At 60.3% G+C, this 56591-nt stretch overlaps 4 protein-coding genes across 7 annotated transcripts; 2 read left to right on the forward strand and 2 right to left on the reverse strand.

Annotated features, from left to right (window-relative positions):
- Positions 1-7366: 7366 nt before the first annotated feature.
- GUK1 (guanylate kinase 1) lies at positions 7367-14464 on the reverse strand. Of its 2 annotated transcripts, XM_042981292.1 has the most exons (9): positions 14318-14428; positions 13822-13975; positions 10028-10141; positions 9698-9739; positions 8909-9005; positions 8046-8184; positions 7875-7959; positions 7673-7758; positions 7367-7560 (listed from the first exon to the last, which is right to left on the reverse strand). In XM_042981292.1, the coding sequence occupies exons 2-9, from the start codon at positions 13865-13867 to the stop codon at positions 7525-7527; spliced, it is 645 nt and encodes a 214-aa protein (XP_042837226.1). In that variant the 5' UTR covers positions 13868-13975; positions 14318-14428; the 3' UTR covers positions 7367-7524. The 2 variants fall into 2 exon arrangements, with proteins under 2 accessions (XP_042837226.1, XP_042837219.1); XM_042981285.1 differs by lacking the exon at positions 13822-13975 and having other exon boundaries at positions 14318-14464.
- A 90-nt stretch (positions 14465-14554) lies between these two features.
- MRPL55 (mitochondrial ribosomal protein L55) lies at positions 14555-18351 on the forward strand. 3 transcript variants are annotated; one of them, XM_042981311.1, is made up of 4 exons: positions 14555-14705; positions 15673-15764; positions 17571-17772; positions 18123-18351. In XM_042981311.1, the coding sequence occupies exons 2-4, from the start codon at positions 15712-15714 to the stop codon at positions 18273-18275; spliced, it is 408 nt and encodes a 135-aa protein (XP_042837245.1). In that variant the 5' UTR covers positions 14555-14705; positions 15673-15711; the 3' UTR covers positions 18276-18351. The 3 variants fall into 3 exon arrangements, with proteins under 3 accessions (XP_042837245.1, XP_042837240.1, XP_007093508.1); XM_042981306.1 differs by having other exon boundaries at positions 14556-14705; positions 15676-15764; XM_007093446.3 differs by lacking the exons at positions 14555-14705; positions 15673-15764 and adding an exon at positions 15771-15863.
- Positions 18352-20280: 1929 nt separating this feature from the next.
- CA1H1orf35 (chromosome A1 C1orf35 homolog) lies at positions 20281-23050 on the forward strand. Its single transcript, XM_042981317.1, has 8 exons — positions 20281-20477; positions 20629-20779; positions 20897-20942; positions 21029-21111; positions 21223-21295; positions 21462-21550; positions 21951-22079; positions 22176-23050. The coding sequence occupies exons 1-8, from the start codon at positions 20384-20386 to the stop codon at positions 22258-22260; spliced, it is 750 nt and encodes a 249-aa protein (XP_042837251.1). The 5' UTR covers positions 20281-20383; the 3' UTR covers positions 22261-23050.
- Positions 23051-23351: 301 nt separating this feature from the next.
- On the reverse strand, positions 23352-38779 carry ARF1 (ADP ribosylation factor 1). The gene is made up of 5 exons (XM_042981322.1): positions 38673-38779; positions 25015-25199; positions 24802-24912; positions 24601-24725; positions 23352-24500 (listed from the first exon to the last, which is right to left on the reverse strand). Exons 2-5 carry the CDS (start codon positions 25160-25162, stop codon positions 24339-24341), a joined length of 546 nt encoding a protein of 181 aa, XP_042837256.1. The 5' UTR covers positions 25163-25199; positions 38673-38779; the 3' UTR covers positions 23352-24338.
- Positions 38780-56591: the final 17812 nt, after the last annotated feature.

Here is a 56591-nt window from a genome sequence, read left to right on the forward strand (position 1 = left end):
GAAGACAAGTGAGGCCAGGCATGTGTCCAGGACAGACCGGTCCGTGAGGCACACAGACACCAGGGCATCTGTGACACTTGGAGACAGCCGCGGGGCCACTCACCACGTCCCAGACCAGTGCCCCCTTGCAGATCAGCTGATCCCTGGGTGGGCCCGTGCCGGGGAAGAGAAGGCCACTGCGTTCACCTCCCTGCGCCTCCAGGAAGGGGGGAGGGGCTACAGCCTCCCACCGCCCACCCTACCTCCTTCACTACCAAGGCCAGTACCTGCTGCTGAGTAGTTTGGGGACAGGAGACCCCGGGGTGCCTAATGCTTCTGGTCTCCTCCCTCTGGAATGGGCACGGGAGGCAGCGTGGGCAGGTGTGGGATGGCACAGCAGAGGCGGGCGGGCAGGGGCTCCGGGAAGCTCCACTTTATGCAGCTGGGGCCTCTCCCCGTGGGTGGGGGCAGGAAGAGGGGGCAGCCTGGGTTCCTGGGGAAGTGACCCTCTTTCCTCACATCTGTGCGCAGCGCCCCTCAGAGCCACACAGGCACATGCGCTTCTCAAATGCACAGCCACACATGCACTCGGACACACACGTGCATACAGCAGGGCACATGGACCCACAGACACACGTGCACGCTCGTGTGTGCACATACTTATAAGCAAATGCACAGAGGTTTGGGGCACCTGGGTGGCTGAGTCAGTAGAGCATCTCTTGATTTCCGCTCAGGTCATGATCTCACAGTTAGTGAGTTTGAGCCCTGTTCTGCCATGACAGCATGGAGCCTGCTTTGAATGCTCTCTCCTCTCTCTCTCTCTCTCTCTCTCTCTCTCTCTCTCCCTTCTGTCTCCCTCTCTCTCTGCTCCTCCCCTTCTCTCTCAAAAGAAATAAACTTAAAACCCAAATGTACAGAGGTTCACTCAGATATTTGTACAAGCACTAGGCGTGCACATTCACATCTGCACACAATTATAAACAAACACACTGGTGCACATGCACACACACTCTCGGGTACACAGACATGCACACCCAGCCCTCCGAGGCTGCCTTCTCCAACCCCCATCTAAGGCAGTGACTCTTCCCCCCCCCACCCCCGTTCGTTCTAACCTCAACTCTTCCAGTATATGTCCCTGCCCCGGACCACATCACCGGAGGCCGACACCCACAGCCCCACTCCACAAGAACCCAGGAAAGGGGTGGCAGAGGGGCCTCCACCTCTTCTCTTCCTGCCAGGAGGGTGCCCCAGAAGTGGAAAGAGGAAGAGCCCTTGGTGTGTGGTATTTAACAACCAGCTCTAGGCGTGTGGGGGAGCCTCACTGTAGGGTGTGCCAATTCCCGGGTGTATGTGTGCCCACCACGCCCATGACCGAGCGGAGGGGCCTGCATGGGGGACTCTTGGACTAGCTCTAACTCTGCACTGGGGCAGACCCTGCGGGAGGTGTGAGGAACGGCGCAATGCCCTGGGGGGCAAGCCCACAGGGTCAGAGCCCCAGAGATGAGATTTGCCCTGGAGAGAGGGCACATCAGAGCAAGCCCTCCAGACCCTCAGCTCAGGAGAGAATCGGGCCAGCAGGAGCTGGAGGGAGCAAGGCTCCTCTCCTCCATCCCCTGCGCACTGGGGGAGGCAGGCTGCTTTTGGGAGGGGGGCAGAGACTCACAGGCGGCACCCATCAGATTTAGGGTTCTCACTGCTTGGGGGTTGTAGACTGGCGGAGGGGGGTTGCTGGAATGTCCCATGTGGTCGTGGGTTAGCATGGGAGACCTGGTTGTGAACCCGTGTTAGCTGAACATGACACAGATGGCTCCCTAGAGAATGTCACCGGCACGAGTGTGGACAGGGTTTGTACACACGCGTATTCCCTTGCCTATCAACTGACAGGGTGGAGATGCGCAAACATCCATAGCAGCAAACACACGCACCACGGTCCCACTCTCCGTAAAAGACGCTGTGCTCCTGGAGAAGCGACCAGTGCCAGGTTGGGAACAAGAAAGGTGCCAGGGCACGTGCTTGGGCGGGAGAGCAAAGAGCCGATGAGTTGGGGTGCGCACGCCCACGCACGCACTGACTCGCAAAGCACGCACACACGCGCGCGCCCCATGCCCACAAGCGCGAGCCCACGCAATGACACGCGCCCACTGACGCACAAAGTATGCATGTGACCACGCCCACGCACCGATGCCCACAAACATGTACGTGCGCACGCCCACGCGTGCACTGATGCGCAAAGCACGCACACGCGTGCGCCCCGGTGCCCACAAGCGGGAGCCCACGCACCGACACGCGCACACCGACGCACAAAGCACGCACGTGAGCACGCCTGCGCGCACACTCATGCCCACAAGCACGCACATGCTCACGTACGCGCCCACACATGAGTTCACAGCCACGCACACACACGCGCACACGTACACAGTGAGGGAGCCGGAAGCACGTCGCAGGAGCGCCGTGTGTCGGAAGCTGCACCTATCTGGGTGATAGCGGAATAAGGCAGTATTACAGATTGGACTCTAGCGTCTAAACCAGACTATAAAATAAGTGTGAGTCCGTACTGATATAAACGACCTAAACGAATTAAAGTGGAAGAGAAGGGAGTTCTACACAGTTTATACAACCCATGCCACACGGCTCCCCATTCCTCGGCAGGGCCCTTCCAAAGAGCCGGCACCGCAAGAAGGGACGGACAGTGGATGCTGGCCCAAGTCCCCACCCTAGTGAGAGGCCGGTTTGTAGCACACGTGTAGACGCCCTGGTGTTCCGCAGAAAGCACCCAGGTAATGGAGAGACAACAGGAAACAGTTGTAGAGGCGGCTACAGATACCTGACATCAACACAGTCAGGGGTGTGATCACAAGGGAACTGAGGGCTGGACCCGGCAGCGTGGACAAGGAGACCTGATGGCCACGAGCCACTGAGACCCTGGGGGCACGCTCAGGAGACAAATACCACCCGAGACCTTAAGGAGACCCTAAGAGATGACTAAATGTCACATGAGACCCTGCAGAAAAGTACATGCCAGGAGGGACCATGGGGTGACCCTCAGTTAACAACCACGTGCCTGAGACCCTCAGGAGATGACCAGATATCAACCACGTGCCTGAGACCCTGGGGTGGACCTTTGGTAGATGACCACATGCCTGACACTCTGGGGGGGGGGGGGCGTGGAGCTCAGGAGACGATCACATACCTCCTGAGACCCTGGGTGGGGGGACCATCGGGAGATGACCACATGCCTGAGACCCTGGGAGAGGGCCCTTGGGAGGTAACCAGATGCCTCCTGAGACCCTGCGGGGACGCTTGGGAGTCGACCAAATACCTCCCGAGACCCGGGATGGGGACCCTTGGGAGACGACCAGATACCTCCTGAGACCCTGCGAGGACCTTTGGGAGACGACCAGATGCCTCCTAAGACCCTGGGGGGACCTTTGGAAGACTCAGGATGCCTCCTGAGACCCTGCGTGGACGCTTGGGAGATGACCACATACCTCCTGAGACCCTGGGGGGACCCTTGGGAGATGACCAGATGCTTCCTGAGACCCTGCGGGGATGCTTGGGAGATGACCACATACCTCCCGAAACCCTGGGGGGACCGTTGAGAAACAATCACATGTACCTGCGGGGCTGGAGGAGCTGGAGGGCAAATGCTCTGGTGCCCCTGGTGGACTCCAGGGCAGAAGAAGGACACAGAGAAAGAACGTGGACTTATGTTCATGACAGGGTAGTGACAGTGGTAGTGACACCGGTGCACCGATGAGAGGCTGTAAAATAACCACACTGCAGTACCTTCCTGCCCCATCAGTGGGAGCCCCCTTTCCCGGTGTGCCCCCCACCCCACCTCTGGCAGGTATGTCTCTGAAGGCTGCAGGCAGGGAACAGACACCTTGGCTTATGGCTTCCTAGGGCTGCAGGCCCAGGGAGGACCCTGATCCTAAGGAGGGGTGACCACCTGGGGGGTGTAGGGGTGCTGGTTTGCAGGGGTCTTTGCTCAGATTAGATGCCTCAGAGCAGGTGTGGGTGGGATCGCACTCAGCGGGATCCATCAGCAAGTGTTCAGGCTGGGTGTCAGGATCTGGGAGGGGACAGCAGTGGGGCTAGGGGAAGGGAGGACTTCCGAAGGAGGCTGGTGGGCTCTGCACTTCAAGCTCCTGTCACCCCTGGGTCTGGACAAAGGTCCTGGGAGTGGAGGGGGTGTGCAAGGGGCTGAGGGCCAGGGCCTGCCCAGCCATTTCCTTCCCATCCCTGACCCAGCTTCCTCCCAGGAGCCCCTCTCAGGGCAGGCGGGGCTTCCTCCCACTGAGGTGGGGCTGCCAGCCTCCCCCCCGCCCCCCCAGCAGGAATGCTCAGCTGAGAATCACTGAATATGCAGTGGGACCCTTCCCTGGGGACCTTGGAGCTCCAGAGCCTAGCCCCTTCCTAAGCACGCCCAGCCCTGGGTGGCCCTTTGTTCATGTGACCACCTGCACGGCCCTGAATGCGTTAGCTCAGAGCCCAGGGCCTCACCCAGCCGTGGGACTCACCCAAGGTCTCCCCCTGTCTGCTCTGTGGTTGTTCCACAGGGTTCTGTCCTGCATGTCCCTCCCTGGGCCCCTGGACCACTGTCCTCGATGCCCCAGTCAGGTTCCACCTGGACCACCTGGCCCAGAGGAAACTGCATACCCCTAGGCTGCCCAGTCCCCAAAACCTGGGACCCTCTGCCACATTCATCTGCCCCCTGCAGCTCCCAAGGGTACCACAGCCTCCCCGTCAGTGTGGACACTGGTCAGCCCCCAGGCTCCTCTCTGTCTCCCCTCACCAGGCCCTCCCCCAGGCTCCCCACCTCTGTCTCCCCTCCCCAGCCCCTCACCCAGGTGCCTCCTGTCTCCCTTCCTTGCCATCCCCTAGGTTCCCCTCTCCCTCCCCTCTCCAGCCCCCAGAGGTGCTACCTTCATGCCCCCTCCTGTTCCTCACTCCACCTATAGGTTCCACCCCCACAGCCCACCCTTGGGGTCACAGGCCCACAGGACTGGGTCCCAGGGAGCCCTGTGCACTCAGAATGAAGCCCCCACCCTCACAGGGTCCTAGGGCCTTCCTGATGCCCTCCTATCCAACTCAGCGCTAGTCCACATGCAGATGTCCACACGTGTTCACAGGTGCATACACAAGCGTTAGCACACTCACCCACCTCACCCTCTGCTCACACACACAAGCCCCTCCTCCAGACCCACCACATGGGTGCTCAGCAGAGGCAGGATGCACTGGGGGAGCTTGGCCAGGCTGACGACAGCCCTCCTCTGCGGCCACAGTGCCTCCCCTCCCCCCCCCCCCCCCCCCCCCCCCCCCCCCCCCCCCCCCCCCCGCCACACTCCCCGCTCAGGACCCAGGGCCCCTCTGATTAGCTTCCCCTGCAACCCAGGAAGGGAGGGGTCCTCGCCCCACAGTCATGGTGATTCTGGGGCCACCACTGCAGAGAGGCCCGGAGAGAGCCCTGGGCGTGGGGAGCCGGCCAGGACCTCAAGGGCACCCCGCTCTGGGACCCTCCAGACCTTCCCAGGCACCACCGACAAGGGCAGGAGGCCGCGCTCCCTCTACAGCCAGGTGGGTACCTCCACTTCCCTTCCCCCCTCTCCCCAGCTCCTGCCACCCTTCCCGGGTCCTGGACACCCCTTGCAGCCCCTCCTGTACAGACCCCATGCCCCACACCGTTGCTGCACCCACCTGCCCTCTCCGGATAAGCTTGCCACAGGCCTGGGCCACTCCTGGCCTGACATCCTGCCCAGGCCACCCGCCCTCTCCCCCATTCTCCCCTGGGCCGCCCAGACGACTCACTCACGACATCTGTGGCACACTGGGGGCCGCTCCTGGAGAACAGGGGTCTGGTCTGCCCTCGGTGACCCCTGAGGCCCCCGACACCTAGTAGGCACCCGTGAGGACTTGTGGGAAAGAAGCCCCAGGCCAGGTCAGGAACCGTGTGCTGGGTGGACAGGTATACCCACCCGGGTGTGTCTGCCTCCCCAGCCTCCCTGAGCAGACTGAGGCCCAAGGCCCAGCCTCTGGACACACTGCAGCTGCCTGGCTGGCGTGGGCCAGTGGGACCAGCGCCCTGAGGAGCCCCAGCTGCTGGGGAATGTCCGAAGAGCACCCCTTCCCTTCCTGCTCAGCAGCTGGCCTGCACAGCCCCCGGGGCTTCAGGTTCCCCCACCACAACGGAGGGCGGGCCCTGTCGGGAGAAGCGAGCCTGGGCCCACAGACAGGGTGCCTGACGCTTTGCACCAGAGGGCCGCCCACACCTGGGCCCCTGGGCAGTGCCCTACCTTTTCCAGGCCAGGAAATGTGAGTCCCTGAGCTCTTCCACCTGCCAGCCGGCCGGACACTGGCCCGCCCAGGGCATGTGCCTGGACGAGTCGTGGGCCCGACCCAGGGCCACCTCTCACCACCAAGCACAATGCGGGGGGAGGGCCTTCAAGGGCTCCATTGTTCCCCCCAAGGCCTGGGGTCTGAATCCCCGATTGTCCCTGGGGCTGGACAGGGCCCAGAGAGGGAAGGGGCCTCCCCTACTTGCCCCCCCTTCCTCTGCACATCAGCCTGGCCCCGCCTCACCTGCCTTCAGGCCTGGGGTGGGGATGTCCAGTAGCCCTCAGATTCAGGCCAGGCCCCCACCTGCCCTTCTCTCTGCACCTGGGCTTTGGGACAGAGTCCAGCCTCCCTGTCCACTCCCTGCCACCTCAAGTCTGTGTCCATTGTCTGGGTCCCACCACAGAAGCGTGGCATAGGCACGGACAAGGGCTAGGGGACAGCCGCTCTCCTGCCAGCACAGCAAAGCCACAGCAGCCCTGACTCGAGAAGGGTGGCTTCTACAGGTGTCTTGTGAGACTCCGGGAATCTGGGAACCCCAACAGGAGCCCCCAGGGGTCCTCCCTGTGCTGGCCTTTCTGGGCCCAGCGGACCACGCACGAGGTGGAGGGGAGCCCAGCAGACCACGCGCGAGGTGGAGGGGAGCCCTAGGCCCAAACAGGCCCCCAGGATGCAGGGTTCTAGCTCCCTCCTGCATCAGATCCTGGGCCACCACTGCAGCCCAGCTCAGGGACCAGGACAGGAGGGGCTCAGGCAGGAAGAGCCCCAGGTCCTACTGCCCACAGCCTCAGGGTACCTCCACCAGGCAATGCTCTCCAGCAGCCTCATCTACTCCATGAGGGCCCCACCCAGCGCCCAAGACTGACCTCCCTGACCTAGGGAGGCAGTGCACAGGGAAGCTGGGGGTGGGCTGCCCAGAGCAGCAGACGCCAGAAAGAACTGAACTGCTAGCCTCCCACACTGAGGGGGCGGCCAGGAGTCGGGGTCTGTGATGGACAGCATGGCCCGGTCCCCAACACCCTGGCTTGAAGATGGCAACCCACAGGCTCAGGGACACGGTTACACAGCAGTTTTTATTAGGACATGGGCCTGGCCCCCATAGGAGGGGGAAAGGGGAGGCCAGGGTCCCCCAGACACAGCAGTCTGAGGGGAGGAGGTGCTGGCTGATGTGAGCGGAGTCCCCAACGGGGAGGACACAACTGGCAGTCCCTCTCAGGAGTGGCTGGTCCTTTGGGCCTTCTTGATTTCCTGCCACAGGGAGAGAAGGGTATCAGGAGGGCCCAGGGGATAGGCCACATCGTCTGTCCCAGCCCCTCTCCCTGCGTGCACTACAGAGAAGTCCTGACCCTGCAGAGCCCACCTCGGACAGTGCCTCCTCCAGGGCCTGATAGGCCTTGTCCAGGTTGTCATTGATGATGATCAGGTCGAACAGGCCCTGCTCCTTGCCTGGGGAGGGGGGGAAGAGGGAGGGCAGGGTCATCTCTGGTGACCAGGGACCCTGGGGGTCTCCCTGGTGGGTGAGGAGCCTGGGGGGACGGCAGGTGGCCAGTGCCCACACTCACAGCTCTCCATGTCAACACGAGCAGCAGCCAGCCGCTTGGCCAGGCTCTCCTCAGTCTCTGTGTTCCGCTGCCGCAGCCGCTGCTCCTGAGGCACAGGGGAGGGTCAGGGTGTCTGGGCGGGCCCCGCCCCCAGCCCCGCCCCCCCCACCCCAGCCCAGGCCCACCCCCCACCAGGACGTCCAGCGAGGGCGGCTGCACAAAGATGTAGATGGGCCGCAGATCGGTCTTCTTGATGTTACGCACGCCTTGCAGGTCCACGTCCAGCACGCAGATGCGGTTCATGGCCTGCACAGCCCGCACCGCTGCTTTGCTGGAGGACAGAGTGGGGAGGACAGAGGGGCGGCAAACGCTCAGTGGGGCTTCTGGGGCTCAGCAGCCCCTCACGGCCTCAAGGAGCCTCAGCAGGGCATGGGCCTGGCCGGACATGAGGGCAGAAACCTACCAGGACCCCTGCACCTCCTCCACCTTTCTGGAAGTACACGTGTGCTGGGCCCTCTGCTGGGCTGAGGGTGGCTGTGGGAAGCGGCAGGAGGGCTCACTGCACAGCCCCAGGGCACCAGGTACCCACCCAACACAGCCCCACTGTCCTGTCCAGCTGTACCTAGAGCCTAGGATGGAGCAAAATGGGTCTCATAGGGTCTCTGGCTCACCCTTGCCAGCGGCTCACGAACAGGATGTGCACACAGGCTGACGTAGGCCTCTCAGCAGGGTGGGAAGAGCTGGCAGAGAAGTATTGGGGACTGGGGGGCACCCCCATGCCAGCCCACTACTGGGAGAGCAAGCTGAGTACAGCCTGTGGTCCTAGAAGACCCAGATTGCTGGAGTCCTCATTGAGCGCCAGTCCCTAGAGGGGCCCGCGGACCTCACCATGGCTTGGCCAGGTGGACAGAGGTGGCTGGGAGGAGGGGCCTGCAGAGCTCGACCCCTGGCTGGGCTGGGGACCTGACTCCCAACTGCCCAAACGACCCTCAGAGGTCCCGTCCAGCTGAAGGCAGAGCCCCTGGGAGGGTGTGGAGGTGCCAAGTGTGGCCCACCTGGTCCCGTACAGGTTCCCCGAGAACTCCGCGTGCTCAATGAAGTCACCAGCTGCAATGTCCCGCTGCATCATCTCCCTGGTCACAAAATAGTAATCTGCAAAGAGGGGCTATCTGAGCCTTGCCCATGGCCAGACCACCAGGGGCTTGGGCACCAAGTGTGGCCAGAACCAGCATCTCCGGTGCACCCGTCCACCCCACACGGAGGGGCTGTTCTGGGCGCTGAGCAGAACACACACATGACACCGAGGAGAGCCTGGAAACCACTGGATTCCAAAGGAAGGCTAGAGGGAGCCTGGACACTGCTGGCCTCAGAAGGGGGGCCTGGACACTGCCAGCCTCGGGAAGGGGGGCCCTGGACACTGCCAACCTGAGCAGGGGGCCTGGACACTGCCGACCTGAACAGGGGGGCCTGGACACTGCCAGCCTGGGCAGGGGGCCTGGACACTGCCAGCCTGGGCAGGGGGGCCTGGACACTGCCGACCTGGACAGGGGATCCTGGACACTACCGGCCTGGACAGGGGAGGTTCAGGGGACTCCCATGATCCTACTAAGACACAGAAGATACCTGCAGTATCAGAGGGACCCTGATGGTACACAACTGTGATGTCTACATCAATCAGAGGACCATGTGCGGAGTGGCATGTGTGTCAAGACTGGTGCCTTCAGGGACCTTATACAGAGATTGGGGCCCCCACCCCATCTCTTCCTGGGTGCCAGCATGCTGCCTGCCCACCCTGTGCGGGGGTCCATCTCTCAGATGAGACAGACACCAAGGGGGGAGCTCACCTTTCCCATTCTCTTCTCCAGGCCGTGGGTCCCTCGTGGTGTCTAGGAACAAACACCTATGACCAATCTGGGAACCTGGTGCCCCTACACCCATGCATGGCCTTCTCTGCAGGGCCTGGCTCAGCCCACGAGTGGGTGTGGGGGCCCCAGGTCAGGGGGTGCAGTGTGGGGCTCTGGGTGGTGTGGGGCTCCCCAACGGGTGGGTGTGGGGGCCCCAGGTCAGGGGGTGCAGTGTGGGGCTACCCCACGGGTGGGTCAGCAGGCGGCCTGGTCCTACCCCCAGCATCCCTGAAACCCTCCTGCCCCCTGCCCCTGCAACCCAGGCCTCACGGGACACGCTGAAGCCGAAGATGCTGCCATGTGTCTGCAGGAGTCTCTTCAGCAGGGTGCTCTTCCCCGCCCCCGATGGTCCACTCAGGACGACAGGCCTTGGTCCTGACATTCCTGTGGGTGAGGGAGAGGGGATCAGCGAGGCCTGAGGGATGTACCCAGAACTGGAAGCGGGCGGGTGGCTGGTGCCCCCCCTACCCTGTGTGAAGTCAGCCGGGGGCTGGGATGGAGCTGGACTTGGAACCCAGCGCCAACCTAGTTGTGCCTCACCCGGGGCTAGCTGGTGTCACACACATCAGCCACAGATGTGTGAGTTCTCTGGCCATGCAGTCCTGGACTTTGGAGCCTGGGAGGGTCCCCATCCCTGTGTCTCCAGGCACCACACCCAAGACAGCCTCGGTCAGTAAGCAGCACCTGAGCCCTGTTCTGGAAGCTTCCAGTGGGACGTGGGAACCCAAGGGACCACAGCTTCCTCACCCCTCCAATGCTTGGGCAGGTGGACCACCCCTAGCACTTGGCTCAAGACAGGGAGGGGGGGGGAGCTCCAGATGACAGCCGCCCAGCTCTGCGCCCACCCGACCACCCCTAGCATGCCCAGCAGGACCCACCTCCTGGTGGGATGCAGACTCAGGGACCAGCCTGGGGCAGTTCCAGAAGAGCCTGCAGGGGGTGGTAATCCCTGCTCGCTCCCCACTCTCTGAGCATTAAATCCCTCCCAAGGCAGCCAGCCCCGCCCACTGAGCACAGGAAAAGGCCACTCCTCAACTCACCCACCCAGACACCTCGTGCTCAGGACACGTGAGCAGGGCCAGGTGCAGACTTGGGGGCTGGGGCACCCCTGGTGCACAGGGGCACCCAGGGGGACTTGTGCTGGGCTGGTGCAGCTCCCTCCTCTGCCAACCCCTGCAGGGCTCCATTCTGGGGGCCCCCAAGGTGGCTGGCAGACTCCCCTTGGCTGCCCTGTATCCCAGCCAGGGCGGCCTGTCCGCAGGTCCTTGGGCGGGCCCCGATCTCCTAATCCTCGATGTAGGCCAACACAGTAATCTGGCTAAAGCACCGCTATTCTGAGACCACCTCACCTTATGGACAAGCCCTGAGGAGGATGGGGGGGAAAGGGACCCTCTGCTGGAGACATAACAGGCAGGGACCTGGAAGAAGCCGTCAATACGCTGATGAGCATCGCCTTCAGGTGACGCCTCTTCCAGGTGTCCTTCCCAGCAAGGATCCCACTGGACCCCCAAGTGAACTCTGGTGGTCCTGCCTTCCCGCCCACAGGCCCAGGCCCACTGCAGCTGCCCTCTCCTTGGCAGGACAGCCCTGGGTGTGTCTGGGGATGGGAGTGGAGGGAGGGGTCTGTCCATCCCACACCTGGCCCTGGCCCTCCACCTAGGTCTTCCTGGGAGCCTGTGGTGTGTTGGTGCCTTGGGAACACGAGTTCCTCTGGGCAGGGCGGCGGTCAGGGAGCTGAGCAGGAGGATGTCCAGATCCTGTTCACAGCAGCACATGTATGGGGAAGCTGTGGACCCATCTCGGAGTGTTCCCTCTAGGGATTCTCCACCACGGACCTCATGGGGCAGGTGCCTCTGCCCCAGGATGCCCCCTCCCCCACACACCTGCTAGCACCCTGCAGCCCCCAGCGGTAAACTCCCCGGTGGTGCCAGCCCTGCAGCTCCGACATCCCAGGACTGCAAACGCACCAGGAGAGACACGTCTTCAGTAAGGGCCAGACCGCACACATGGAAGTGCCACACGGTCTTACTCACCACCCCACCCTCCACCCTGTCCCAGGCGTGTGTGTCCCAGAGCCCCACCCTCCAGGCCTCCTCCCCGTCGGCCCGAACTGGCCGCCATGCCATGGGCAGCAGGTGCACACTCAGGGTGGGCTGAAGGCAAGAGTGGCCTGCTTGGCTCTGAAGCAATGCCACTCCCTGTCAGCCTCCCCCGGCAGGGGCATCCTCCTGGGCCCCACCTGACCCTCAAGCCCAGGCTCCAGACCACCCTGTTGCCCTCCCTCAAGGGCTAAAACCCTGACAGTGTGGGGTGGGAACACCATCTGGCCAGCCATGGCCATGCTGCAGGGGTGGGGTCTGGCCAGCCAAGAGCACTAAGTCCTTCCTGACGTGGGGCCCACGGAACTGAGCTCCCTCACCCCAACACAGGCCACTACCTGGCCCCCATGTCCAGTGGCCATGGTGGCACAGTCCTGACAGAAGCCACCTTTGACAGGAGCACATCCAGCTGGGATGGGACTGGAGGCCCCAAGGCCCCAGCTACACTCAAGTGTGTCCTCTTGTGAAGGAGGTCGCCCAAGTGGATCTGGACCAAAAGGGCTGGTCATACCTGTCCCCAAAAAGGCTGCATGGGCAGGGCTGTGTGTGGGGTACAACCAAGCCAAGAGGCCCTGAGAAACCACATAGCTCTCAGGATACCCACAAAGTGGCTGATGTCTTCTTCCCCACTTCCTGTCCCCAGTGGGGTAGGACCAGTCCCTCCTTGAGAGGAAGCTGGGCTGTCTGACACTGTGCAGGACTCTGGCACCTGGCCAGGGCCTGGGGCATAAGAACTAGAGAGCAGGAAGGAGCCCAGGCCCTCCAAGGGGAGGGACCATCCTTCTCCTAGAGACTGGGGTCTTGTCCTTGCACTCCTAATCGTTATCAGGACCCCCCCTCCCTTCCTGCTCCTCTTTCCATCGTCTGGATCTTCTTTCTTGGCAACACAACACTCAGCAAAAAGCAGAAGCCAACTGTTCACTTCTTTAAAAAAAAAAAAAAAAAGGAACATGGGCGTGGCCAAAAAAGAAACCTATGGAGAGTCTTAACCCTCAGAACTGCCAGAAACTGATACCTCTTAACTGCTGCCCCACTGGCTCCAGCCAAAGATGAAGCAGCCATACAATGTGTTCCCAGGACTGAAGAGAGCCCCACCTGGGCTGTGAGCGCGCCTGCTGTGTGCAGCTGACGTGGGAGGTTCCCACAAGGGGGCAGCACGGGGCACACTCAGCCGTGGGTGGTGAGATAGGAAAGCACATGCATCCCAGGCCCCTCCTGGGGATGAAGGCCAGGGTCCCCCCCACCCCCGGGGTCCCTCACGACCAGCCCATGGTCCAGGATATGTAAGACTGACAGAAGAATGTCCACAAGTCCGCGCTTGGGAGGTGTGCTGCCCAGGAGCCTTGTAGGGGACTCATACAGCTACATCTTGGCCTGTGTCCTCCCTGCCCCATGGGCCCTACCCTGTGGGCCCTACCCCACACTGGCCACTAACACCTCAGCTCCCAGCTGCCCTTCCTCCCCGTGGAACAGTGACGTGGCTTGCCTCCCTGCTCCTCCCCAAACCAGCACCCCCAATGACCTAGGCTCACTCCCTCTCCTGTTCCCAAAGTAGCGTCTAATTACACCACACGCGCAGTTTCCAGCAGCCCAGACTAAAGCGTCGGGTACTGACGGAAGCTGAGCTCCACCTAGGACGCCCATAAGCCACAAAGGTTTGCCACCAACTCCCTGCTCCGCACAGCCTCGGGGCGCTGGACCCTGGGGGCAGGCCAGGAACCCGCAGCAATCAGCAATCCCGGGGGGCGGTGGGGAGGTGCGGGAGACCTCCGAGGGGCCAGCTCCATCTGTCCAGGACCCCCCTGGGTTTGCCCTCGGAGGAGGGAGCTGAAGCACAAAGAGCCAGACTACCAGGAGTTTCCCTTCTTGAGCCCAGGGAAGACTGTGGGGGCTTTGCGTGGCGGCCACAGACGGGCCTTCAGAACCCTCTTCTCCCAGAGTCTCCGGCTGTGCTGTGCGGCCCACCTTGGGGAGGGGTGTCAGGCTGCTCCCCCTCTCTGCCCCTCCGCATGCAGCAGGGTCCACAACGGCATCCAGCGTGAGGTCCTCAGGCCGCGGGGGATTTACAAGCTGTCTGGAGCTTCACGAGCCAGGAGAATCCCCTCCTACATTTTGAGAACTAACACAGGGAACCAGCTTTTAATTCCTCTACACGAGAGCAGCAGCTACCAGAAGCACCTGCGCTGCACGGAAACGCGCGCGCGTACGCGAGAAGGGCGGCCCGTGACAGGGGCCGAGCTACATTCATGGACAAGCACACTGCCCTGCTCTGCTCGCGGGGACCGCGGCCGGCCAGCCCTGGGGCGGCCCGCAGGGGCCGCAGGGCACGACCCCGCGTGCTCAACCCCCGAGTCTCCGCGACAGAGGCGTCACCAGTGCGACGGGAGGGCTGACCGCGAACGGCCCCCGATCCAGCCCCGCGGCCTGCGCGCGCCCCGACGTTCGCCCGCCCGCTGCTCACCGTCCGAAGGGACCCGGCCCAAGGCGGCCGCCGCCAGCCCGGCCAGCGGGCGTCGCAGCATGAGAGGCCGCCTCCACCGCCCGCCTGCGGGGCTACGTCAGCGCCGCGCCGGCCCGCCTCCGTCCGCAGCGACCTACGTCACGGCGCCGAGCCGGCCCGCTGGCGCCCGCGGAGGTCGACGTCACTGAGCGTCGCCGGGCCGTGTCAGTACGTAATAGTACGGCGCCGGCCCCGCCCCGCCCCTCGTACGTGTCGTCAGCGCCGCGAGACGCGACGCCTGCGCAGGACGGCGCGTTGGGTTAGCCCAGAGTGTGTGTGCTGTACCTGCGGTCGCCTTCGTTCCCCAGTGGCCGGCGGAAGCCCGGACGCTGGGAGTCGAGGTTCTCCGGTGAGCAGGGCAGGGTGGTGCCGGAAAGGCGCGGGCGTCGCGGGGTGGGAAGGGCTTTCCCCGAGGGAGGGTCCGAGCCCCGCCGCCGGCCCTCGAGGGCGACAGAGCATGGGGGGGGGCATCCGCTTGGATAGTTCGTTTTCCCGCGAAGTGGCTTCCTGAGGCGGTGGGAGGCCTGCAGATACCCTTGCCCATCAGGTAGGGGACCCCACAGCAGAGCTGCGCATCTCGGCCGGGAGGTCTCTCTGCCAGGGATCTGAGTGTCCGACATCCCAGACAGGGGTTGGGCTGTGAAATTCCTGGCTTGTCGTGCACGGATCTCTGCACCGACGGTTTCCTGGGGGTCAGGGCTCAGGGACAGTAGTTCCAGGTCTCGCTCTCCTTTTATAATCCCGACATCGCGTGGTGTCGTGAGAAGTAGGTGACCTTGGGAACCAGGGAAACCCCCAAGGTGCATCCTCAGAATGGCTTCCCTGCGTCTGTAACCCACTACCGAGGGTCTGGGCCCTGCCGTAGACTTACGGACTCAGGCTTGGGAGGTAGGACCTGGGCATCCGGAGTTCAGGAACCCCATCCCCCACCCCCACCCCCACGGATGATGCTAATGGTAAGTCAGGGCTGAGAGCCTGACGGTTTACTGGGAGGGACTGGCAGAAACCCGGTGATAACTTCCCTGTTGTAGACGTCCTTAGGTCTGTGGTTTCTTCCTGGCTGGGATTTGATGGTTAGGTGGGAAACCTTGTCTTTTAAAAAACTCTCAAGGGGCGCCTGGGTGGCTCAGTCAGTTGACCATCTGAGTCTTGATTTCAGCTCAAGTCATGATCCTAGGGTTGTGGGTTTGAGCTCTGTGTCTATTCTCTCTCTGTTTAAGGTTCTCTCTCTCTCTGCTCCTTTCCCCTATCTCTCTCTGAAATAAAAACCTAACACATAAATAACTAGTTAATCAGTGTTTTTTCTTCTTGTCCAGCAGGTTGCACACCAGGCCAGCGGCTGATCCTGAGCCTCCATGTACCACAGGGGCCCCCCGGGAAGAATGGCCACCATGGGCAGTCTGCTTGGGTAAGCAGGGACTTCCAGGCCCCTAGGGACTGCTGTCATGGGGCCGCCTAGCCAGCGTGTTTATCTGAAGAGTACGTACAAGTACATACAGATGATATGGTAGGTGTCGAGGGCAGAACAGAAGCGACTTGTGAGCACTTAGCAGCAAACACATGGTGGTGGTGGTGACTTTCCTATTCAGATCGCACAGCCCAGCCTGACTCTGGGTCCTTCCCACTGCTCCCACTGGAACTGTGTCCTCATCTGCCCTTCCCCTGACGTCGTGTCCTCCCTCCGATGAGAAGTATGGTGTGATCACAGTGTTGCCACAGAGCTAAAGGAGAGCAGGGTCCTAGTCGGTTCTGTGGCATCTAGGGAGAGGGATGGGGCACCGGAAGCTGCGGGTAGTGTGAAGCTAGGTAAGGGACTCCAGTGCAGCGTTCCCAAGAAAGTTCATGTTAGAAACGCTGTTACCGTGAGGGAACACCCAACATCCCTTCCAGCCCCTTCTGGAAGCCTCCCCAGTCCACCAACCCAGGGTCCTCCGAGGTGACTGTGTCCTGTCCACCATCTGCATGACTGATGGCAGGGACTGGCTTTCTGTTGCCATACTGAGTACCCAGTGACTTAATGGCAGATGCAGTGTGGTTCTTGCCCTGAGAACAGCAGTCTTGGGGAGGAGATGTACCCTTGGCCTGAGGGCTTGCTGGGAAAGCTGGGTGTGGTAGGAGCTCCACACAAGGCAGGTGGCACTGTGTCAGGCTGTGAGGTTGCAGGACACGCGGTCAGCCTGCCTTGTGGAAGGGGCAGGCCTGAGAGCTGAAAGACACCCCCACCTGCAGAGGACGGGGTCTCCATGAGAGCCGATGTGGGGACCAGGTGGGAGGTGTGGGCTGGATGGGGCTGCTCACGCAGCGAGAGCCTTGGCAAAGTCAGGTGGGGAGCTACTGGGATGCCTGCCTGCCATGGGCGTGTGAAAGAACACTGGGTAGACAGGGCCACCTCTGGCATATAAGACATTTCAGGGAATTCTCGAACTCTGCTGTCGGCCAGGTGCCCTCATCCTCAGACCTGGGCTAGAGCCGAGTTTGCAGGAAGGGTAGACTGGAGTAGACCTTGGGGGTCGTGCAGCCCAGCAGAGTGGGGTGACTAGGGCTTCCCTTGTCCTGTCACTCGAGAGCACACACCCTACTGTACGGAGGGAGGCCGAGTATCTGCCGCACTCAGAAGCCAGGTGGGCTCTGGGTGTTTCGGTCCACTTGTGCTGCCCCAGCAGCAGGCCATGGGGGCTGGGAGTGGGGAAGCTGGAAGTCTGAGCTCAGGGTTCTGTGGAGGCCTGTCTTCCTGGTTCCAAGTCCTCACAGCAGTGTTCCGGTCTCTTGCCTTATAGGGGCACCGGTCCCACTGTGAGGGCCCTTGTGACCTCCTCTCACCCTAACCACCTCTGAGAGGCCCCACTTCCAACAGCACATCATGGGAGTCGGGGCTTCAGTGTCAGAATCCGGGGGAGACACGAAGGTCCGGGCCACACCACTAGGTCTCTGTTCCCCTGGAAGTCTGGTTCCTGCCCGATGCTGGCGTCCAGTGCCTGAACTGTACAGCCAGGCCTCACCAGGAATGGTGCCTGAAGCCCACTGAGGTCTGCGCTGCCGACCTCTGCCTTCACACCTCTGAAAGCCTCGTGATCTTGCCCAGCTGCTATGACCATGCCCTGTTGTGGTGCAGGTCAACTGTGTGCACCCTTGGGAGCTGGACAGCTGGGCCCTGTGGGTACTCCAGTCCCCGCACCAGCCACTGACCTGTGCACATGCGCGTCTGTGTCTATAGCCTACTGCGGCAGCACATGCTGATGGGGGCTGCCCCTGCGTGTCGCCACCTGCACCTGTCCTCCCAGATCGCTGACAGCAACAGGGCCTCACTCACGCGCGTGCGCCGGCAAGCCTATGCGCGCCTCTACCCCGTGCTCCTGGTCAAGCAGGATGGCTCCACCATCCACATCCGCTATCGGGAGCCACGGCGAATGCTTGAGGTGGGCCTCTCTCCCCTGTACTCCCTGGGGTGTGGGTCCTGGCAGGCTTGGCCGTAGCAACTGCTTCTGCAGGAGCTGTGGCCTCGGCACCCATGGCAGCCTAATGGGTGAGGGGAGACGGGGGCCATGAGGAGAGGGAGGAGGGAGAGTGGACTTAGCTCCACACGTCAGGACCAGAGAGCAGCTCTGAGCTGTGTGTCTGACCAACATCAGTCTTGGGAAAACAACTGAGAGCTTTGAAGGCAGACAAACCTAGCGAAATGTGAAAACCTGAACCACACAGTGGAGGACAAGGTGAAGCAGAGACAGGGACAAGGCTCTGGGCCCTCTGACCGAGCCCCTCCCCACAGATGCCCGTCGATCTGGACGCCCTGTCCCCAGAGGAGAGGAGGGCCCGGTTCCGGAAACGCATGGCCCAGCTCACAGAGCAAAAGCAGCAGGAGCCAGAGCTGGGTGACGACTTTGATGTGGAGCGGTACAAGCAGTTTTGGACCAAAAAGTGACTGTGCCTGGAAGCTGGCTGGGTTGGGGACACTGTGGGCGGGGAGGGTGAGCCTTTAAACATGGTGTGTTCACAAAGCCGCCTCTGCCTTGCCTATCCTTCTGGTGTGTGCGTGTCTGGCTTGGGGTCTCTGTGGCCACAGGGTCGGGTGAGAACTGCAGAGCCAGCCCTCAGGGCCTGGAGCCCCTCCCCCCTGCACTGCCTTCCAGCAGGGCACCACAGGCTCTCCTGGCGGGAGTGTGGCAGCCACAGGGGTGGAAGTGGGTGGAAGGAGCAGGGTGTCTGGGATCCCTGCTGGTGGCTGGCCCACCCTGCCCAGCACTGAGGCGCTCTCTGCCATACCCAATGCCAACAGGAGGTGCCATCGGCCCTGTTGTGGACTCACTCTGCTTGCAGCCCCGCCCGGTGCAGCTACAACAGACCAGCCTTCTGTGGTTGACTGCTACTTTTCCCTCTTGTGGTGGGTGTCACCTTGGTCAGGCTTTTGCAAGACTGAAGGCTCAAGTCCTAACCTTTCCAAGTGCAGCTGGCCCAGCCCCAGCCTCGGGCTGCCCTTGGGTGTTGACTGTGGGGCGCTGCCTGACAGATGGTGGGGAAGGTGTACCCAGCATGACTGGGGAGGGGCGCTGGCGTCTGATTGTGGCTCCCAGAGAGGGATGTAGTGCTAAGCACCCACCTTTGGACTCCTGAGTCCCCACTGGTCCACTGAGCACATTGGCCCTGAACAGGTTTACAGGGACATGCACCACCCCTGCACCTGTGCCTGCCCTCCAGCTCCCTGCTTGTGAGATGCCCAGTGGCATTGTCTGATCCCAAGGTAGCCAGGACGTTTCTGAAGATGGCAAGGCACTTTACCTGAAGTGGGGTCACAATGATGGATGTAGGAGATTTGTAGCCAAAAGGCAAGGGTGGGTGTTGGTGATGAGAAATTACTAAGAGGAATCACCCAGGTAGGGAGCGTTCTGGCAGATGCCACCTAATGGGATCATTGCTGAAGGCAGGCTTGGCAGCAGCCCCACATCTGCATGGGATCCTGCTGAGATACTGAGGGGGGGGGGGAGGGAGGGAGGGAGGAGGCGGGCCTGGGCAAGCTGACCAGGGGTCATGGGATCCTGCTGGTACTGAGGGCAGGGGTCTGGGCAAGCCGGACGGGAGGCCCAAGGCCTGGCTGGAGAGCTCTGGAGACCTGAGCAGTCTGGTCAAGCAGAGAACTCCATCTGCGCTACAACCTTCGAGGACCCAGGGACTTCCTATACACGGACCCCCAACTCCAGACCTCCGCAAGTACCACCCCCCCTTCCAGGCCCATTTGGGGAATTCAAACTTTGTGCTGACGGCTTCCAGTGTCCAGACCCTGGTGGCTGACCCTGCCTGGCCAACCACAGGCGGCCCCCGTGGCCCACGCGCTCCCCAGAGGAGCCTGCGGTCTCAGACCGGCGCTCTGCGCTCCCGCGCTGGAGCCCCCACGGGGCAACCCCCGGCCCAGGGGAGGCGTCGGCTCTCCGGGCCACACGTGGGGAAGCCCAGACTCCAAGACGACTTAGCGGCAGTGCACGACGCCGCAGGGGTGCCTAGGGAGCTTCCTCCGGATCCGAGCCGCTTCGAGCCGCTTCGAGCCGCCCCCTCCCGGGACTGCTGATCCAGGCGGCGAGCCTGGACCGCCAGGAGCCTAGGTGCGCGCTTGGAGACCCCCCTCCCCCATCTCCGGGGACGCCGGTCGGGGGTTCCCAGGGGCCGCCCCTCTCCCAGCGCAGCCCTGGACCCCGGCGTCAGCCGCCCAATGTGGCTCCTAATAACAGCTGTTGTGCCAGCCGTACGCTCAGGACCAGGCCCAGCGCCGTGGACCGCTCCTTCCCCAGGGCGGGGCGCAGGCGCGCTGAGCGAACGCCAGGGGAAGTGGAGCAGTGAGCCGTGCGCAAGCGCGCCAAACCTTGGCGCGGGAGGGGAAGCAGTGCGCATGCGCGCGTGGCGCTGCGGAGCTAGCGCGGGTGTGACGTTCAGGCACGCGACGCAGGAGCGGGCGCCGGCGGCGGCGGCGGCGGCGCCGCCCGGGGCGGCGAGGCCGGGGCTTCGGGAGACAGGCCCGGGGGCGGCGGACGGCCGGGAACCATGTTCGGCTCCAGCCGGGGCGGTGTGCGCGGCGGGCAGGACCAGTTCAGCTGGGAGGACGTGAAGACCGACAAGCAGAGAGAGAACTACCTGGGTCAGCGCGGTGCCAGGCCCGGGGCTGGGGGGTGCGGGTGCGGAGGACGAGGGGGCGCAGGGAGCGCGGGAGCTGCATGGGCCGCGGGTGCGGGGAGCGACGGTGCCGCGCAGACCCCGCGGGCCGAGCCCTCGGCGCTGCATTTCCACAGGCAACTCGCTGATGGCCCCTGTGGGCCGCTGGCAGAAGGGCCGCGACCTCACCTGGTACGCCAAGGGTCGGGCGGACGGCGCGGGACTGAGCCGGGAGGAGGAGCTGGCGGCCGTGAGGCAGGCAGAGCAGGAGGCGCTCATGGCGGCGCTGTGAGTGAACCCCGCGGGGTTGGGGGAGCTCCGGGTGGGGGGCGCGGAGGGGACGGAGAAGCAGGGGTCCAGGCGAGGCCGGCCGCTCCCTGAAGCTTGCGCGCGCCACCCCCGCAGAGGTTACAAGAACGTGCGGAAGCAGCCCACTGGCCTGAGCAAGGAGGTGAGGGGATCCTCCTGGGGGGTGGGGGCGAGGCGGGGCAGGGCCGCGAGCTGCCCGCCGCAAGCACCCTCTGGCCCTCCGCGCAGGACTTTGTCGAGGTGTGTAAGCGGGAAGGAGGGGACCACGAGGAGAAGGGAGTGGACCGGCTGCTGGGCCTGGGGAGCTCCAGGTGTGTTGCGAGGGGGGTGGACTCTGCCCGAGTTGCCCAAATGGAAGTGCGACCTGATCAGGGAGGCCGGGGCGTTCTCACCAGGGGGGCTTATCACCCGCGTTCCCGCAGTGGCTCCGCAGGCCGAGTGGCGTTGTCCCGAGAAGACAAGGAGGCCGCCAAGCTGGGGCTCTCCGTGTTCACGGTAAGTGCCGATAACACTCGGGGATCCCGCGGTTCAGGGTCAGGGGCTGGCCGTCTCTGCTCATGGGGCACTCCCGTTTCCCGGCCCGGGAAACCGGAGCTGGTCCTCCCCGTTGGCATCCCGGGGCACCTCCCACGCACCCCCCCAAAGTGGCCTCCCACCGCAGCACCATCGCGTGGACAGTGGCCGGCTGGCGTCCTCTCCGGCCTCCGCCAGGAAGAAGCCTAGGTCTGAGGACGAGAAGGCGGAGCCGGGGTAAGGGCCGCCCCCCAGCTCCCAGGGAGAGGGTGGGGCTGCACATAACTCCAGGTTCTCTTAGTGGCGCGGCTGCAGGCTGCCTTTGGGTCAGTGCCCTTCCCAGCTCCTGTCCCTTCTTCCCTCCGGGGCCTGGGTCCCCATTGCCTGCTGGGGTCTCTGGAGGGAGGCGCTCAGGTGGAAGGGCGAGCCCCTGCGCTCTGCTGGTGCCCTGCATAGGGAGTGTGGGGGTTGTCACCTATCGGGGCATACGTGGTGGGGCGGGGGCCAAGTGGCATTTGCCGCAAGGGACTGTCCCTCGAGTTGCCTGTACCTGCCGCTACTTAGCGGTAGGAGGGTGGTCGGTACCCGGTGCGACCCTCTCACCGCCCAGCACTGTGTGCCCTGCCCCTCCCTGCAGCCCCGAGGGCCACAGGAAAAGCAGAAAAGAGAAAAAAAAGAAGAAAAAGAAGAAGCACAAGAAAGAGAAGAAGAAAGAGAAGGCACACAGGAGCAGGGGGACTTCCCCACTGCCCCCAGCTCCTGCTGGGTAGGTGTGCCTCTGCTTTGGGGCAGCCTGGCAGGTGGGGTGGGCAGGGCAGCCTCACACCCACCCACCGGGTTTCGGTTTCCGCGGTCTCCCCAGGCCCGGGCGTCGCAGGCACAACTCGGACTCCAGCTCCTCCTCACCCAGCTGTAAGAGGCGGCGGCGTGGCCACCACAGTGACTGAAGCCAGACCTGCTGACAGTTTCCAGCCTCCAGCAGACCCCCTCCCCGCCCCCCCTGCAGGGGCCCTGGCCCCAGAGACAGCCCCTGGCAGGAGGGCAGGGGGCATAGCCTGGGGAGCCCCCGTGCGGCTTTGGGGTGGCCAAGTACAGCTACTTCTATTTTTCTTTAATTCACTCTTTGTACTTAAATAAAGTTATTTTAAGGGGAAAGTATTTCACACTCAAGGGTAGGTTGTCACATGTTCCAGTAGAAAGGGGCAGGGGAGAACATGACGACGGTATCGGGTTCCAGTAAGACCAGCCAGAGACCCTGGTGGGCCTGTCCCTGGGCAGTGATGTCTCATGTACCAGAAGACCTGGGTCACATCTCACCCTGGGTGACAGGCTGGACATGTAGATCATGAGGGTGAAGACTTGTACCTGGAGTCTCCCCCACCCCACTCCAGGTGCCAAGGGACCTGCCCCCTGGACTCCTTGGAGAGGGGGGCAAAGTGGGGCACTAGCTCCCTCCCCCAGGCCTCCCCTCCTCTGCAGGGAGGGGACCTCTTACAACCCAGCAGAGTGAGCACAGGACCCAGGCTGGATCCCTAATAAGGAAATATGCATCTTTTGCTTCGGATTTGAAAATTAATCTAACTAAAGACAATTATGTCTGTCTAACCCTGGCCCTGGCTTTTCAACCTGTTAGTGGAGGGAAGGGCCAGACTGGGCATCCCCAGGGCAAGGGAGCCTGGACTCCAGCCAGTCCATAGTCACAGCTGGCTGGGGGAGCCAGGGCATTGAGGATTCAAGGATGGCCTACATGGCAGCAACACAGAGCTTGGCCAAGGTTTCCTGCCCTCCATCCCCCCAACAGGCCAGGTGATATGGGCAAGGGCAGCAGCCCCTCCGCCCGCCCCCCCCCCCGGTCCCCATGCAGTGACCCTGCTGTCCCTATCATGGCCTGGCACTGCCAGCAGGGAGGCCGACGAGGCAGTCACTGCCAGGGCACTGGGCCACGTCCACACCTGCCACGAAGCCAGTGGCCTGTGTGTCCTGCTCCTGTTCCCAGAGGTGAGCTGTGGCTAGTGGCACCAAGCATTGGAGAGCCGTGAACTAGTTAAGAGACTTTATTCTAGTAGCTATAATTACAGTGCTTGTTTGTCGAAATGAAAACTGAAAACAAGTATACAAAACAGTTGATTACTAATTGTGTATTGAAAGCAGTAAGAGGTTCCACGACACCAAATAAACCAGTTCTGAGGATTTCCCCAAGATAAAGTTGAACTGTTCCAGCTTCTTCAGTGTTTATCAAAATACGAAAGAAAAAAGTAGACGTCGTCATTTCGGTGGCAAACCTGACCCTTGCAGGCTGAGGGAGTGAAAGCACATGTGGACGGGGGCTCCGGGGGTCCCCCTGAGGGCCCTGGGAGTGGTGGCCGCAGCCCCCAGCCCATCCCCCCTGGGCGGCCATGTGGGCACAGGTGCGAGGACAAACGCTAGGGGAGGCAGGACCACCGGAGACAGCAAATCACGGGGACCCTGTCGTGACCATGCAGGATAGACCATGGCCGGCTCTGCCCCGTCACGTTCCCGACAGGAAACGGATCACCAGTGGACCAGACGCCAGCCCTTTACCGCAGAACCTAACTAGGCACGTTTCTCCCTTCCGTGTGTTCAAGTGTTCTCCTTGCCTTGTGTTTTTATCTGTTTTAAAAATGCACTGAGTTCGGGTTAAAAACCAACCACCAAAATTGATTCCAACACAGACCTAACGCCCATAGGAGAAGCGAGCGCCAGGCTGGCCCCAACAGCAACTCCTGGGGGCCCCGTGAGCCTAAAATCCCTTCTCAGTACTGAACAGTGGGCTGATTCTTTTTACAATAAAAAAAGCTGAGTAATATTGCATAGGAGTACCAGAAACTGCCTCGTTGGGAACAGAAACTATTTACATTAAATAAAAACCCGGCTGCAGGCTGCGTCTGCACATTTACAGCATGGTGAAGCACACTGTGACCGACCATGGAGACAGCTTCTGGCACTCACACCACATGAGAGTAAAGCAGGGTGGAAGGAGGGAGTGGGGGGGAGGGGGCGCAGCTCACTTCTGGTTCCGGAGCTGATTGGACAGCCAGTCCAGTCCCTCATAGAGCCCGTCCCCGCTGGTGGCACAGGTGGCCTGAATGTACCAGTTCCTGTGGCGCAGCGAGTGCAGGCCCAGCTTGTCCGTGATCTCGGCTGCATTCATGGCGTTCGGGAGGTCCTGGTGGTGGGAGAGGCCGACGACCTCCAGTCAGTGGGCAGCAGGGACCACCCCTTCCCGCCTCCCACCCCGCATGGCCGGGGCCCACGGGCGAGCATACCTGCTTGTTGGCGAACACCAGCAGGACGGCATCCCTGAGCTCGTCCTCCGCCAACATCCTCATGAGCTCCTCACGGGCCTCGTTCACACGCTCTCTGTCGTTGCTGTCCACCACGAAGATGAGGCCTGCGGAGCCGTGGGCGTCAGGACGGGCGCCGATGGCGCCCCAGACTCTCCCGCAGGCCACAGCCCCTCCGCTCACCTTGTGTGTTCTGGAAGTAGTGGCGCCACAGGGGCCGGATCTTGTCCTGGCCGCCCACGTCCCACACGGTGAAGCTGATGTTCTTGTACTCCACTGTCTCCACGTTAAAGCCTGTGGGGGCCACGACCCTGGTCAGCCTGCCACCCCAAGCAGTGAGAGGCCCATGCCCCTCCCCTGCTGCACCCCCCTGCCCCCCGCCCGCGGTCTCCTCACCTATGGTGGGAATGGTGGTCACAATCTCACCCAGCTTCAGTTTGTACAGGATGGTGGTCTTCCCTGCAGCATCCAGGCCCACCATGAGAATGCGCATCTCTTTTTTGCCAAATAGGCCCTTGAAGAGGTTTGCGAAGATATTTCCCATGCTGTAGACTGGGGGGAGCAACACTGGCCAGAGAAACCTGTGGAGACAGGGGTCCCTGGGTCTCTGTGCCGCCCAGGGCCAGCAGCGCAGGGGCGCTCCGGCGGAAGGACAGGTCTGACCTCTGACAGCTCACAGGGTGGAAGCTGACCACATCTGGTTCCCAAGCAGCAGAAGGGAGACTGATGTACAACCCGCAGAGGGAATGCTGTTCACCCAATGGCTGTGGCTTTCACAGGACGCAAGCTCCTCAACCGTGCAACAAGAGGGGCCAGAAACAACCATCCCGGCAGTGACGCAGGCCAGAGCCAACCACACCAACGTGACGTGCTCAGAGCTTAGCGCTCACCCACAGACAGGATTCGGAGCCAGACAGCATCTAGGCTCTTGGGCAGCACACAGGCCATGAAGTCCCAGGGGGAGTGACCCCATGGGCTGCATCAGGGACTGCGTTTGCCACAGGCTCCCCTCGTTCAGAGCAGAAACGCTGGGCCCAAGGGAGTGGTCTTCCATCCCACAGCCCCCAGGGCACAGGAGCCACCGGGGCCTGACCTCCCCATAGGCGGGCACTTTCATTTCCAAACAGGCACCTAGAAGAGCTGGCCACCTTCTCAAATGCACACTGTTTGGGAATCTGGGTGTTTATGGCTGGCTGCCTTTATGAAGCCAAGCACCCAGGCGCTGGGCAGCCTTTACACCGAGCGCCCGCAAGACCAGGAAGAAGGCTGGCCACCTGCCCCCGCCCCCAGGAGCAGCCAGGAGCTCCATGGTCTGCGGGAGTTGCAGAGGGTACAGGTCTGCCCTGCGTCACCAGCTGAGACCACACATGTTCCCACTCCTGGTCAGCACCCAACACACCCACTTTACCGCCAGGACGCCTGTCAGTTCTGTGCCAGTCCAGTCAGCACTGGGTGGAAATCACCCACCCTACTGTGAACCTGACGCTCCCACGGGCCTGGGCATGCCAGCAGAGGCCTTCAAGCTGGTTTCTGTGCACTTGTTACTGTTAAAGATTTTATTTTTAAGTCATCTCTACATCCAACGTGGGGCCTGGCCTCACAACCCTAAGATAAAAGTCTCACGCTCCGGTGAATGAGCCAGCTGGACGCCGCGCCTCAGTGCATTTTTGACAGTTTATTGCTGCTATTACCTATTCAAAAAATTAAAATTTAAAACGACCTTTACTGTAACGCTTCCTTTTCTGCAGACAGCCCATTCTCCTAATATACACAGAGGATGACAAATCCTTTGGGAACACAGAACGGACCAAACACACATTCAAACTCAGCTCACTGTTGAAATCACTAATGAACAGGTGCCCAAGCGACAAAGACAAACAGAAAAAGGGGGAGACAGGTTCTGGGAGCAATGAGAATGTGGCTGGACCTTCCAGGAGCAACAGACCTAGGAACTCTGCCACCCATGTCCAGGCGGGAGGGTGTGGGTGCACACTGTGCTGCACACAAGGACAGACACCCACAGGCTGCCGAGCCAGGACGCACGGCTGCCTGCATCTGGATGACCGCAAACAGCCATGCAAGTCTCCCTCTAAGAGCCACCAATGGAAGAGAACAAAAGAAAAGAAGGAATTTGGGGGGAAGGAAGAGAGAAGACTATTTCAAAGGAAAAAACAAACAGAACCCCCAACCCTCACCATGGCTGCAGCCAACAAGGTGGGGACCCAGCGCACACAAAACAAGAATGGGGAGTCAGAACACAGCAGACCTGACGGCCAAGGTGAAACACACAAACCTGTGCACACGTTATGGAAAAAAAAAGGATACTTTCACTATGGGGATGTCTTTTTAGATACGACACCAAAGGCATGGTCAATAGAAGAATTGATGAGCTTAACTTTGTGAAAGCTACAAACTCCCAATCCGGGAACAACCAGGTCAAGGGTCAAGAGAACGGGAAGATCAACCAGACAGAATATTTGCAAGAGACACGCCTGATCACGGACTGCCATCTAAGAAATGCCAAAAAAAACCACTTAGAACTTGATACCCAGCAGACTGAAACTGCACATAAGAATTTTAAAATGGGTCAATGACCTTAACAGACCCCTCCCCACAGAAGATCTACAGATGGCAAATGAGCACGAGAAAAATCTCCAAGTCAGTATGTCTTCGGGAAATGCAAACGAGAACACCCAGCTGCCCACTACACACCTATGAGAAGGGCCCAAACCCCCCACACCTGCACAAGTTGCATAGCATGGGGGGGTGGGGGGGGGGGTCACAGGAACTCTGCCTTGCTGGTGGGGACCTGAAACCGCATAGTCACCGTGGAAGGGTTTGGTGGTTTCTCACAAAACCAAACATTGTTGCACGGTGCGACCCAGCAGTCGAGCTTCTGGGCCTTTACACAAAATCCTGGACGTGGATGTTTACGGCAGCTTACCCACAACCACCCAAACTTGAAGAACCAAGACGTCCTCCATGAGGTGACGGGTAAAGAGACTGTGGTCCATCCACGCCAAGCGACATCACTCAGCGCTAAAGAGAAATGGCTTAACCACATGTCACTAAGTGGAAGCAGCCAATCCAAGACGGCTGCGCACTGTGGGACTCCAAGTGCCCAGCGCTCTGGAAAAGGAAAACCATGAAGACAGGAAAAGGATCCCCCCAGTGGCTTCAGGGATTAGGGAAGGGAGGGATGACTAGGGACACAGGGGGGCTGGGCTGTGAGGGTGGTGACAGCCATCACGTGATGGGTCCATGTCATCCCATATTTGTCCTCCCCACGAAAGGATGGGCCCTGGGTGCTGCAGCATCAATGCGGGTCCCCCAGGTGGGGACACTGCCCTGAGGGAGTCTGTGCCTTCCCCACGGTTATGCTGTGAACTGAAAACAGCTCCCAAGGCTTGCAGGATGAGGGGGAAAGGACAGAAATTCTAAACCAAACAAACAAATTTACCATCTGACTGATGGAAACTCCAAAAAACAACACAGGAAAGCGTGGGGGGGAGATTCTGCTGTAACACCCTGCAGGAGCACAGAAACCTTTAGCCTGAAAGAGCCTGGGGTACAGACACGGACACAGATGCAGTCTAAGAACACCAAGGGTCCCAGCACTCTACCCCAGTGACACAGCAGTGCCCTCAGCCAAGGTGGCGATGCAGGGGAAGGGCAGAACAAGAGCCATGTCCCTGCAAAGAGGTGGAGGAGGGAGGCAGAGCTCCAGAGAAGGGGACACGCCACAGGCATGGCTTTACAGTGGGGCCTGGCTATCCCAGGGCAAGGGAAAAACCGATGACAGGTACAGAAGGCCCGAGGATGAAAATGAACACAAGAGATCACTTGAAACATATGCCATCCCCACCTGGCTCTGCAGCAGGTGATCCCCCCCCACCCCTTGCCATACTCTTCCTGTTGCTGGGGTGAGGGTGATCCAGAGGGCTGAGGCCAGCCCGCACTGTCCAAGCGGACCCCCAAGGGGGTGTCATCAGCATGCTCATCTAGAGATGTGGCCACTGCAGTGGAGCCACGACAGGGGTGATCTCGGGGAGACGGGAGTGGGCTGGCTATCTCCACTTGTCTTAGCACTAATGTAATCTTGTCCTTACCATGATCACAGAGTCCTGGGGACCGAGGGGTAAAAATGTCACTTGCACTCTCCCCAGCCCCCATGTGGGCAGGTGGACCATTTCAGGGTAAAACTGCCTGTTAGCCTCCTCCCCCCAGCGTGCCACCACCAGCCCCCAAGTCCCCACTTGCCCACACACTGCCCCTGGCCTGCTCGGCTCTGCTGAGCCCTCGTTACCAATGTGGTCTGGGTCCTTCCCCTGTGGTTCTCCAACACATCAAACTCTGGAGCCCCAAGGGGACTGACGAGGTGAGCGTGCAGTTTTGGGTGCAAGACACTACCACACGGGTGCTTGGTCTCCCCCAGCCGAGAAGCGTCTACACCTGCACCTGGCCCACGACCCTGCTGGCTCCTGGCCTACCCCAGCACATTTACTGTTTTGCAAAATGTCAAGACCTAACAGAGAATCTGCCACAGGAGAAAGGTGGACCTCAGGAGAAAGGTGGACCTCGGACCCATCCTGTGGCCTATGTCACACCCTCTGCCACCAGAATCCCTTAAGCTCAAATCAAAACTCATCTTTCCTGTTTACAATGATGACCCTCTGCACCAGTGAGCAATGAAAACACAGACTTTCTCAGAAGGGCTCCCTCCAGCCCCACAGCCTCAAGGGAACAAGTTTTCCCTCTGTTAGGACCAGAAACAACATAAAGCAAAGACCTTGGCGGTCCACGTTCTCGGATAAAGAGGTCTATGTGGCTACGGGTCAAGGCCAGCGATGGGGCCTCCGTGGGGAAGCCAGTCCAGCCAGAAAGAAATGTAGCTTTGTGAGTTTACGCCCGTTCCGCTCCAATAAATGAATCCAACATGACTGGTTTAGCTGCCAAAGAGAAAAAACTTACTGTGACTTCCGCCTGTAACCCCAGCCTCTCCTCTGACAGGCCTCTGAGGTTTCAGAGTAAGCAAGGAACAAAGTCTGTCACCTTCTCTGAAATCATCGACTCAGCAGAATCTCTACCAGCGAAGACCAAGATGACCTGAGCAGTTTGCCATCATGGCCAAGAGGCAACCACCAACGTAGAGCTTGATTTGACCCAGGGAGACAAACACATTGGGGTTTGGGCTCCATTCTGCACTGCGGACACGATGCACCACTCGGCCTCCTCCATAAAGGGGAGCTCAGATGTTTGAGTTCCCTACATGAGTGAAAAGCTGGGTGACCTCTCAGCTCTTCATCTTTCAGCCTTATTTTTTAATTTTTTAACCTTTTTTATTCATTTTTTGAGAGAGAGAAAGAGAGAGAAAGAGAGACACAGAGCACGAGCAGGGGATGGGCAGAGAGAGAGGGAGACACAGAATCCGAAGCAGGCTCCAGGCTCTGAGCTGTCAGCACAGAGCCCGACACAGGGCTCAAACTCACCAATGGTAAGATCATGACCTGAGCTGAAGTCAGACACTTAACTGGCTGAGCCCCTCAGCTGCCCCCCCCCTTCTTACAAGTCAAGTTTATTGGACTCAACTTACATACAGTAACATGTTCCGCCTCACAGTTCATACCCTCGTTTTGATTTTTCCAGAGCTCATATGCACTAAGAACCGTTTTTTAAGGGTCTCATGAATGAGCAACTGCTTTCTAGCAGCCCCCTATGTGCACCAGTCGTCAATCACTCAAGCCCCATCCATCCCTGACACAGCAGCCACCTATGTGCACAGGTTGTCAATCACTCAAAGCCCCATCCATCCCTGACATATAGATCCTAAGTGTAAAATGGGTCCTCAGGGCTCCTGGGTGGCTCAATCCACTGAGCGTCCTACTCTTGATTCAGCTCAGGTCTTGATCCCAGGATCATGGGATAGAGCCCTGCGTCCACACTCAGCGTGGAGCCCGCATGAGATTCTGTTTCCCTCTGCCCCTTTCCCTGCTCGCGCTCTCTTAAAAAATTAAATAAAAATACATACATAAATAAAAGGGGCCCTCTACTTTTGTAGGCCACATGTAATCTCTTGCAAACTGCTTTCTGCACACCAGCTTTGGACTCCAGGGCCTCAGCTAAACAAATAAAACCTCAGGCCATCACCCTGCCCATCAGCACAACATGTCATTCTGTAGCCTAGGGCTTCTTCTACAGCAGAGTATATTACCTAGTGTACCTAGTTTGTAAACACCAGTGGACCAGGAAAACTGAACGTGCCAGTACTAGTGCTAGGCAGATACACCACAGAGCCCTAACGCAGTGTGACACACAGGAATCCACACAGCCAGAGGGGACACTACACAGCCCGGCACACCCAAGGCACCTAAGTGGACTGATCTCTCTTATTTCCATCAGTTTTATTCCTATGACTGACCTATACCTTGTATTAGTTTCAGGTATGCAACAAGGTGTCTCCCTGTAATTACGTGTTCACAACTCTAGCTAACACCCACCACCTCACACAGTTCCATGTTACTCTCCTGTGAGAATTTCCAAGGTTTCTAACACCATCCAGTACTGTCAATGGGTCACCACACTGCCCCCCACGTCCCAGGACATGTCTCTTTCCACCTTCACTCAGCTCCCCCTCCCCCACCACATCCCAGGACATGTCTATCTTCCACCTTCACCCAGCTCCCCACCACCACATCCCAAGACATGTGTACCCTCTTCTTCACCCAGCTCCCCAACCCCCCCTGCCCCCACCCTGTACCACTAGGAACTTTCCATATGAAACACACAGTGCAGAACCAGATCATTCTGACCAGCACCCCAAGGCCAGTTCTGATGAGGAACTGCCTAGGGACTGCCATTGGGCCTTCCGGCACAAACCTTCAGGGTGTTTTACGGGACCCAGTCAGGCCCAAGGACTGGCCCCTGTGCAGTGATCCCAGCCCCCACCCCCACCCCTCACTTCACACTCAGTCTATGGTGGCTGACGGTGGGGGCAGGACCTGGCAGGTCTGACTCCAAGGGCACAACACTACTGAGATTCAATTTGGCTGGCTCTTTGCCAGCTTCTGATTCAATGTGAAATGTAACACCCAGAAATGAGTTTCCTCATCACTTGCAGCTCCTATCAACAGTAACACAGCAATGTGAATACCCAAGGGCCACTGTCCACTGTCCACCAGAACAGGCACCGGTGGGACAGTCTAACCACACGCAACGAACCCTACTCACTACCAGCTACAAAAAACAAGGCACTGAACAGAAGAACATGTTTACAGTTCCTAGTTCCCCCTTAATTCAGTCTTACACTTTTACTTACTGTTTTGTAACATAACTACCCGCTAAACACTTCACCAAACTTCTGTTCTTCTGAAATGTATACAATGGAGCAAAATCCTAAGGGGTGCTGCGCGGCTCGGTGGGTGGAGCATCTGTCTGACACCGACTTCAGCTCAGGTCATGATCTCAGGGCTTGTGGGTTCGAGCCCCACGTTGGGCTCTGTGCTGACAGCTCAGGGCCTGGAGCCTGCCACGGATTCTGTGTCTCCCTCTCTGTCTCTCCTCCACTCATGGTCTCTCTCAAAAATAATTAAGTGTTAAAAAATATATATATATATTAAAAAAAAATCCTACATAGGCTAACCCAATGTAACCAATACCCTTCTACAGAAGACCAATGAATACAAATGTCACATGTGTCTCCAACTAGACAACAAGGACCAATGAGACTCAGTCCACGCAGGACCCTTGACACACATGTCACACTTTCCAACTAGACAACAAGGATGGATCAGACACGGTCCACGCAGGACCCTGGACACACGTGGCACATGGTCTCCAACCTGAGAGAAGGAGACACACAAGTTGAGCCTGGCCAGGATGCTGCTGTGTGGAAGAGCCCCTCAGCTCTCTACATCTGTCCTGATGGCAGACACAGACCGCTTCACAGTATTTTCTTATTCCTGATTGGTTCCTGGCCACGAGGCCTTCCACTTCTGGCTCTGGCAGTCATGAAGGTCCCACAGTATTCTAGCCCATAGGACGGACACTTGGCCTCCCATTCTACTCTGGCTTACACCTAAGGGCACAGATACCCTCTCTGACCCCAAATGCAGTCAAGTCTGAAAGACTTGTTACTGAAAAAAACTGAAGATCAAAAAAGCAAATTTGCATCAACCAACAACACTGAAATGCACAACAAATTGAGCCGAAAACGGGGAAATTCAAGTAATTTGTGAGCACAAGGCAAAGCAGCATCTGAGAAACCATGGCAGCTGTACAGCACCTATCAGCCTGAGAAGGGTCCTACCACCGACCTTACTGATCCGCACAAGCCTGGACCAGCTGCAGGGGAACACAGGGGAATGTGTCCAGAGACCCTGGGGCCCCACCCTGACCACACCCCCAGCACCTTCTCCACGGAGGTGCCCGCTCAGTCTGTTACTCCACCATCCGCAGGAAGCAGCCCTTTGGCTCCAAGCTCAGCACACTCACACACGGAGGCTGAGCAGGACACGAGTGGGGCAGAAGGGTGAGGAGTGCCAGCACGTGCACAGTGAACAGACTGTCAGGGGCATCTCTCTCGGTGGGGTCCCCCACAAACGTGCTGTGGCCAGTCGCTGCACCTTCTCCTACCACATGGACTCCAAGGGGCCAGAGACCCCCGTCCACACCCTCCAAGGACGGGGAGGTAGGAGCAAGCCCTCCTGCAAACCACCCAGGGTGGCAGGAGGTCCTGAAGCTCTCTCAGCACAGGGGCCAATCCTCAACCCTCGGTCTGGGTCTTCAAGGGACTTGGAGGGACCATTACTGAGAACAAAATTAAAAACCTGCAGCCCCACCTCTTCTGGAGGAAGCTTGGGGGGGGGGGGGGGCAGGCCCTCCGCCGGAACTCCCAGCACCAGACAGCTCTGAGAACCACTCCTCCGACCCTGCCTGCAACCTCAGGCAGCCCTGGTGGGGGGTGGGGGATGACTCTGGTTCACATGCCTAATCACACCGTTCTCCACCTGAAGCCTCTCGAGGGTCCCCACGGACCCCTAGGCCGGACCAGGTCAGCACCCTGCATTCACACTCTGGTGCCACCCTCCACAGGACCCCATCTCTACCCCTCCCCACAGGTCTCCACTAACACCAAACCCCCAACATTAACCAAGAACCTCCTCTCCATCCCCCTCGTCCCCAGATCTGCCTGCCTCACCCTCTGAAAGGCAGCCTCCCCACCCCGGTACCTGCCTGTGCCCTGGTATCCTTATCTCCCCTCTGGCACCAGCAGGAGCCCACTAGGCAAAGTCAGATGCCTGTACACCACCGCCAGGAAGGGTCCTCACAAGGGTCGGAGCCGACACGCCCGTGGAGCTTCACAGTGCCACCCCACCATCCCGAGAGGAAGCTGGCAGCCGGCACAGCTGGGGTACATCCCATCCTGCAGCTCCATCTGCTCATCACAGGGAAGTCACAGGACAGTGAGTTGTTGGCGAGTGTGAGCCCCCACACAGGAAGCTCCGAGGAACCACCCGCCAGGGACCAGGGACCACTGCAGACCCACACGCTCACTTCCCATACACAGGGCGGCTGCATCCACCACACAGGCCATTTTCTCCTGGAAACGGAGGGCAGCTCTTGAGAAGGTACCACAGAGAACAGAATGCAATCTCCCTTGATTTACAAGGTAGTTGCATTCCTGGAAAATTCAGAACATCTATCAAGGCTGCATACAAAAAAGAAAAAGTGGTTTGGTACACAAACCACGATGGAGTGTAGGAAATCACTTTTTTTTTTTTTATTTTTTAATGTTTATTTATTCTTGAAAGAGAGACAGTCAGAGAGGCAGAGAGAGAGGGAGACACCGAATCTGAAGCAGGCTCCAGGCTCTGAGCTGTCAGCACAGAGCCTGACGTGGGGCTTGAACACACGAACCCACAAGATCATGACCTGAGCCAAAGTCAGACACTTAACCGACTGAGACACCCAGGTTTCCCAGAAATCAGACTTTTTATGACCTGAGGGCACATGGAACATACTCTTTCTGGGGACGAGGACCACTGGCCTGCAGCAGGTCTCCCCAGGCCCCCCTGCCCTCACCTGCTCCTGACAGTTCTCCAAACGGCCACGTGCCCCTGCCTGGGAGAGGCTTTCTGTTACCAGACCCGCAGGACCCTGCACCCCATTCTGCTCACTGCCCCAGCACCACACATCCACCCGTTTCCTCCTCTGAGGCACACTTCCCTGGGCATCCGAGACTGACTGTCAGGGACAGGAGGAAAAACTGTAAAAGCACATCTATCAGGGCCCAGAAATTAATCACACACATCTACACATACACTTCTCCTAAAAATGAGTTTGTGGGGAAGAAGCCATCCAGTCAACAATGAACTCCACGCTGGAGCAATCTGACCGTCCTGGACATTTCAGGGAAGGAACTAAGACTGAAAGTCACTGTTGACTGCACGGGACCTGCCCTCAGGTACCAGCAACGGGGACTTAGTGCCTTTTCGTCCATCTCCCCAGGAACTGGCAGTCTCCCATCACTTTGACAGACAAAAACGTTGAAAACTGTAAATATCTTCAGCCAAGTTTCACCACCAAAATCAACACAACAGACAGTATTTTAAGTATAAATTAATGGATTCAGTTAACTAGGAACCCCGTGCTCACCTACAGATGATAGGAAAAATTCACAGGATAACGCTGTTGACAGCAATGTTTGAGACAGACTTTGTTTTGGATCCAGTGATCAAAACGCTGGCATGTCTAACTCACCCTTCATTCCCACTCTTCACGAATGAGACCAGACGGAATCTTGAAATTGTTTCCTTGGCCACTGGCCGAAGTCATACCGATGGGACACTGACACTTCACAGTAAAGTTTTCAGGACCTTAGAGAACCAGAACCCCCAAGCTTCCTGTTTAGCTTCCATGTACGACTCCACAAAACTGATTTCCTATGTAACACAAACTGAAAAGCATCAGGTATTTGCCAGATGAAGTGCCTCTTGGAACCCTTTCCGGCACCCCTTCAAGGAGCAAAGCTTATTAAATTCTGACTAAACGCTAGTGTTTCCCAAATCTACCATGCACTTCCAACTTCTAGAACCGTGTGTGGATCATAACTGGGCATCCAGTAATTTATGGTACGCACTAAGGGTCACCTCTGTGGCCTCAAGAGATACAGAAAAGTCAGCCTCCTGAACAGAATCACTCCCACATCTGTAACATCTCTCTGCCTTTTATGTTTTTGTGGTTGCTTCCTGACTTTAGTCAGGGCTGCCGATGACAGGATGCCAAGCTCTGGTGGCCACGGTGTGCAGAGACCAGGAAATAGGGGTCCATGGGGACCCAGTGGAGGGCGGCACGTCCCCGCATCAGTCAGCTCTGCCACTGCTTCCAACTCCTGGAAGGAAGCTGAGGAGGTGTGTGTGTGGGGGGGGGGGGTTGCTGAGGGACTCCTAGGAATCAGGAGCTTGGATGCTTTTGTGCCAACCTTGCTACATTGCTTTCCACTAATCAGGCCACCTGACCCCTCCAAGTGTGGACCACCTTCCTGAACAGTGACAAAGCCATAAAGCTGCAATGCCTTAACAGTCACACACCTATGCTTTCAAGAGTGCCTAATAATCACCAGAACAAGCACCCGAGCGGTTACACTGTGACCTGGAATTACCCCCCCCCCCCCCCCCCACTCATAAACTCGGCAAAGCCGTCCTTTGCCAGCAGGCAGGGTTCCGGCCAACCCTCTCCCAGGTCAAAATCGCTTCTGAAAGACTGGACACTGCCACACCAATGAGGAGCAGAGAGCACAGCTCAACTCTCTCATTTTAGGAACCCTGAGACCCGGCCTCCAGGCTCTCCAATGAGCACAGGGGTTTCCATGTGACTGTGACATCACCTCCGCAGCTCATAGCCCACAGACTTTACCGGAGCCCACGGGACAGGGAAGTGCAGTGGAAGTGTCCTCTTGAGTTGTCCATGACACAAAGCAAGTAACCAGACCACATGACCTACAAAGCAGAACCATGAGGGGCCAGAACCAGCTTCCCCTTCTGCACTTTCCTTAGAAGCTGATTGCTCAGCACGTAAGTTAGCCGTTCGCCAAGCCAGACATTTCCAGTCTTGTGTCTGCAGACAGGGACCACGCCAGGGGGCCTCCTGGAGACAGGGACCTCTGTGCTCAGCCACACACACTCCTGCCAGGGGGCCTCCTGGAGACAGGAGCCTGTGCACTCTCCCAGCAACCAAACCAGCTCTGTGCTTGGACACGACCAGACATGGGCTCATATACACACACTCCTGCCAGGGGGGCCTCCTGGAGACAGGGACCTGTGCGCTCACCCAGCAACCATGGACCAGCTCTGCACTTGGACACCACCAGACTTGGGGCTCATACACATACACTCCACCAGGGGCCTCCTGGAGACAGGGACATGTGCGCTCACCCAGCAATGACAGACCAGCTCTGCACTTGGACACGACCAGACATGGGGTTCATACACACACACTCCTGCCAGGTGGCCTCCTGAAGACAGGGACGTGTGCACTCACCCAGCAACCAAACCAGCTCTGTGCTTGGACACCTCCAGACTTGGGGATCATACACATACACTCCTGCCAGGGGCCTCCTGGAGACAGAGACATATGCGCTCATCGCAGCAACCAGACCAGTTCTGTGTCGGAAATGGCCGGACTTGGGGTTTACACACACACACACACACACACTCCATTCCTTCCATGCAGACCCCTCTGCGAACAGCGCTTGCACTTGTGGCCACTCATGTGGCTGCTGGAAACTGCACACACCTGGCCAGTGTCAGCGGAGCCACGACGTGGCCCGGCGTCTCTCGCACACACGCACGCACCGCTGGAAACGCAGGTCCGACCATGCAGACGGCGGGCACACAGAGGAGTGCTGACCACTCGCTCACTAGTTCTGAAACAAGCCTGCCGGGACACACGAGCGGCAGCACCCACTTCCGGGACCCTCTCCTCTCGCCACGGGCGCTGCTGCGGTCCTGCGGGACCGACCAGCACACAACTACTGGTGACTGGGGAAAACGGGAGGGCGGGCCGCCGCACGGCTCCGGGACTCGGCACTGACAAGCAAGCTACCATCTCCCACGCCCAGACCCACCCCGACTGTGCAACAAGTAAGCGCAGGGCCGCGGAGGCAGCTCGCCCCCGACGGCCCGTCCACAGGTACACTCCGCAGGCGCCAACTAGGAAGGAAGAGTGTTCTCATCTCCGCCAGCCGCGACCAGGAAGTCGGCCCTGGCTTGCATCAAGTTTTGGTAAAGGGGCCCCGCACAGACGCGGACGCGCCCGCCGAGCGCCCGGAGCCTCCGCTGGCAGCAAGTGCCCAGCACTCAGACCCCGGGACCTCGCCCCGCAGCCCCGCCCCCGTCCTGCCAGCCAACAGGAACTGGGCTCAAACCCTGGCCGTCGCGTGACCTTGGCGGCGTCCCGGGCCGCGGGCTCCAGTTTCCTGGTCCTCGAGACCCCGAGGCGGGAGGCGGAGCAGGCGGAGCAGGAAGCACCGCTTCCTGGGGAGCCCGCGGCCTGGGCCGGACTTCCGGGCGTGCACCCCGGTGGCTCCGGGGGGCGCGAGAACCACGGCGGAGGCTCGGGGGCCCCGCGGTGCGACCGACCCCTGACCCAGCCTCCGTCCCCGGGACTCCTGGCCCCCGGCGCAGCCCGCGCCTCACCCCCCCCGCGCCTCGACCCCGATCCCGGTCGCGGCGCCCCCCGCCTCCACCCGGCCTCAACTTGACCCCCAACCCAGCCCTCTGCGCCCGCCCCGCCTCGATCCTCATCCCAACCTCGACCTCGGCCTCGACTCGACACCCTCCCCACACTCGACCCCCGGCCCGGCCCTCCGCGCCGGTCCCCGGTCCCCGGCCCGGCCTCGGGCCTCACCGCCCCAGCCTCACCTCGGCCCCCGCCCGGCCCGTCCTCACCACAGCCCTCAACACCCTTCCGCCGCGGCAGTGGGCAGTGCGTCGCGTAGCCCTGGCAGGCCCCCGCCGCCCGCCACCCGGCCCCTGGCCCCCGGCCCGCCGCCTCACCCTCGGCGGCCGCGGCGAGGCTACTGCTCCGAGCCAGGCGTTGGTTTCGCTCCCACAAGATGGCGGCTCTGACGGCGGCCACGTCAGTGCCTGCTGCCGCAGGGAACACTGGGGAACGAGGCGGGTCTGCCCGCGGCCCCGCCCACCCCTGCTGCAGCACGCACGCGCAGACTCCTGGCTGGGGGCGGGAGTGCCGGGACAAGGACTCCGCCCCGCCCCGAGCCGCGCCCCTCCCGCCTCTGCGCTTGCGCACTCGCTTCCCCGACTCGGGGCTGAGTCCGTCCGCGCCTCAGTCGCGCTTCTTAGGGGAGATGCCAGGTAGAACCCACCGGTCCATTTTGTAGATGGGGAGACTGAGGCGAGGAGGGGATAGCGGCCCCGGGAGAGGCGGCGCCCGGGTGCAAGAGAGGGTTCCTGTTTCCTCCCCGGCCAGGCAGGTCCCAGCGGACCAGCGGGCAGCGGGCTGCGGTCCCTTTCCCCGGGCGCCAACCCCCGGTGTGGTAATGGTGGCCACCAGTAGGTGGTCCGGGTCCTGGAGTGACCCAAGCAGCCGCGCGCGTGCCCGGAAGAGCGCCCCCGGGGAAGCATGCTGCAGATCACATGAAGAAGCCTTCCAGTTGGACAGGCTGAGCAGGAACCAAGCCAAGCAGGGGACAGTGCTGCTCTGGGGTGGTCAGGAGCCCAGACCCAGGAAACCGGAAAGTGGAGACCCCTTCTCCGGGAAACCTTGGGCGGATCAGAAGGGAGACGCGGACAGTCGCCTCCCTTCTCCATAGTCTCCAGGCTCAGGGCTTGGCTGTGGACCCCACATGGAAGCTTACTCTGGCCTCCTGCCAACCCCGGTTCCCCCTCCTTTCTGCCACCTGGGCTCCTCCCCCCCGCCCCTCGTGCTGGTTTGAGGGGTCTCCCACTCGAGAGGGTTGTTACGATTGTTGGAGGGGTTCTCCAGACCCGTGTGTTGTAGAGGGCACAAAGCAGGGCCATCACTTGTCAGAGAAGGGCATGAGGTATTTTGCTGTCTGTCAAGCAGCCTCCTGCTCCTCTCTGCCTCCCTCCCCCGCCTGCTCCAAGCTGGGGGGCTGCCCCAGTCCTCCTCAGCTGCCCTTCAGCCCCAAACAATGACAAACCCGTCTTCTGAGAGGCTGATGGCCCTGTGAGCCAGGCCTTGCAGGTCCCACCTGGCAGTCCCAGCCTCCCCCAGACCTCACCCCTTATGGATGAAGCAGTCTGTGATCTGCACCGCAGCATCTGCCCCCAGTGCTATCATCCTCCCTCCTCTGCCTGAGGCTCCCAGCTCAAATGCGACCTCCATGGATCTGCTTGGGTTGTCTGGGGGTCTCTCCTGCCCTAAACATGCCACAAATGCTCAGGCAAAGTTACCCTCAGGAGTATGTATCTCTAGGGAGTGACACAAAACCTTCTGCTGGTGCTGGCTCCCCACCCCCAGAGAGCCAATCTCCCACCAAACATCTTCTGAAGCTTCCTTTGAAATTTAAGCTGTGAAAAAAATATATAGGCATGAAAGATACATGCACAGTTTTAGGAAGATTAATTCCTGTGTATCCACCTCTAGGTAAAGGCATTCACTTTCCCTCTTGATTCCATCCACCTGGTGTGTCCTCTCCGGAGGAAAGGGACCATCTGCAGGCCAGGCCACACATTTATGGGGGCCCCATGCAGGCACAGCAGGGGAAGGATCCCTGCCCCTGGCAGGGAATGAGGAAGTGCCAGGTGGTTACCTGGGGAAACTGAGGCCCAGCTGCTCATCTGAGGTTACCTAAGGTTACCTAGGGCCTCCCTGACCCTCCTCCCTGGAGTCTGGGGATAGGGATGGATGGATGGAGCAGGGCGCCTGCCCAACTTCAGCCAGGAGGGGGCGAGGCGAGCTGTCTACAGGGTCCTGCAGCCCACATTCTCACTTTCAGCCAGACCACAGGTGTGGGGGCTGGCTGGGGTTTGGGGTCGAGCTCCTCTCCTCTGGGGGTTCCCAGACCCAGGACCAGGTCAGACGCCAGGATGCTAAACAAGAACTCCCCACCCCAGGGAAGAGACCAAGGACTGGCTGGAGCAAAGGGGCAAGAGCAGGAAAGACGGGGAGTGCAGATGTTCACACCCTCCAGGACCCCCAGCCTGGCAGGCACCTCACACAGCTCTGTTTGCGGCCCCTGAGAAGTGGGCAGTGTTCGCGGCAGACTGAGTCTGCTCAGGGAGGCTTAAGCCCACTGCAGGTCATGAGGCTGCGACTGGGGCCCGAGGATCTTGGCCTCTAGCAAGCCTGCGGCCGACCCCACACTGCCTCTCACGACACAGGCACTTCACTGCCTCTGTGCTGCTCTCTGGTTATCCTGGGTTCCTCCACAGCAACATGCATATCCCCTCTAAGAGTTCTCTGGATAGCGTGCGGAGAGGAGCCCTGGTGTTGCCTGTGTCTGGACCCAGAGAGGACCCCGAAACCTATCCAGACAAGTGGGTATGGAGAGCGCCCGTACCCTTCTGCAAGAGCCCACCCTTCTGCATGTCCTTCCTGGTGCAGCCTGAAGGTTGACCATGTGGGCCCAGCCCTCACATCCACACCTCATTTCCCCCCCACTCCAGGGCTGCCCTGCCCCTTGGCCTGGGCCTGGGGCTGGGCCTGGGCCAGGGCTGCAGCCAACCAGGCCTTGACTCTTACCTCTTTGGTCATCCCAGAAGGTCATGGCCACAGAGCAGTTCCACTCACGTGAGAGTCCTGTGTTACCTCAGGGCCTTTGAACGTCCTCATCCTCCCCATAGCTGCTCCTGCCTCAGATTCCTCATCTTATGTCAGCCCCTCCTTGCCCTGCACCCCTACTGTTGAACCCTCACCCCAGCCCTGCCCCTGAGGCTCCTTGCCATTCCTGAGACATTCCTGGCCCGGGGCCGTGCTCCCTTCTGTGCTGGGGTGGTTGGTTCTCCCTGGCAGGCCAACTCCACCGGGCAGGGCTGTTTCCAGCCTGGTTCTCAGCCCTGCTCAGCAGGCACCACAGGGGGTGGGGGGGTACCCTTAGGACCTTCTGCTTGACATTTCGCATCTCCTGCCCTTTTGAATGTGGGCGTCACTCCCAAACAGCAGTGCGCGCAGGACCTGCCACAGAAACCTCAGATACTTTGATGTCACATTGTAGCTGTTGCAGGAGCAGGGGGAATGTTTCTGCTCCCACACCACTGAAGCCAGGGAGGGCGTCAGCTGCACCTGGTGCTGCTAACCGAGGCCACCAGGCACAGCAGTCCTGCATGCCATGCCCCTTCCATGAGGCCCTTCACTGTCGTGACTCCTGGCTTTCTGGGGGTGCAGTTGGAATGCAGCCAGCAGGACCCCCTGCAGGTGTTGGGTCTGGGAGGTTGGTCTGGAAGGTTCTGACCACCCTCACTGCATTTTGGGATCTGGCGTCCTGTCCATACAATCCTCACCCCTAAAGTCACGTGCCCCAGATGTTTGTCAGCTTTCAGTAACTGGATCTGTTCCTTTTGAAATGGTGCATCATTTATTCTAGGCACCGATCAAACCTCATTCTGACACAGGGCCCATTTCACCAGGCTGTCAGGGGGCCCCGGCAAACACAGCCTCCCCACTCTAGACTGACGGTGGCCCCCAACATCTGCGGGTCTCAGATGCCCCTTCTGCTTGTGAGACGGTGGCAAGTAGTCTGCCTGTTCCAGTATCAGCCCCACCACCTGCGCCACTCCCTCATGGTAGTTAGAATGGGGTCTCTGTGGTTGACCTGGCCCTAGCCTCCACCCCAGCCAGCAATGGGTGTATTTGCTGGATCGCACAGCTGAATCTGTAGCCAGAAGGACTTAGTGCTTCCTTTTTTTAAAGTTAATTTATTCTGAGAGAGAGGGACAGAGCACAAGCAGGGGAGGGGCAGAGAGAGTGGGGGAGAGAGAATCCCCAGCAGGTTCCATGTGGTCAGCACAGAGCCTGACACAGGGCTTGACCTCACGAATGGTGAGATCATGACCTGAGCCGAAATCAAGAGTCAGACACTTAACCGACTGAGCCACCCAGGAGCCAGAAGGTTTTAGATCCACCAGGTAAAAGCATGCCTCCCGCCAGCTGGAGAGGAAACCAGGAGCTAGCAGGGGGTCAGTTTTGTTGCCAGGCTGTGTGGACACGTGCACCGCAGGCTGCAGTTCATCCGAACCACTTGGGGCATGGCTGGATCTCCAGGTCCCACGGATGTATTGGTCTGGGTTCTGCGGAGAAGGGGAACCATAGGGACATGCAGAGATCTAGACAAGACAAGATTTATTATGGGGATTGGCTCCCACGGTTCCGGAGCCCGGGAATTCCAAGACTCCGCTATCCACAAGCTGGAGACCCCGGAGAGCCTGGTGTCATCGTAATCGCTGAGAACCAGGGGCACTGGTGTCTGGGGGCAGGAGATGAAGGAGGTGTCGCTCAGGCAGCAAAAGAATTCCCCTTCCTCTGCCTTTCATTCTATTCAAACCCGGGTGTTGGAGGAAACCTACGTGCTTTGGTGAGGACAATCTTTGCTCAGTCCACAGCTTCTGATGCTCCTGTCTCTGGAATGCCCTCACAGACACACACCCAGGAATGACACGTTCCTGGCCATCCAGGCAGCCCTCAGCCTGGTCAACATGATGCAAGATTAACCATCTCTGCAGGGCTGGGTGCGGCCCAAGAACCTGCTAACAGGTTCCCTGCTTCTGGCCCAGGGGCCCTTTTTGGCAGGAGGCCAGGGTGGGTGACATAGGGCAGTGCCACACCTACAGACTGCAGCCCCAAAGCTCTTGGATTTGGGTTTCCGCTGGCAAGTGTCTGCCTGTGCACCTGCTGTCTGGCATGCATGGGGGTGCAGACTGCCAGTGCGTTTCAGGAGTCTGCACTCTGGGAAGAGCCCCCTTGCACCCCCAGCCCCGTCCATGCCTGGGCCTGGCTCTGTTGCTCCCCCGCCCCGATTTGGGGGGTACTCTACCTGATCCTGGGGCACATTTCACTCCCAGCCTCCGGCCAGGCCCATGGAGAGTGGCCAGGGTGCCTGTCTGTTGGGCACCCACTTCCCCAGGAGCCCAGGTCCCGGTGGGGCGGGGGAGGGGGAACCAGTCTTTGCTCCCATTCTACTGGGGACAGCCAGCTTGTCTTAGAGTCCTAGGACTCACCCACCTCCTCCACCTCCACAGAAGAGGACACCAAGGCCTGAGGACAGGACCAGTGGCCGTGGTGACCAGTGGGGTCTCTGGGAACGGCCGGCCGTGGTGAGTAGACAGCCCAGTCCTGGTGCTCTGCCGAGTTTTTCTCTTTTAAATTGGCACGCACAGATATTCAGTGAGCCTGGGGATGTGGACACATCTGTGTGTACCCCGTAACACCCACACCCCAACAAAGGTGCACACCACGCTCACCCCCGCAGCATCTTCCAGCTGCCATGCACCTCACCCCCGGCTGCTGCATCCCGCCGAAGGGGCCGTCGCCAGTCCAGAGGGAGCTGTGAACACAGCTGCAAGGAACACCCTCATGTGGCACTGTGGGAAATGCTTTCACTTCCACAGTGCCCGGAGTGGGGTTGCTGGTGTGTGCGCAGCAGTCCCTTTATGCTGGGACCAGATTTCTGGAGCAGCTGTGCATGTGGCTGCACCCCCCAGCAGAGGGGACAGGGTGAATACTCACAATGGCCTGGCCAGGCTGGGCTCCCCTCCTGGGGGGGAAGTCTCAGACCTGGGTCTTCCCTGGCCTCATTGGCCCCACCGTCCACAGGACACCTCCTTTTCTTGCCCCCTAATGTCCTTGTTGGGGACAGATGGTCCTGGTCCTCTCCTGTGGCACCCCTGCTCTCTGCCCTCTCACCTGAAATAAAGCCCAAGCCTGCCTCTCTCCTTGGGGGCCCAGGGAGGAGAGAGGGGCCCTCCCATTTCTGAAGGAATCCTCCCTCGGATCCTGCAAAGAGACCAATGGGACCCTTACCTGGGTTCTGAGTGGGTCACCCTGCTGATGGCCACCAGCAGGGCCTGCATCTGAACTCAGAGCTCCTGGGAACCAGGTTTGCAGTGTCCTATCAGGGAACACGGCTGAGTACATGGAGCTGCTCTGCTCTGGGGGGTTGGCACTGGGGCCTGTTCGAGTTAGAGTTCTCTGGGAATGTTCAGGGGCTGGCAGTGCAGCCAGGTTGGCAAGGGGCCAGCACAGAGCAGGGAACAGCTCCATAGGTTGGGACAACATGAGTGAACTACTGTTGCTGGTGGCATGCAAGAGGAGGCTGAATGGCTTTTCAACACAGGAGGCATCAGGTAAGGCTTGCTCAAGGTGAGCTAGAGCTAAGATTCCATTATTTCTTGAGTAGAAGTAAGTCAGAGGTGGGAGAGGAATGTGATGATGAGAACAGCTAGACTAGAGGGGCTTCCTTTTGTCCTTGGAGAACATCTGAGTATATTATACCCTGTTGGGGGGAGAGCAATGTAGGTAAAGGGGTAGGGGTCCCTTCGTGATGTGGTCAGTTGGGGTGGATGAAAGACCTTATATGGGGACCTGAGGTGTGGCTGGGGAGGGCCTGGCACCCAGTGAGGTGGTGGTGGGGGGACGGAGGAAGGAGTTGAGCCCCCACAGGTCGTGCAGGGGGACACAGATTGTGAGGGGTACAGTCCCAGGCTCCACCTGGATGAAGCTGTTCTCTTGAGGTCCACGCACCAAGGGTGAGGGGGGCTGGTGTCTGTGTCCCTGTCTCTGCTCCCTCTCCCTCTTTCAGGACCCGGACAGAGGACAGTGGGAGGGAGGGACCCCGCAGAGTCTGGGGGACACAGAATGCATTCTGGCTTCTGGAAGCCCTGGCCATGAGCCCAGGAATGTGGGGCACCGGCAACTGTGAGAGGTGGGGAGGACCCTCCTGGAGTCTTCAGGCCTCCAGGGCAGGGCCACATCCCACAGACCACACCCCAGACTGCACTGCCCCCAGCTCAAAGTAGCTGTCAAGTGGGGCCGTGGGCCACTGGGCAGCTTCCTGATGGCCCAGTAGGTGCCCAGTGCTCCGCTGGGTGGAGGACTTGGAGCTGAGGGGCTCTGCTGTGGATTGGGGGCTAGCCCACTGCTGCTGCACATGCAAGGGTGTCCAGGACCCCAGGCGAGGCCCCCCACCCGCCTGTATGGTCCCTGTTCTGGTTCTGTGGCCTGGCCACAAGCTCCACAAAGCTTCAGATGAGTCTTCATACATGATATCTCATCGTTCTGGGGCTCGGGACCTGGGGCATCTCGGGGACATGTACTGGCCTGAGGTCTTGCATGAGGTGCAGGAGATGGCCACAGTGCCTGTGTTTACCCCACAGGTTCTACAATGGATGGAGCTGTGTCACCCCAAATTCCCGGTGGTCCAGGACCACAGAATGTGGGCTCATGTGGAAATGGGGTCTTTGCAGAGGTGATCAAGGTGGGGTATCTCGAGGTGAGAGCATCCTGGATCAGGGTGGGTCCTTATGAGACAAGGGAGGGGGGTTTGAGATGGCCACATGGTGACAGAGGCAGATATTGGGGAGACATGGCCACGAGCCCAGAACGCCTGGGGCCCTGGCAGCCGGGAGAGGCAGGAGGAACCCTCCTGGAGCCTTCTGAGGGAGTGAGGCCCTGTGACACCTTGACCTCAGTCTCCTGGCCTCCAGACCTGGGGGTCTGTCCTAGGCCCCCCGTTTGTGGTACTTCATTAGCAGACCCAGGGCCTTGGGCAGCCTTCTGTACTCACTGAGCTGGTACACGGGCTGGAAGGATGGGGACCCCGTGGACACCATGTCTCTTCTCTGTGCCTGTCCTGGTGCTGCCTGCACACAGCAGCCACAGGGTGGCCGACTTCTTGCCGCTGGGCAGGCAGTCGGCTGTGGGGCTCAGGGCCACCTAGTGGTCACAGTGGCTCTGGCTCTTGGGGACAGAGCAGTCCCCTCCTGGGCGTCCCCTGCCCTGCACCCCGCTCCCACCAGCAGAGCAGGCCTGGCATTAGCTTACCAGAGAGCACCCCCTCACCCTGCTTCCCTCACTTGTCGCCCCCAAAGCCCCATGTCTGCAGGAAGCCAGGCATGTAGAATGTCGGCCCTGCAAGCCTCAGCCAACTACCTGGGGAAAGACGGGCCACTGTGGGGCAGGGCTCCCTTGCCTGCTGGCCACCCTCCCCACCTGGGCTGCAGGCCCAGGCCTGGAGCACATGTCAAGATGCATGGACTCTCTCAGGGCTGCAGACATGTCTCACTGACCATCCCATCATGCAAAGCCCAGGCACCTGGACGACAAGCAGAGAGGGGTGCCACTCAGAGGCACCGAGTGAAGCTAACAGCCTCCCCCTCTCTGTGCCCATGGCCTCTGCCATCTGATGCCCTCTTCCCCCCAGCTCATTCCAGTTCACAGGCCTCAGGTCCTCCGGGCCCTGTACCTCCTCAGCTCTGTCCAGGCTCCTGCCCCAGGGCCTTTGCACTGGCTGCCCACCCCAGGCAAGCTCCCTCCCTCCCTTTGTGTACCTGTGCTCTCCCCCTCCTGCCTCTCTCTGCCCCTATGCCCCTACCTCTGCTTTCTTCTACTACACATGACACATTTGATGCATTTTTTGTTTTACTGTTTTTGTCCCCCAGTGAAAGGCAGGACATTTGCATGGACACACTATATAGACACTCACTAAGTGCTTGTCAATTGTTCCTGGGCAGATGACTGACAGGAGAGCAGGGTGGGTCTCAGGGGCAGCCAACAGGCTCAGAGAGGGGCCTGGGGTCATGCTGGGGTCTGCTGGGTGGAAGGCCACCTGGTGGTCACAGTGGCTCTGGCTCTTGGGGACAGAGGAGAGAGATCCGAGGAGATCCAGGCGGAGACGGTCAGGTGGGGGCGCTCCTGCCCAGGCCACTGCCACCGGGCTGGGAACTCTCCATGCTTTAATTAAAGCCCGCCCCTCCGCCTGACCCCACTCTGCCATCACATTCTCCACTTAATTGGGGCCCTTCAGAGCGGCCGAGGTTAATTAAAAAGCCCAGCTGAAGGCATCGCGGTGTCCTGGCATCTGCTGCCAGAGCCTGCCCGCGCCCAACCCGTCTCCCCCCCCACCCCCATCCCCTGAGGGCCATCCCCTAGACTGTCGCCCCACCTGGGCCCCTGAGTCCACCTCCTCACACCTTGCCCCTCAGAGATCCTGAGTTTCTGGCCCCACCAAGGGGCGGGGGACATGGCCTGAGTTAGGTTTTGTCCAGCCCTGGGGTCGAGGTACTGCTTCTGGCTCCCAGGCCGGGGTGGGCTGGCCTGTCTTCTGCAGCCCAAATCCTCCACCCACGGGCCCAGCTGTGCACCAGAACCTGAGGAGCCCCTTTTCTAGGGGAGGGAGGTCTCAAGCCTCTTCCCACCACCCTGTTAGGATATCTGTGAGGAAGAGACCAGAACTGGCCGCAGACGGGCTCCTGGCTCCCCAGCTGGTTCAGGGCTGTGGGTTCTCTGTGAGGGCAGCTGGCATGGGGAGATGAGGGGATCTGAGGCCCACCAGGTGAGAAGCCGGTGACCCTGGGGTCTGTGAGCCAAACCTTCAAAGACTTCATATCCCCAGGCCTGGCTGCAGACAGGGAGACACAGGCCATGAAAGGCCAAGGCCCTGACAAAAGCTGGCCTTGTTTGGCCACAGATGGGAGGAGAGAAGGTCACAGCATCATGCTGCTGCCCACACCCCCAGCATCTGGACCTCCAGGCAGTGTGCCGGGTTGCCCAGAAGAGCAGGGCTGGGACTGGGGGAGCCTGACCCGGCATCCAGGTCCCGTTGGGAGGTCTGGTGTTGTTTATGGCCAGAGAGAAATTATCCCTCATGACACCTGATAGTGGAACACAGCCAGTGCTGGAGGCCACAGGTGTGCTGAGACCTTGCTGGGGCTGCTGCCTGAGGGCTGCAGAGGGAGCCCTGGGGAGGCCCTGGTTGGTTTCCCGGCACAGGTATGTCCCCAAGGGCCTGCTCAGAGCCCCCAGGGCAGGGGACACAGGAAGCCAACACGTCCCTCCTCTGGCTGAGGATGCAGGCACCTGACCTGTGGGACTGGGTCAGCTCATGGTGGAGGGTCTGTCCAGGGGAGGCGCTTGGTCTGGAGCCAGGAACGAAACATGTGACAGGCCCTGTGACAGGGACAGGCGGGGAGTCCCCCACCTGCAGCACCCCCCTCCATCAGAGTCCCCACCATACCTGTTACCCTCACAGCTGTCTGGAACCAGGCTGCAGTCCCAGTGCTTGGAGGGGAAGTCGAGGCCTCCAGGTCTGGGCTGAGCTGTCTGCTGGTCCAAGCTGGTTGCTGGACCCCAGCCCCACCAGCTTCCCCACGTTAGCCATCTGTCCTCCCTAACTGGGAGGAAACATCTGCTCCCCCCATCCCACCTCACCCCCGTCTCCAGGAGTGCTGGCGGGGATATGGGCCGCTGGGGCAGTACTGGGTGGCTCACCAGTGGCCCAACAGGGGCATTAATGTGGCTCATCCAGCCTGGCCTGCCTAAGGCCTGGGGCTGGGGCTGGGGAGGGTAGACCTGTTGGGAGCTGGGTCTGCCGGTAGGCAGAGAGCTGGGCCCTAGAGCCAGGAAGGGCTCCTTTGGAGGCTCTGGTCTGTAGCTCGAGGGACAAGGCAAGGAAGGGCTTGGCATCAGAGCCCTCCCCTGGCTACCAAGGCACATGCACACACATGCAGAGCTGTTCAGGCCTCCCTGTGGCTGAAGCGGTGGAGGCAAGGGTGAAAGAAGGCATGGGGGGTGGGTATGACTTAAGGGCTCTGCTTCCCCTGAGACTCTGCCAAGTGCCTGTGGGCAAGCCATGTCCTAACTGCTGTCAGTCTCTCCGACATGAATCAGAGGACCCCCTTCAGCTCAGAGTGGGACCAGATCGCAGATCGCAGATCGCAGCAGGTGCAAGCTGAGACACAAACACCATCCTGTGGGCACTGGGGAGCTATGGAAAGTTCTGGAGCAGAGGAGGAGCTGGCTCCGGGCTGTGGCCAGGAAGGTGGTGTGGCCCCCTGCCTCAGTTCCCAAGGTTCTGGCCCAGGCCTGGGACTTAAAAGCACACTCAAGGAAGAGTGACTTACAGGGCTGCAGACCTCAAGTGGCCCTACTCACTTTCCGCCTTGCTTCTCTGCAGACTGCAGGCTACAGGCTGGTGGGGCCTGGTCTAGCAAGAACCGTGTGGACTGTGGACAGAGGGGGTGCTCAGACGCTCTGGAGGCTCTGCACGGGCCTGCCTGCTTCTCTGCACCCAGTTCTCAGGCGAGGGACAGACAGGAAGGCAGTGCCCTTGTCCCACAAGCCTTGCGCACTGAGGCTCCAGCCTTCCCACATTCCTGCCGTCTGCTGTGCAGATGGCTGCAGGGCTGGGAAGGGGTGTGTGTGTGGGGGGTGAGGGGGGTCCTGACATTTGCCATTGGGACTTGGAGGAGGCCTGTTAGGTGACAGGGACTGGGCTTGGATGCAGGGCACCCCTGGGGAAGCTGGAGCCCACAGACCTTCTCTCTGGAGGGGCCTTTCTGCCATGGAAGTCTCACCTCCTCCTGGAAGTCCCCCCAGGATTGACTGCAATGTGCCAACCCTCCCACTTAGATGGGCTGTGGGAAGCAGGACAGCCTCGTCCTTTAGAGTTGGGGGGGATGAGACACCCCTAGAGCTGGGCCTCCACAGTGCGGGGTGGGGAGGGTGGCAGACGATGCCGTCCCTGCCAGCTGGCGTGTTTGGTGGACGAGTCCTGGTCCTCACACCATAAACACCAATTTGCAGGGCCCCAAGAGCCAAATGACTGTTTACCATGCACTCCAGAGACTCAAATAAAAAAGGGAGAGAGAGAGAGACGTGATTGAGGTGCCAGCCTGCAGCTAAACGTCTATTAGCACCTTCTGACTAGCTCCTGTCCCAGCTGCCAGGCGGGCGGTGGCGGCTCCCTGGCTGGGGCCCTCCCAGGGCTTCCCTGGTGCCCTGGGCACCCCGCCTGGTTCTGGCAGCTACAGGGATGGACTCCCACAAGTGGAGGGGGCCTCAGGGGCCTGGGAGAGGATGAAAGAGCCATAGAAAGTGTGCCCCATGTTCACCTCCTCCTGGAAGCCCTTCCAGGTGACCCACAAGGTAGCGAAGGGGCCATCACCACCTAACCCTCCAGGGCCAAGGTCACTGGGCCAGGTGGGAGTGTGCTCCCATCTCCCCCACTTTATGGAGGGACATGGGGGTGGCCTAGCCCTCATGCACTCACACAGGGGAGAGCGCCCTAATCCAGCATGCCTCAGTTTACCCATTGGTGCCTATGAACACTAGGGCTGGCAGTGCCCCCACCCAGGTGGGATGGGAGAGGCACTGTCCCAATCTCCTCAAACCTTGGATGTTGTCCTTGGGGATCATGTACAGTCCACACTGAGCTTATCCAGGTTGGAGGGTGGCATAGACAGGTCAGGTACTCTGTTCCCGTTTTAGCCAGAGGCCAAGGAGCTTCCAGAGAGGAAGCTGCTGACTGCCAGCCCGAGACCTCACAATACCCTGTCCTTAGGATAACAGGAAGGCTTCATGAAGGCAGATGGGGTTCCAACAGGGAAACGGATGTCAAGAGGGATGAGCAGGTTGGGAAGGACCTGGGGCTTGGGGTGAGGGGGAGCAGAGGGAGTGAGGTCACTCCAGGTCATCTCAGACCGAGCCCCAGGGCAGGGCCATATGCCCCAGACCCCAGGGCAGGGCTCTGTCCCCCAGACTGGGTCCCAGGACAGGGCTGTGTCCCCCAGACCCTAGAGCAGAGCCATGTCCCCCAGACCAGACTCCAGGGCAGAGTCATGATCCCCAGACCAGACCCAGAACAGAGCCGTGTTCCCCAGATGAGACCCCAGGGCAAGGCAATGTCCCCCAGATGAGGCCCCAGAGCAGAGCTGTGTCTCCCGGACTGGGCCCCGGGGCAGGGTTGTGTCCCCCAGACTGGACTCCGGGGCAGAATCATGATCCCCAGACTAGATCCCAGGGCAGGGCTGTGTCCCCCAGACCCCAGAATAGGGCCATGTGCCCCAGACCAGACCCCAGGGCAAGACCATGTCCTGCCAGACTGGACCCCAGGGCAGGGCCATGTCCCCCAGACTAGACCACAGGGCAGGGCAGCATTCCCCAGATGAGACCCCAGGGCAGGGCTGTGTGCCCAGACCAGACTGCAGGGCAGGGCTGTGTCCCCCAGACCAGACCCCGCGGCAGAGTCATGATCCCCAAACAGGATCCCAGGGCTGTGTCCCCCAAACCCCAGGGCAGGACTGTGTGCCCCAGACTAGACCACAGGGCAGGGGCAAAGACCTGGCCAGGGGGTCCTTGGAGCCCATTCAGCCCAGGCTGCGATGCAGGGCAGGGGGTCACACCATGCAGGGCCTGGGGACAGGGTGTGTGTGTGTAAGGGGGGTGGGCTCAGCACTCGGTGCCAGGCTGGGGGACCCAGAGCTGGCCCTGCACCTGCTGCCCTGGGGGTCCCAGCACTGGGAGGTTCTGGCTCAGCACAGGATGGGGAGGTGGCTTGAGGAAACTGGGAGTCTGGGAGTCTGGGGGAGGGAGAGCTGGTGGGGGCTCAGAGGAGGGGGCTGGCCACACCCCTTCCAGGACTTCAAAGCTGCTGGCCTGGGAGTGTGAGATTTGCAGGGGGCTGAGCCAAGGGGGGCCTGGTGGGGTGAGGCCCCACCACCTCCGGGCCTTTAATATGGTTATTCCTCTCCTGTCTCAACTACCTGCGAACAGGCCCACCCGGCCCATTTCCTGCCCTCTCCAGGGCTTCGGGAGGGGCTGTCAACTATCTGGAGAGGGGGAGAGGCAGAAAGGCTGAGAGGCCAGGCCTGGCTGCCCGGCTCTGCCCTCCTGAGTGGGGGTCAGGGCAGGGCTGGGGGGGCTGGGCCAGGCTTCAGACAGGGCTCTGGATGGAATATCCCACACCTGCAAAAGCCAGGAGCAGAGAGGCCCTGGGGAAACCCCCTCATCCCACTTCCTCTTGCACTGGAGGGAAACTGAGGCCAGCTAGTAGAGTTGAGGGTTTTGCCTCCTCATTCACTCAGGCTCTTCTTCCCCACCCCCCTCGCCCAAACACCAGGCCTGCTCTGCGGCCCCTTGGGGCAGGGTCAGCCCATCCTGGCCCCCTTCTGGTGGGCTCCTCCTCTCTCTGCCCTGGAGCCAGGGAGAGCTGAGCCCATCTCCACGGTGGTCTTGCTCCCAGGCCTACAAGGGGGCCTCACACTCAGCACCCAGAGGCCAGAGCCTGCCCAGGTCCCTGATATGTTGTGTGTCCTCAGGTCAGCACCTTGCCCTCTCTGGGTCCCCGGGGAACAGAGCCTGGTCTGGCCGACCCCTGAGGGTGGCCCTGCCCCTGCATTCTCCCTTGTGACCTTGTGGCCATGCCCACGCATTGCCCCCCACCCCACCCGCCTCTCCAACCCTTTCATCTGTGGAGCCCCCAGCACCTGATACCCAGCAGGTGCCAATTAGGGCGGCTCCTGCCTGGGCCCTGACTCAGAGGTGCTGTGTGGCCACGCTGTCTGTGTGTGGTGGATGGAGCCCAAGGCTGGCTGGAGAAGGGCACCTGTCACCCCCTACCTCCAGGCCTGACACTGTGCCGAGTGTCTGATCCAGCTTTATAGCCCAGGATGGCCTTCGGGCTGCGTTCAGACTCCCCTGCTCTGGACTCACCCTGTGGAGAAGGCTGGCTGCCTGTGCTCCTGCCTCGGCCTGGGCCCTGTGCACTTAATCACTGGCTCCTTCTTATTAGAGCATCGGCCTACAGCCCACCTGGCCCAGGGGACCCCCGGGGGCCCCAGCTGGGGATCCCCAGTGGTCAGCTGCAGCCCTGGAGCAGGGGCAACCCAGCCTGCAGTACACCTGGTGGCAGCACAGCCAGCAGGAGGCCATAGCCTTGGGGTGGGACATGGGAGGGCCAGCCCAGTGAGGTGTGGTGGGAGGGGTACTGGGAGTTCAGGGCAGGGTCTGTGTCCTGCCCCACTGCCCCGCCTGGCCCCATAGGTTCTGTCCTATGGGATAAGGCCATGACTCCTCACCCCCAGCATATCTCTAATGGCCCTCCCTCTAATCCTACAGGGCTCTGTTGGATTGCTTACTCCTGCCTGCCCTGGGTCTGTGAATCCCTGTCCAGAATCCCCTTCCTGCCCTGGGTCTGCATCCCCTTGTCTGAGATCCCCTTCCTGCCCTGTGTCTGTACCTTCCTGTGTCTGTACCCCTGCCTGCCCTGGGTCAGCACCCCCTTGTCCAGAACCCCTTCCTGCCCTGGGTCTGTACCTTCCTATCTGGGATCCCCTGCCTGCCCTGGGTCTGCACCCCCTTGTCTGGGACCGCCTTCCTGCCCTTGATCTGCACCCCCACCTTGTCCAGGATCCCCTGCCTTCCCTGGGTCTACGCATCCCTGTCCAGGGCCCCTGTCCAGCCAGCTGTGTCTTTTCTGCAGAGAACAGCTCTTCGCCCCTGTGCCCTCAGGGATGCCCTGGGGCCCAGACACTCCGGATACTGAGCTGGCGGGCACAGGGCTTCTCTCCGTCTGCCCTGGTGAGGCCTCCTCCAGCCTGCCCCAGCCCCCTCCCTTCCAGCAAATGGCCCCTGCAGGGTGGCTGTGCTGGGCCTGACCTCTAAGAGGGTGGGGGCTGGGTCTTCAGCTCTTAGCTTCCTATCATCTCTCTCCCATCCCTCACCCATCCCAGCCTGTGCCCCCACCCCTGACCCCTCTGCTTTTTCCCTCCCTGTGCATTGGTCTGGCACAGCACACAAATGGGGCACAGTAGGGCAGAGACAGGAAGAGGGATCCTGCACCTGGCTTGGAGAGGTGAATGTGTGGCCTTGGGAAAGCCCCAGCCCCCACTGCTGCTCAACCCTGCAGACCCCACATACCCCGAGTAGAGTGGACGTGGGTGGGCAATAGCCACGGAGAGACCAAGTGGGACTCTGTCCAGAAGGATGCCTTGCTTACCCTGGGGCTCTCCCTGCCTGGCCTGAAAGGAGGGTAGGGGGCCCCAAAGGCAGGGTCACCCCATCCTCATCCCCAGGTCTTGAGCATGGTGTTGGGATGCAGCCCACCATACACTTAGAAGATGCTGACCCCTGCCAAGCCTTGCACACTTGAGCTATGTCCTGCCACAGAGGGGAGGCCAGGCACCCAGGGTCAGCTCTGGCCCCTGGCCTGACGTGGACATGAACAGGTGGGGGCCCCTGGGGGATCCGGGCCTCGTGCAGTGGCTCTCTGCCAGCAGGAGATGTTCCTCATGGCCTCCAGGCTGGATTCCAGCCAGGTGAGCTGTGGTGTCTAAGTTGGCCTTGGCCAGAGGCAGGAGAGGCCAGGCCCAAGAGAAGCACCCTGATTTTCAGGCTCTGTCTCAGCTGGCGAGTCTTGAATTGAGGTGGTCTTTCTTGCCTCCCAGCCAGGCCAGGCTGCTGGAAAACCCTGTGACTGGGCCATGATGTGGACCTCCAGGAATGTTCACTGAGTGAAGCGTACTGTGGATATTTGGGGACATGTGGGGCTTACAGTTGACCTGGGGAAAGGCCCACGGCACCACTGATTTGTGTGAGGTCTTCCCGCTGCACGGCACATCCCCGGAGGCAGGCAGGCCTTCCCCACCCCTCTGCACCCCTTCCGTCTGTCTGCAGTCTGCCCTGCCCCAGGACTCAGGGCCGCCTCTTTTCCTTGGTGGCCATCCCTCTTCCTTGTCCTGGACTTCTGGCCTGTGGAGGCCACAGCAGAGGCCCCAGGGGTCCCTGAGGCACGCTCCTCTGTCATGGCCTTCAGACATCTCCCCTCCCAGAGGACCACCTCCAATCCAGCCCCTGTGCCTCGCCAACCCATTGCCAAAAATCCAGTACAATCCAGGCTCATTTAGTTCTTCTTCTTTTTTTTTTTTGTTTGTTTTTTACTTTCCCCATGGTTCGAAACTCACAAGCTATGACTAAAATAGTTTCTTTCATAGAAAGAAAAGGAAACCGACAACAACAACAACACATCTGTTTGTCTAGCTCCAGTGTATGGTGGATATAGCAGCATCGGAAATAAAATTAAAATAAAAAATGCACAATTCAAGGCAGAGGGAGGTTGTGTCCCCAGAGGTGTGCCGGGCACCTTGCCTGGGTGCGGGCCCTCAGGGCCAGGGGCTGGGGCACATTTCACAGTGGCAGAGGCTGGGTGGGGACAGGTCTCCTGGTGGGAGGTCCCTGTGGGTAGTGGCCAAGGGTCCATCAGCCTCTGGTTCCCAGGCAGGGCAGATGAGTCAGGGGGAGGCTCCAGAACAATGGCCAGTGGCAGCCAGGTCAGGCACACAGCAGCAGGAGCTGGGGTCAGTCCTGGCCACGGCGGGGGGTGGGGGGGAGTGGGCAAGGGGAAGGAAGACCACCCTTCTGGGGGCTGTGGGTCCTTTTCCTGCGGCATGGGTGTGGACCCATCCCCTCAAAACTCCCAAACAACGCAGCCCAAATCCAAGTGAGCATCTGAGGCAGGGTATGGAGTCTGGCAGGGCAGGGGCTGGACGGCAGCAGAGATGAGTTGCTGGGGCAGTCTGGCCCCCTTCCTGCCTTCCTCTTACAAGGGCAGTGGACCAGGGAGGTGCAGTGAGGTCCAGAAACTCAGAGGGAGACAGGGTGGGGCTGGAAGTTTCCAGTTCCAGCTTTGCTCCTCTCCGGTGGATGTGAGATGTGAGGACAGGGAGGACGGTGGGCCAGGCAGTCTGCATAGTAGAGGTCCCAGCTCATCAGGCCCAGCTCATCAGGTCTGACTGCAGCCAGGGTTCCTGGGAAGATGGCCCGGGGGGCGGTCTGAGGCAGGAGCACATAGCAGCCAGGGCACAGCTAGGCCTCGCGGGCCAGGCCCCTCTGCTACAGGACTCCTTGTCTTTTCCCCAGTTCTTGGGGCTCAGTAGGGTGAGCGTCTTCCCGGTAGGTTCCTGGTTGCGAGCTGTGGCAGATGCCAGGGTGAGGGAGGGGTGTCA

Source organism: Panthera tigris, chromosome A1, assembly GCF_018350195.1.
Source record: "Panthera tigris isolate Pti1 chromosome A1, P.tigris_Pti1_mat1.1, whole genome shotgun sequence".
In the NCBI taxonomy this organism is placed as follows: Eukaryota; Metazoa; Chordata; class Mammalia; order Carnivora; family Felidae; genus Panthera; species Panthera tigris.

Bases quoted from the DNA above. Each gene is read 5' to 3' on its own strand.
- CA1H1orf35 (XM_042981317.1), top strand. From the start codon at position 20,384: ATGTTCGGCTCCAGCCGGGGCGGTGTGCGCGGCGGGCAGGACCAGTTC. The intron at 20,780-20,896 runs GTGAGTGAACCC...CCACCCCCGCAG, and splicing joins GAGGCGCTCATGGCGGCGCT to AGGTTACAAGAACGTGCGGA. The intron at 21,551-21,950 runs GTAAGGGCCGCC...CCCTCCCTGCAG, and splicing joins GACGAGAAGGCGGAGCCGGG to CCCCGAGGGCCACAGGAAAA.
- MRPL55 (XM_007093446.3), top strand. From the start codon at position 15,802: ATGGGGCCGCCTAGCCAGCGTGTTTATCTGAAGAGTACGTACAAGTAC. The intron at 15,864-17,570 runs GTAGGTGTCGAG...CTGTGTCTATAG, and splicing joins AAGTACATACAGATGATATG to CCTACTGCGGCAGCACATGC. The intron at 17,773-18,122 runs GTGGGCCTCTCT...CCCTCCCCACAG, and splicing joins AGCCACGGCGAATGCTTGAG to ATGCCCGTCGATCTGGACGC.
- GUK1 (XM_042981285.1), bottom strand. From the start codon at position 14,378: ATGCTGCGACGCCCGCTGGCCGGGCTGGCGGCGGCCGCCTTGGGCCGG. The intron at 9,740-10,027 runs GTGAGGCCTGGG...GTTTGTTCCTAG, and splicing joins CTTCGGCTTCAGCGTGTCCC to ACACCACGAGGGACCCACGG. The intron at 9,006-9,697 runs GTGAGCTCCCCC...CCCTCTTTGCAG, and splicing joins TGGAGAAGAGAATGGGAAAG to ATTACTATTTTGTGACCAGG.
- ARF1 (XM_042981322.1), bottom strand. From the start codon at position 25,162: ATGGGAAATATCTTCGCAAACCTCTTCAAGGGCCTATTTGGCAAAAAA. The intron at 24,726-24,801 runs GTGAGCGGAGGG...ACGGCTCCGCAG, and splicing joins CTACTTCCAGAACACACAAG to GCCTCATCTTCGTGGTGGAC. The intron at 24,501-24,600 runs GTATGCTCGCCC...TCCCACCACCAG, and splicing joins TGGTGTTCGCCAACAAGCAG to GACCTCCCGAACGCCATGAA.